This window comes from Cydia pomonella, chromosome 13 (genome assembly GCF_033807575.1).
Source record: "Cydia pomonella isolate Wapato2018A chromosome 13, ilCydPomo1, whole genome shotgun sequence".
NCBI lineage: Eukaryota > Metazoa > Arthropoda > Insecta > Lepidoptera > Tortricidae > Cydia > Cydia pomonella.
The window spans coordinates 4,624,989-4,697,077 of NC_084715.1; the positions used below are offsets into that span (position 1 = coordinate 4,624,989).

General features: G+C 39.2%; 2 protein-coding genes, 1 long non-coding RNA gene and 1 pseudogene across 4 annotated transcripts; all 4 read left to right on the forward strand.

The window, feature by feature from the left end:
- The first annotated feature begins 16,859 nt into the window (after positions 1 to 16,859).
- On the forward strand, positions 16,860 to 17,929 carry LOC133524548 (uncharacterized; annotated as a pseudogene).
- Positions 17,930 to 19,933: 2,004 nt separating this feature from the next.
- On the forward strand, positions 19,934 to 20,934 carry LOC133524549 (mucin-2-like; the record flags this gene model as incomplete). Its single annotated transcript, XM_061860633.1, has 1 exon — positions 19,934 to 20,934. A coding segment is annotated over exon 1 (981 nt), but the record flags the coding sequence as incomplete, so codon positions are not given.
- A 2-nt stretch (positions 20,935 to 20,936) lies between these two features.
- LOC133524010 (S-antigen protein-like) lies at positions 20,937 to 21,536 on the forward strand (the record flags this gene model as incomplete). The annotated part of the gene is made up of 1 exon (XM_061859774.1): positions 20,937 to 21,536. A coding segment is annotated over one exon (567 nt), but the record flags the coding sequence as incomplete, so codon positions are not given.
- A 46,207-nt stretch (positions 21,537 to 67,743) lies between these two features.
- LOC133524639 (uncharacterized) lies at positions 67,744 to 69,005 on the forward strand. 2 transcript variants are annotated; one of them, XR_009800410.1, is made up of 3 exons: positions 67,744 to 67,972; positions 68,175 to 68,351; positions 68,429 to 69,005. It is a non-coding gene; the product is annotated as an uncharacterized LOC133524639 (long non-coding RNA). The 2 variants fall into 2 exon arrangements; XR_009800409.1 differs by having other exon boundaries at positions 68,175 to 69,005.
- Positions 69,006 to 72,089: the final 3,084 nt, after the last annotated feature.

Below are 72,089 nucleotides of genomic sequence, written 5' to 3' on the forward strand. Positions count from 1 at the left end.
TCCGGCTGCCGCTGGTGCCTTTGCTCCACGTATTTGTCCCGCCGGAGGTAGTCTCACCTGGCGACGGGGTCGGGGTAGGCGCGGGGGCAGACGGGCCCGGGCGCGTGCGCGGACGTAGAGATCTTCCTGTCTCCGACATCCTCTTCTTTCTTGTTCACACGCGGGGTTCCCTAACTATATACAATTTACCTGCCTAACGCCTATGCGCTGACGTCACAGAGCGCAACGTCAGTGCCCCTAAGCGTGGATCCCTCGGTGCACTGAATCTCCCGCAATGGCTAAGTGCAAGGCCTAGAGCGTTCGAAAGCAGTGTGTTGGTATCACCGTGTGACACATGCAACGAAAGTTGCCAGGACACGTGAGTGGAGGAAAAACCTACAACACAGCACGGTCCGACCGGCAAGCCGGTATGGTGGGGTATGGTATGGGTAGGGGTAAAGGTTTGAGCCGAAGCGTACTTCTAGGCTCAGCGCGTTCGTGTTTCTTGTTTCTTTCTTCTTTCTGAGTCAAGTAAAATTTACTTAAAACTCAGCGCGTACTTGTTTCTTTCTTCATCCGGCTCTCGAAGGACCATTGATTTGGAGCGTAGACTAGTAGGGTTGCTGAAGAAAGAAGCCCGTCGATAGCACACGGGACGCTCGAAGACTCGAAGCTGGAACGCGCTGGCTGAAGACTGGAACCTTTACCGCATACCGCCAAGTACCATTACCGGGTAGTGTTTTGGGAGATTAAAAACACATACTTTTGGTTTAAGAACACTGGGTAGTGTCAGTATTGAATGTAAATGAGGAATGCGGAATGAATTTGGCCCGACCTAGCATCAATTTATAGTCAGGCCACGCCCATTTGTCACGTGGGTGTTAGGTGCAGAGTGTACTAGTTGTTTATTGACCAATCAGAGCACGTTATTACATAATAAGGTATTTACAGTATATTCTTAACCTAGTTTGTAAAACTTATGACTAACACAGTAAATTACACGTTATTAAGACAAATGAGGCATGGAAATAATTTATAAAAACACAAAAATACACAACAAAAAAAATACAGAAATTACAGCTATCTATTTACACGTTTAATTTTTACATTCCTTATACCTATTCGCGACAATAAGTATTTGCGATTTTCGAAATTAACCCATTTCCAAGATTAGGTACCTACTCACTTAATTATAAAATAAGCATCTTAAAAGCAAATTATCTTAATTCCCAAAAGTATGTGAGACGAAACAGGAGGGCAAAGAGTTACTCACCGAGTCTCGTAATGAAAATGAGCTTTCTAAATATTATATATACATACGTCTTAAAATAATGTATATATTTTGAGCCTTTTAATAATGCAGTAAGGTTCAAAGTTGTATATATCGATACCATCGTTCACAATCGTACTAATTACGCGAAAAGTTTGGTTGTAATTTAGACTCTATGTCTGTGCACTAGAGTACTAATTCCAACTAATTTTTCCGCGTGATTAGTTCGATTGTGAGCTAGGGTAAGGATATATTAATAACTTGAACTGAAAAAGTAGGTAGGCACTATTTTATATATTTCATCACACTCCCTAGGGAGTTATAGCATTTTTTTTAATTATGTCACATATTCATACAAACCAAATAGCATAAATGAATTTTGCTTTTAAAATACTGACGTTTAATATATTTGTTTATGTTTAAAATTATTCAATTTGATTAATTTTATAACCGTTTAAAATATTTTTACATGATTTTCAATCGTGGCTGAATGCCGAATAGGTCTGTTCTTTCGATGCCTAACCTGTCAAGAAATTACAAAATGGCGGACGAATGCTTGATATGTCACTGTATTTAAGAAATATTTCGCTTAAAATTTAGTTTTTTCTTCGCAAGTGTGATGAAAAACATTGTGCGTAACTCCGAGGGAATTACCACCCTCATATCCAAAATTTTACTTACCCCCCTCATTGCACAATGTACTAATCGGTCGATCTACGATATCGTGATAAAAGCTGAGGGCCGTCCGCGGACATCGAAATTCAACATTTTCTTTATCGTTCTTGCATATCGTGAGATGTTTATTTTCGATTGACGATAATTGAATATTCGTATTTGATAGTACCTATTTACAATTGAATAACCTAATGTTTGAAATGAACCTCTAAAGTAGGTTGCCATTTTCATTTATTTTTATAAATGGTAAACGAAAATAGATTTCCGACGATGCAATATTCAAAACTAATTTCATTTTGTGTGTCTTCAAGTTTTGCTGCTGCCGAATTAAGAGGCTGTCAACACCCAATGTCCTTGAAATTGATGTTACTTAAACAGTTTTTTAAGAAAGACTATTTGTTTTCGTCAAGTAAGAAAAATATATGTTCATATTAATTATATTTCAAAAACCGTGGTTGTACTCGATACACGATTGAACGAAATCGGCTCGATAGAAAATAATTGCAAAGATTGGTCTTAAAATCACAATTAAACGGTTTTAAGTCTTTATTGTTTTGACTTATGGGTCTGCAATTAAAATCACAATTTCAAAACATTTATAATATTACACTAATAATCCACTTTTTTTTATTTAAATATTTTTCTTATTATTCCCTTGCCCAGGCCCAGTAACATGCGACAGTGCTATCTCATTTACTCCGATACAAATAGACAGTGTGCGCATTTTAGGTATTGACAGCCTCTTAAAGAGGCCTTTACTCTCGGTGTTCGAGTCCGTACCTCCGTAGAGGGCCTTTCATAAAAATATGATTACCACATATCATGATGGCGCTGTATCAGGAGCGGCGATTTCTACATCGCGCGAATGGATTTTCATTGGGATTGTATATAAGAGTTTGGCATTAAGGAAGTTCCTTATCGGACGGAACGGTCTTAGCGGATGGGGGCTAGGTGAAAAAAGTGTTAAATTTTCCCGTCACAACCCATATGATTGAGAAAGAATGAAGGTGAGGATGAGGGACACAGACATGGACATGAACATGAAAATAATTTCCTCATATGTGACGTGAGAAGCAGTATGGGTCACATAGTAGGAAAGTTATGTCCATCTTGGGCGTTAACACTTGAATTCCGGCACGAGTTTCCGTCACGACCCTTGGCATCGCCTCCCGACTGATACTTGGTCAGATGATAGTTTAGATGCTGTTTTAAATATATAAAAAAAACGTTAGCCGGTTGTATCGCGGTGGAAAGACCGTCAGCTGTAAAATGAACATGTAAAAAATAGTTTCGGTGGCTGCCATTCCTCAACCCACGGAGCGGCAGCTGACATCCACGAGGGTTAATCATACATAGCCCTTAACAACTATACGAGTTTTCGCCAGGGAGGCGATTGATCATGGAAATCTGTTCCTGGCTCGCGGTGTATTTCGTAACTTCGTTCCAACCGAGTGTTCCACGACACTCACGCAATTTTCACTTTTAAAATATATTAGCTTGTTTAATTTCATATTTATTCCTTCACTTGTTATTGTGTCCAAGAGCGTTCTTTTTGAAGGTATTAGGGCTACATTCACTCGGCCGAGTGAATAATATTGTCACTTCCCCGTTTCATTCTAAGTTTAAAATCATTTATTATTTTCCACAGAAGTTCTGAACTGTCAATAGTACCTTTTATATTATACCTACCTACTCATCATCTTCCTACCGACGTCCTATTCTGCCACGGCTCATGAAAGCCTAGGTTCCGCTCGTCAACTAATCCTGAGAGTTGGTACCTATAGGCACTACTTTTTATTACAAAAGCGGCGGCTAACCAACATTTCCAACCCAAAGGTTCCCCTTTCCTCCTCCTCCTTCGGCAAGGCTTTATTCGTCTATACGAGTATTATAATATCATATTATTATGTGTCAGCTTTAATTTACATACAATATTTTGCCGTAATTATGAGTAATGAGAATAATGAACTTTGAAACTTTTCCCTGCCAGCGAAAAAGCTCACAAAGAGCTTTGGAAGCCACTCAGCAAATACCTACAGCTTTTTGAGGTTTAGCCGCCGTTTTAATCTCGAAGTCCTGCCATATTGTGAAGTGAATTTTAGTGCTTTTAAAGAAATACATTGAGAATACGGTTTTGTTTTAATCAAACGATGCTCATATTTATTCTTTCTTGTATTTGAAAAAGGAAGAGTAAATATGTAGCTATACTAAAGAGCAATGTAAAGGTTTGTGTTTAATATTTAGTTCAGCAAGCTCTACAATTTTACATGCATGCATGCATATATACATATAATTACGCCTATTTCCCGGAAGGGTAAGCAAAGACCACGGATTTTCATTTGACATTAATCTGACGATCTTGACACACCTCTTTCGCTTCCTTCACTTCCATAACAATTCTCATATACGCTCGTCGGTTTAGGGTGTTTTTGACCTGGCCTTTCTTGAAGATTTCCCCGATTCCGATCAGAGAAAGTCCTTCGAGGTCTACCCCTTCCAGCTCACAATTCTACTTCTCCTTTGTACAATCTCTTTGTTAGCCTTCTTTCACTCATTCTTTCCACGTGTCCAAACCATCCCAACATACCTCTCTCAATTTTTGTCACTACATCTTTGTTCAGTCCACACTTTTCCCTAACACGCATGCGATATTTATGATCTCGATTATATAGGATGGACTTTGAAATGGGTCAAAAATGGACAGCAATTAAATTGACTAATATCTATTTTTTTAAGAACGATTTGGAAGCAGACTACGTACCAAAATTTTTGCCAAAACCAGCAATAAAAAAGTTAGGAATGTTTTCCTAAGACCATTCTCGCATATCTGTTTAAAAAATACGTCTTGTATTAACCTAAGAACATTATTGAGAGACAAAGACCTGTCTCTAAGATCTTCATTATGTCAGTACGTTTCGTGTTTTCATGCAATACCAAATTCATGCCATCCATTTCATTTCTCTCGCTCTATTTGTCTCTTTTTTATATTCATCAGCGATGGAGACTGCGACATATCAAAATGTAGTAAAGTATCTCGGGAAATCCCGCCTACTAGGATTATTGTAGAATCTCATCATCGCAAGCAAGTAATTAAAATACTCAAGTCTAATTTCTTGTTGGAACGTATTGTTTAAAACTGCTTCAGAAATACATAATCTGTGAAAATTTCAAGTGTCTAGCTATCACGGTTCATGAGATACAGCCTGGTGACAGACGGACGGACGGACGGACAACGGAGTCTTAGTAATAGGGTCCCGTTTTACCCTTTGGGTACGGAACCTTAAAAAACGGAGAAACTGGGAAATGAACTGTCGTCCGCGGTATTTCCGGACTGATACAACCTTTAAACCTTCAAGAAAAGAACTTACTTGAACCTTAAACGCCATCAACGCACTTCAAACTCCTCTGGTGTTGCAGTACTTAATTTAAAACAGCAACAACATATAAAAAATTATTAAAGTGAAAATAGGTATTTTTCCAAACAAAGCAAAGTTATTAAACAAATTTAACTTTTGCATAATCATCAACGTTAAACAAAAAAATCTGACTTTCTATAATAGCCCGTTGGATATCTCACCTTGTATAAGTAGACAAACTCGCCAGGCGCTCCTATTATTAACCACGGGCATTGTATCAATTTTTAATGACCTATCTCCGGCTAAGGCACACCCTAATTATGATTGTACAGATCTGCTGGGTTAAAACTGTTTGGGCCTTACTTAGCCGCTAATGACGTACTTTAATGGTTGTCTCATTAGCTCGATTTTAGGGCAGCTTTTGTGTTCGTCATACTTTTCCTTCATTTTTGGCTCGTTATAATGCACATATGACTTCAGAAGCTAAGATTTATTATTTTTACAATTTGTCTTAACATACCTATTTAAATAAATAAGTTTTCGGGAAAAACAGATACGGCCAGAATAAGTACCTAAAAATTACTAGAAAAAGGTATTCACTTTGTTTATAGGTACAAATTAAGTACCTATTAAATGGTTACTACTTATTGGTACGTTTTAATGGTTCAAGTCTCTCTTCTGGGCATGTTTCCCGGACTTTCCCTGTCATAACAAATGGGATATAGACCATCGAATAAATAATACAAAAAATTGGTTTCAGTTTATTACTTTTCTAACTAATATTTTTTTACAAAATTATTACGTAAATATTTATTTACTAACACGAATATGATCGATTGTCAATGAATTTATTTTGGTATTACCTATCTATAATATCATACACAACGCGGCTCAACGAGGGGTTTTGGGTCGCCAACGCGCATGGAACTCTTCTGGAGTTGCAGGCGTACATAGGCTACGGAGACTGCTTACCATCAGGCGGGCCGCATGCTTGTTTGCCACCGACGTAGTATTAAAAAAAAAACATATCTCGTTAAATTTGCTGCTAAACCACTAGGTTAGGGGCAAACTCCTTGGTACCACGCTTGAGCAATTTGCTCAATAAATATAGTAACAGGTTTGATATTCACTTGGACTCTCTGACCAAAATTAGAAAATTATTCAGTAGTTAGTATACTTAGTTTTAATTCCATATTTAGTTCCATACTAAACCAGTTGATATCATGATTGCCCTTTGCTTCTTATTATACAATAATAAGGTGTTGAAATGTGCCGGCTTTATTGTTGGCTTTAATTTTTTCATTACTTGTATGTGGTATTTACCTGTAATTATAGTTTGTATAAACGTAGGTTTTAATGTAATAACTGTTAATGAAACTTTAAAAAAAAATGTTTTAAAGTAAGCTGTAATTATTAAGTCAAATATTACCATAGTTTTTAAGTGAATCATTATAGCAATTGAACATTAAGAAATAACTTCAATATTGAATTCAACAGTATAAATTGCTGAAAGTCATCGAAGCGCAATTAAATTTTATACTGGATTACAATTCCATCGAGAATACTTAAGCGTCTTTAAAGGTTTTTTGCTTCTCGTTCTTAATAGTCAGGCATTTCCATTTCATTAGACTGAAATTATTTCCAACTTACAATTTAATAATAGAAATATTATTAATGGAATGTTAATGAGAGTAGAATAGCATTAAATATAGGTGGTACTATATGACTTCTTCTTTTTCTTCTTCGGTCCCTCATGGCTGAGAATCGCGACCATGTATGCTCCGTCTCCATATTGTGCGGTCATAAGCCATATGGGACCCGCACTACATGTTGCCGCCAACGACCCTCTTCACAGCATCAGACCATCTCGTGGGTGCTCTTCCTTGCGCACGCTTGCCATCCATTTGACCCAAGATAATCGGCCTTTCTGGGTCATGCCTTTTAGACCGCATGATATGACCAAAAAAGCTGAGTGCGCGTTTTTGACATATTGTAGAGAGCCTTGTAATGATTTTCAGCGCTTCTAAGATGGACTTTTTAGTTCTCATAGCCGTCCAGGGTATGGGTAGGTACTATTCTGTCGAATAAATGATTTATTGAAGTGAAACTGCTTATGCGACTCACAACAAGGTTGCGTTAAACGTTTAACGCTATAATCGGTAACATAAAGTAGTAAGAGTTTGTGATGAGTAAATTCGTCGATTAGCTCAGCCGGATCCATGGTATAATGGTTAGCACCCTGGACTCTGAATCCAGCGATCCGAATTCAAATCTCGGTGGAATCTGACTTTTTGTATTTTTTCTTTTTATATTTTCTATTATTTAGGAATTATAGAATATATATATTTAAAAGTACAATAGAAACTTAAACTAATTAAAAACTAAAAATCTATATCTAAAGAGGGCCCCTGGGGCATAGTGCCAAAGATACTGGCAGCATTTCCTCGCTGAATCGCAACGCTTATTCGTTGAGCGAGGAAGCTGCCAGCTCTTTTGTCCCCTGTAATGTCAACCAGCCGTTTGGCCAAATCATTAAAAATGCTCTGAGCTCCCGGGCCCCACGGACCGAGGGTCTCGACACCGAAAGGAGCAAAGTTATGTACTTTTATTCACATTTTATTATCGTTATTGCTAAATTGTGTTATTTAAATAAATTAATCTTAATGTCAACATAATAGAAATGTTATATTTAAATATATGTATTATTAAATCTATTGTTCAAGTTGTTGTTCTATTTTCATTTATAATATTCATTACTAGATGATCCGGTGAACTTCGTATCACTTACCTCTTAGTATATATAAACCATATGCCACCATTACGAAGTTTCACTTCTTCCGCGCGGAGGGACTCCACGCACATTTTTTCTATCTAAGTATATATCATAAACTGAATTAGACACCATAATATAATATATACTAAATCTTAGCTACGTAAGCTGTGGACACGAGTTTGATTTCCGCCTCGGCCACCGGTGGACTTGATCACTTTTTCTTTAATGCATGGTATCTATTTCAGTTTATGATTAATATATAGTAGTGCGACTACTTAAAAAAAACAAATCAAAATGATGAAAAATTAATAAATGATTGTGTGAAACGCCTTATTGGATGCTCAATTACTCAATTTCCCGATAGATGTCGCTTTTTATTTCTACAACTAGCGAACGGTTGCCCATGGCGTAGTTTATAAGATTTTTAATGTTGTTCTTTGCGTTTAAGGTAATTTTTGTGGAGTATAAATTCAGCCGAATTATACATCTGTTTATAAATAATTAAACGAGGTGTTTGATTTAAGCCTTTTAAGCTTTCCCATTTCGAAACCAGAGTTCAAAGTTGTACTATGTTTTAGAAAGATTTAAATATAATAATTTCAAATATACGATTTAGGCCATTCTTTGTCCACTAGGAGGAGACGAATACATATAATTTTTTAGGAGATTATGAGATAAACCACTGGAGAGAGATCAGTGAAGAAATTGGGGGAGGCCTTGGCCCAGCAGTGGGACACGACGGGCTACAAATAATAATAGTATTAGTAGTAGCAGTAAACTCCTTATTGTACAGAGATACATATTAATAGTAACATAAATACAATTAGTAAGAAGTACAAAGGCAAACTTATCCCTTTAAGGGATCTCGTTTAGTTAACCTTTGAGTACATGACAGGAGAGAGTGAAAATAGGGTGACAAATGCAGCAAAATATACAACAAGGTACCCGAAAGACAAATGATATACAATTTATAGAAAACCTAAATAGGTATGTATTACATAAAAAGGAATGGGAAAAAATACACTAAAATTGGAAAGGAGTAGAAAAATATAAAACAACTACAATAGAAATATAAGTAACATTAGGAGAAAAAAAATTAATCATGCTTTAATTAATAATTTATCGTTGTCTACCATTGTCTAAGTTGTGTGCTTAATTTGTATGTCATTATATTATTTTTATATTAGTGAACAATAAAGAATATTTGTATTGTATTGTATTATTGCTCATCACCTGCGCCTATCACTCTATACAACATAATATCACTTGTACATTCGGGCTTAAGCTAACACTGTAACAGTACAAGGACTTTAGGGAGCTCATAAAATTTTCCGCGTAAGTTTACGGCCGTGTCAGTTAATCGTAAGATTTACGTCACCATAAACGTAAGGATTTACGCTGGGGTCAATCTCGGGGCAGGCTGCCATGTAATTACGCTGTAAAATTATTTAACGGCGTATAAATGTTTTAGTGACTGCTTCCGTGGAAGTGTAGATCGTTTTAGTTTGTCAGTATCTAGGTAACAGATTAGATTAGATTAGATTCATTTATTTCTTATTGGAAATGTACATTATATTTTACATGTCAAAATAAAATGCATTCACAAAAAGATCGTCACAACACAATAACAACAATAATAATAATAACTACGAATCGGAATAAAATAAAACAGTAAACAAATTAAAATAAAAAAAATATAAAAACACTTTTTATAAATATAAATATTTGTCAAAATTATTAAGAATATAAAAATAAGAAATACAGCTAGGACAACCTAGGTAATGTCAAAAAGTCAAAAATTAATAATACAATAATAGGGACAAAAAAAAGAATAGAGCAATGTCAAAATTTACTAATTAATAATTTATAAATATAAATAATATTAAAAATCAAATCAAATAATTGGCATTTTATTCTTTATATTCTTTGACAGAATACAGCGTTTTGGTCAATAAAAGTTCCTTCAATCGGCGACCAAATAATTCGTCCGATGATTCATTTATTGACAATTTTTTAAACCTTATTGTCAAGCCAAGTCAAGGTCAAGGTGAAACAACGCGCCAAAAGTATCTGGTCGCGTAGCCAACGTGCAAATCGCTTACGCTCCGTAGCGATCGAAACGCAACTGTCACTGTCGCACTAATATGGAAGAGTGATAGAGAGACATAAAGCGAATCGTTGTCGAAGCGATAGCGATTGTCACCTTGGCTAGGCCGGCTGCCTCTCTGGAATACTTCACAAAATTTGGATATATCTCTAAAGTTCGTATTCAAAAGTATCAGACACCGTCTTATTGTTCTACATACAGAAACACATTTTTTAAGGGGTTTGTAGTCACCTACAGACGCTTATAGTTAGGCCGTTGATCGTTAGTGCTAGAACGCTGCAATTTGACATGAATAGATTAATCATGTATCATCATCATCATGTATGGCGAAAGAACGGCAACATAAAAACTACAAAAAAATTAGGGTACCTCCCCTCCCATACAAAATGTTTTTACTTTTTTTTTTTTTTTTTACCCAATACTATGGAAGTATTGTAGGATAGGTCTTTAAAAACGAATAAAGGGCTCCGAAAACCATTTTTTGATAAAGTTTATTTTTTCGTATATAATTGCTGCAAGAGAAAAAAAATATGTCTCCCCTCTAACTTTTGAACCAATGGTCTAAAAAATCGTGAAATAATAGCGTAATAAATACTTCCAATGAAAACTATAGCGATCATTCGCTATAGTTTTCATTGGAAGTATTTATCATGTGATCGGTCCAGCCGTTTTTGAGTTATTGCAAAAAATCTTCTCTTCTTAGTAAAACGACGTACAAAGCGCCGCGAAGATACCCTTTAGTCCATTATGCTTGTATGATATTTAATAATAGCACCCGTTTGGCCTGTTCTGATAGAATGGTAAAGAACTAAGGCACGCTACACTGAGCATGGTTCGATATGCTCTTGGCCGATATTTTAAGTGATTATTTAGAGAACGTTTGTCTTCAATGATTACTTAGAGAATGGTAGTAATGTCTCGTCTGTGGACGATACAATAAAAGTTAACGACCTGAGTACATATATATATCAGGGTTTTCAGCACAGAAAAAATGTGTCACGTGTGTAATATTACAACGTAAAAATTAGCTTTAGATTCTTAACTTTGCCATGTCTACAGGAAAGATGCCTACGTGTTAACCATAAAATTACCATTTAATGTGTCTGACTCTCATAAACTACGGAAGTTTACAAGTAGGTAAGTAGGTATTTATGGGGAGTTCAGATTCGCGGATGGATGCGGTCAGTGGTCACACGAATGTGTCTCATGAAATCATTAAGTGTCGCATAGGTAATCCTTGGGTCGAATACTATACATATAAGTCTACACTTGCGGATTTGCTCATTCGTATGAATGTCAGTGATAGATCTATAACGTCCTAGTTTTAAACTAACTAAACAACTGTTTAAATGTCTATATTATCATAAATGCTCTGAGGCAACAATATCATAAATGACATTGCGTTAACAATATGTAAGCACCACGGCACATGCCAGCAATCCACGCTCCCTACTAGTGTTAGTAGAATCTCGAGTCTTTTAAGTTCTTTTAGTCGAAGCTTTTGAGTCTTTTGAGTTCCGGTCCTTTATTGAGTCTTTTTTAAGGGCAAATCAAAATCAAAAAGGCTCAAGCCTCTAAATAAAGACATCGGTAATTTTATAAGTTGTGTGTCCGTACCTCCGTTTGCTAACTACAGAGTACAATGAATACAGTCGATCGACCAAACCAAATACCGTAATATACTTAACGAAAATCGCATGCAAGTTCTTAATTAATCTAAATGGGGCTCTACAAATGACTTGCATTGTTGTTGTGGCTTGGAGTTGCAGGCGTACATAGCCAGGCAGGCCGTATGCTTGTTTGCCACCGACGTAGTATAAAAAAAAAGACTCGGGTCTCTAACTAGTTGGAGAGAACTCGAGTTCTGACTCGGTCGGTGGTGACAAGCATACAGTCCGCCTGATGGTAAGCAGTCTCCTTAGCCTATGGACATGAGCATATGAGTCTGAAAATCACAAACGAGTCTTAAAGCAGAGGACTCAAAGTTCTCGAGTCTTAGCCAACACTATTCCCTACTAATTGGGACACCTGCATAGTTGCTGCACTCACCTCATTTCTAAAAGATCATAACTGTCAGTAATTCCCTATTATCATATCCCCTTTTATACCTGAGACTACAGTGCCACATTAATTGTACTGCGTTTAGCATTACTCTTTTCAACGAGGCCGTAAAGGCGTTATTTGACTGCCGGCAGTATTGTCTAATAACTTTGTTCAGAAATAGAACGGTTTTATTGTAAGTTTTAATTAGTGTGACGTATTGTTTTTTTAAAGTTGAAAGCGCTGCTGCAGATTAAAAATCTAACTACTAACGCTATCATTAAGTTGCAGTGGGTTCAGGTCCTTCTCCGAACGCAGCTCGCTGAGCACTGAGCGGACAGCCGTGCGTGCCTGAATTTCTTTTCAAAAAGTAGTCGATGAGTTGTATCTTAAATAACATTTACGCATTTTTAGAAGTCATTTACATGTTAAAAGCTTTTGTGCAAAAAAAAGGTATAATGGTGCGTTTAAGTATGTTCGTAGTTTATATCTAATGAGCGAAGGTTGCTTAAATATTGCAGTTTCGAGTCGATGAAGTTACTAGAGAGGTCTCAAGACTGCTATCCATATTTTTGGTAACAGTATCATGATCTAAAAAAATTGCTATGATTTTTCAAAAACTCATATCTGAACCCACTGTACCTTAAGCATATTAGGACACGGGAATGGAGCGAAATATACTAATGCGTACATTTTTAAACCAGGGATGAAGAACACAACATAATTATTATGTTGTGTTCTTCATTACATTGTGTTAAGTTACTTTTTGCCCATTCCTATCATGTAGTTGATCACTAAATTGGTATTAATGACAAATAAGTAAACTAAACCATGCATCTATGCATCCCTGGCTTAAAAATGTAAGCATTAGTATATTATTATATTTTATATTATATAATTACTATATTGCTGTCAAACTCGCACAGTGACATCGACAACCGGCATCATGGGCGGGACAGCAATACCTCTATAATTATACGCGTGCAATAGAGATAGCACCAGGCGGGTCAATGTATCAAATTCTATCTGGAAAGCGTCTTTTTTTAGGAGATTATATTCAAATTTAACAGCTCGTTACGGTTTTGATCTTATTTTGATACGACTTTGAAGATCGCTCACGCTGATTGGTGCATGCCAAATGAAGTAAAAGTCGTGCGTGAGATGTGCTTCGTACACATTGTTCAATTACTATCTACACCTATAGGATTTCTCACTCTCACTCACTCTCTCACTTTCTCACTATTCTTTTTTTTAGCTATACTTATATTTTTAATCATTTCTCGATCCATAGTTATTACAACTTTGTAGGCACTGTACATGGAATAGCTGCCTATGGTAAGGCCTTGAGCTAGTTCAGCAATCAGATAAATTAAAATGCGGGTAGCCACACTCGACATTTGGCTAGGGAAATTTGGCGCTAGGTCGATAAAAGTACATAAAGTTTTATTACCTGTCTTATGTAGAATAAAGTATTTACATATATAAATACATAAAGTCTTGTGTCTGTTTAGCTAAAACCCTCCACAATAGTTCACAAACAGAATATTTTAATCGTCGTAATCAATTTCATCGGATTGGTCATCGTCATAATCTATCAGTGACTCTTCATCAGGAACAGGTTCAAAACCTTGAGTAGAGTTTTGAGTTTCACTATTTGTTAAGATCTGAATGTACTGAGTTTCTGCTTTTGCTAAAGCTGATGCCAAAGCCAGTGTAGATATTTGTTGTTCTGATTGGCTGAAGCTCTGTGAAGTAGACTGGCTCTCAAGCCGCGTAGGTTCTGTAGCTGGCTGCGTACAGGGTGTAGTAGGTCGTTTAGCCGGCACTGGGGCTTGTAAGGGTTGTCTACAACCTTGAGGTTGCTTTCTTCCGAACATACCACAAAGGCGTAACAGCACAGTAGTCGGATCATGCACTGTTTGCCAAACCCTTCCTTGAACTATCAATGGCGTTGCATTTGTCCCAAGTTTTCTGAATTCCTTGCCAGCAGCATTAAATTTATTGTGACTCTTCCAGTAACATTTTTCAAGTCTGCGTTGATCTAATGGCAGATCTTTCAAACAGTTCTCTTTACTATCAGCCTCACAGTTCAAGTAATGAGCTTGAAGATTTATATTGTATTTTAAATTCTCCAAAACGCACATGCGTTTACCTCCTTCTTGATCTTTGAAATAATAATCAACTCGAAGTTCAGGTACATGTTTTGCTATCCAAGGATACGTCGTTTTAAAAAACTCTTTGTCTTCGAAAGTTGTGAAGTCGGAAAGAATCTTTATTTTTATACAGGTTCCCAGCTCCACTAAACCAACAACGAGAACGAGTCCAAGAAACCAATTAGAAGCTGCCATTTTGAATACTAGTTGGTATCTGAATGCGGAAAAGAATAGTTTAATATTATATTACCTTGTATTTAAAAAGCCATTTACTAACGTATTTACAGTTATGTGAAAAATAATTTAAAAGCCATTTCAAAACACATGTGTTGTCACTTTTATCAACTTACACGCGTCAAACAAATAACATAGAAATAATAATGTTATGCCCGAAGAATAATCTAAATTTTATTTACGTCGGTACATAATTACGTTGTACCTCCGTATGTCTACTAACGCTTGTACAATCAATACTTCCTACCATAAAAATCTTTGTCTACACTACACACATATCATAAACTCTCTATTATGCGTTGAAAAATTACGCCCTGCATAAAGATACTCTGTTTTTTTAGAACAAATTCCTTATCAGTGATTGTTATTATTGCGTAAAATTTAGATTTTACAAAGACATTTTGATTTGCAAAGTTTCAGTCGAGATGACGTTTTATTCGAAATGAAATGTCAATTTCGGACATTGTGATAAAAATTCCGCAATGGCAAACGTAACATGCGGTTCCTGAACATAGAGAGCTTATAATAAATGTGTCTTATTCCACGCAGACGATGTCTCGGGCACAAGCTAGTCCGTCTTTATCTAATTTGCTTTTTTTATTCACCATACAAATTTCTACCGCCTTTTCACCTCCTAAAGAGAATATGGCTAAATGGCCAAAACTGCATAACCATGCTTTATTTCTTAACAGAAGTTTATTGATAAAAGTCTTATAGTACTTTAATAAGAGAAATTATTGATTCACTGAACTTCCACCCATCTACGCATCCCGTAAAGGTGCAAAAAGGGACCCCCTTATAGCATGGGAGCCTTATCCCTGGAAGGATAAAGACTTAAGTACCCATAATTCGCAAGCTATCTTCATACCAAACTTCGTCTTAACGGTTCAGCGGTTATTGATCTCCCGTGCAAATTTCTACCCCCATTCCATCCTCTTAATACATGATTTCTGGGATAAAAACTATCAAGTATGTCCTTCCCCGGGATTTAAACTATATCTATACTAAATTGCAACTCAATCGGTTCAGCGGTTTAAGCGCGAGATTAAAGACAGACAGACAAACAAACAAAATAGGAGCTTCGCGCCATGTGGGAACATGGCGACCGCGACAAAGCTGAAATAAGTTTTAGAATATGCAAGTATTGTTTCAAAAACATTGAAACTTCCTTACTCATTACGTGCACAATAAAGCAAGTTCACATTCGTACCGTAACCGTGTTTAAAAATGAATCTTTTAAAGCGGCCAACAATTATAAATCAACAATGCAGCACAATGGGTCGCGCCGCTTACCGCTGTTCCGACTTTAATTATAATATGAAATGTTTTGCGGACTTTTAAACCAGGTGCTAGCAGGGACTTTAAGGCAAGTATTGCTTTACGTTTGTTTTGTTAAAGTTTAAATTTAAATTCTCTCTTTAACTCATATTTATTATGCCTAAAACTAGTATTTCTTATTCTTTTATTTTAATGGCGGTCTGGCCGTATTCTTAGAAGTTACAGGTTTTCTTTTACTTTTTAGAGAGGTAAAGGCTATGAAAAAAACGTACCCCTTAGTTTGACATCCAAAAGAGATGGTGCTGTTCTGTGCCATATGTTTTTCTGTCAATGAATTGTCAAACATCAACTTTTGACAATCAGAATTACCGCAAAATGTTTGGAGCTGTAATAGCGCCATTTCATGTCAAATTTGAAGCAAGAAATTTTTTAGATTTCACGCATCTTACTCAATAAATCTATCTTTAATTTTATTGAACATCTCAATATAACAAAATAATACGAACCTATATACATATAATACAGCAGCAGCTTAAATAGTGGTAAGCAATAGGAACTTTTGTGGTTACCTAATAATATTAAGTTACATTTTTACGTTACTGATATATCTAATTATTCACCTTTAGTTTCAAGGGAGTAGATCTCTATCTTGATTTGGTTTGGCAAGTAAGTGATAAAATTCACTGTGCTAGGATGTACCTAGATTAAATCTTTGAGATTCTTCATGGTAATAAGTATAGATTTACGTACGTAAGTTGTATAACGTAGGTACGAAGTATCTATAACTTAAATCAGATTTAGATGTTACTTTATTTTTATGTTATTTGTTTGACGCATGTAAGCTGATAAGACGGACATGTGTCTTCAAATGGCTTTTTATGATTAATTAGGAACTATTTCAAATATTAAACCTGACGTAAGTTATCATACTGACTTTTAAATACAAGGTAGTATATAAGAATATTCTTTTTGTATTTAGATACTAGTAACCAAAATGGCGGCTATTAATTGGTTTGTTGGACTTTTCATCGTTGTTGTTTTAGTGGAGCTGGGAATCTGTAAGAAAATAAAGATTATTTCCGACTTCACAAATTTCGAAGACAAATAATTTTTTAAAACGACGTACCCTTGGATAGCAAAGCATATACCTGAACTTCGAGTCGATTATTACTTCAAAGACCAATATGGAGGAAAAAATATGTGCGTTTTGGAGAATTTAAAACACAATCTAAATCTTCAAGCTCATTATTTGAGCTGTAAAGCTGATAGTAAAGAGAACTGCTTGAAAGATCTGCTAATAGATCAACGTAGACTTGAAAAATGTTACTGGAAGAGCCACAATAAAATAAAAGCTGCCAGCAAGGAATTTAGGAATCACGGGTCAAACGAAACACCATTGATAGTTCAAGGAAAAACTCGGCAAAATTTACATGATCCCAGAACTTTGCTGTTACGCCTTTATGGTATGTTTGGAAGAAAGCAACCTTCGGGTTGTAGACAGCCCTTAAAAGCCCCAGTGCCGGCTAAACGACCTACTACGCCCTGCTCACAGCCAGCTACAGAACCTACGTGGCCTAAGAGCCAAGCTACAGTTCCGAATTCGTCACCTGTGCTGTTAAAACTTTGTGGTGGTCTGATGACTAGTACAAAGAAACCTTGTAAACAGCCCCTTAAGAGCTACAAACGACCAACTACACCCTACAGACAACCAGCTACAGAACCTACGAAGCCTAAAAGTCAATCTACCTCACAGACCTTCACTAAGTCTAAACCACACGTATCTACACAGGCTGAGACATTAGCTCCGTCAAAAGCAAATACTCAGTACTACAACCAGCTCTTCAAAAAGAGTGAAACCCAGACTTCTACTGAAGCTGAATAGTTAGAAACATTGTCAGATGATGATGACGAATACGTTGACGTCGATGACCATGATAACGACGGTTAAATTATTCTGTTAGTGAAATTTTATGGTCGGGTTAAATGATATTGTTCCGACGAGTAAAGTGCCTAGTCATGACTTACAGAAATTACTTCTGAATTAAAAAAAAAATCATAAATACACAACAATTACTTTTTTAAATTGTTGTATTTATTATGGTTAAAGCTATTTTATTTCGATAACGATAAGTAACCTATGCGTAATTGTTTACACTTAACCTATTTACTTCGTAGTTAATAAAATACAATCGGCATATGCATGTGTGTATATCAATAACCAAAGACTAGCTTCAATGATGCGTCCTACAAGTTCCGTCAATTGGAGTAACTGGGGACAGGTAGGGTAACAATAGACAAACAAAATATTCCCCAATTATATGAATGTGCTTGACAGAAGTGTACATATTACAATCTTTGAATCAAGATTTATTTAGTCTTAGGGACAATTTTTCAACTAGCTACTATAGATTAGAACATACTCAAAAAACGTTATCTATAGTTACCCCATCATTTTGGCGGTTATATTTTTCCTTGCGTCGGCATGGACCGCTAACTGCATATATTCAGATTGCTCACATTGTGTGGCCGAGGTGCTCAAAAATAACTGAACACGCAGTTTAACTCCTTGACTTGAATAGAGGCGTGTTCAGATATTTGTGAGCACCTTGGCCGCTCCGATATATCTGGTACGTCTGTATCCTTAGGCGCCCTAATTATTGTAGTAACTGAACTGTTGAACACACATTTAACTTGAATATAGGAAAGGTGGCATGAAAGATCCCGGACCCGGACCCGGGTATGTCCTTAAACTACGTCCAAAAGAGAGGTATGCGCACTGTTGAATATCATCTCGCGTAGTGTGGTAGGAAACAGCACAGCGGACCTCATTCCAGATCTAGAGCAGACCCTAACTGGGGAAGTACCTCCACCTTACAGAAAACCACAGCCAAATAACACTAGACCCTACTCATAGTGTTATTAGTGTTGTGTTCCTGCCGATGAGTAAGGTTGCCAAAGCTCAGGATGCAGGGTGTTAGGGTCGGCAACGCGCATGTAACTCCTCTGGAGTTGCAGGCGTCCATAGACTACGGTAACTGCTTACCACCAGGCGGGCCTCATGCTTGTTTGCCACCGACGTAGTATAAAAAAATTAAATCTAGGTTTTGAAAGAGCCACCATTTTTTTCCTAGCCTGTTATAGTACTTACCAGTGATCGGTTTTTTGGATTCGACATGGGGTGAACGACCTCAATCATTATGTTAGTATGGATATGCCCCGGGAATCCGGGCTTTATGTTGTTAGAAAAGGCAAAAAAAAAAACATCTAAGTAGCTGATAGAAGAGTACTATTACTCACCGTTCTTTTGTCTAAATCGAACAAATGAGCACAAGTGTTTACACTGACAGCTCATTTACTGCCTCCAAAGCGGCACATTTCGTACCGTTTGGATAAAAGTTCGGCGAGTAAGTACGCGTGTCTATCAGCTAATATATGGTTACTACGGGTTAATTGTTTGAATAAATGAATTCGTTATCAAAAAGTGAATTACACTTCTTTCAACTGAGAGGTAGTTTGAGAAAAACAATGTCCACAATGTCAAATGGTTTTATTGCTCACCAAAAATAATTAGAACTGAAATCCAGAGAAAATAATGAAAATAATGAAGTGTCAAGATTTTGAAGTATTTTTTCCATCATGACAGATATATAAGCTAATACTTTGTGGAGGTTTTAATATATTTTGCTTTAAATAAAATGTTGAGATTAGGAAAAGAATAGAAGTTTTTGTCTCAACTGGTTGCCATGTAAGAGTAAAAAATTCCTTAGAGATAATTTAAATTGTTTTATTTTTCTACGGTTTGTTCGGTATCGCGGGAAACTGTCGTATCTATATTAACTTTTCTACTTGATATCCCGCGAGGGAGAATCCATATAACCGATCACTGGTACTTACCCTTGATTTCTACAATTCTTGTTTTTATGGTTTTTCCAGGCAGTTACTGATATTTTTTGCACACAAGTAATCCAGCGGGTTAAAGTCTAGTTTAAAATAAAACTACGCATGGCTTTAAGTCGTAAATAAGTACGTTATCATTCCTTAGTAGTATAAAAGTAAAATTGCATATAATAAGTCAACCTATTGTAAAAATGGCCGCAATAAAGTGGTTTCTTGGACTACTTATACTCGTTGCTATAACCCAGCTAGGGTCTTGTAATAAAATCAAGATTCTATCAGATTTTACAATTTTTCAAGACAAGGAATTCTTTAAAACGACCTTTCCATGGATAGCTCAGAATATTGGGTCCAAACTCCGCGTAAAGTACTACTTGAAAGACGAAAGAGATGGAGGAAAACGAATGTGCGTATTGGATAATTTGAGACGCAATCTTCTACTTCAAGCTGATTACATGAAATGTGAGGCTAATGGCGAAAAAGACTGCTTGAAAAACCTACCACTGGATCAAAGGAAACTCGACAAATGTATGCGGAAGAGCCACAAGAAACTAAGATCTACCGAAAGGCAATTTAGAAAATATAGACCCAGTGAAACGCCAGTAATAATAAGAGGACGGTCTCAACAATCTGTGCTTGATCCGAAAACAGTGCTGTTTAATATTTGTGGGATGTTTGGAAGAAATCAACCTGAGGGTTGCAGGAAACCCTCTGAGGCTCCAGTACCGGCTACACCATCTACAACCGAATGCACACAACCCTCGACGCAACTTCCCACAGAATCATCAACTGATCCTGGAACTACCGAGAAACCAACCGAGGTAACCACTCAACAGCCAAGTAAGGCCACTACTATTCAGCCAAGCGAAGCCACAACGGAAGAGCTAAGCCAGACCACTACTGAACAGCTAAGCCAAGCCACTACTGAGCAGTCAAGTCAAACCACCACTCAAAAGTCAAGCCAGACCACCACTGAACAACAAAGTCAGACCTCTAGAGAAGTGCAAAGTCAGTCCACCGCCGAACCACCTAGAGACACCAACACCACACAAGCAAGCGACGCCACTGCCGTACAGCCAAAGGAGACAACTACCATACTGCCAAGCGAAACCACCATCAAAGAGTCAAGCCAGACCACCATCGAACAGCAAAGTCAGTCCACCACTAAACAACCAACGGTGGCTCCCAATCACCAAATGAAGGCGGCACCCAGTCACCAAATGAAGGCGGCACCCAGTCACCAAATGCAAGCGGCCCCCAGTCACCAAAAGAAGGCGACACCCAGTCACCAAATGAAAGCGGCACCCAGTCACCAAAAGAAGGCGGCACCCGGTCACCAAACGAAGGCGGCACCCAGTCACCAAATGAAAGCGGCACCCAGTCACCAAATGAAGGCGGCACCCAGTCACCAAATGAAGGCGGCACCCAGTCACCAAATGAAAGCGGCACCCAGTCACCAAATGAAGGCGGCACCCAGTCACCAAATGAAAGCGGCACCCAGTCACCAAATGAAGGCGGCACCCAGTCACCAAATGAAGGCGGCACCCAGTCACCAAATGAAAGCGGCACCCAGTCACCAAATGAAGGCGGCACCCAGTCACCAAATGAAAGCGGCATCCAGTCACCAAATGAAGGCGGCACCCAGTCACCAAATGAAGGCGGCACCCAGTCACCAAATGAAAGCGGCATCCAGTCACCAAATGAAGGCGGCAACCAGTCACCAAATGAAGGCGGCACCCAGTAACCAAATGAAGGCGGCCAGCAACCACCAAATGGTGGCGGCCCACAACCACCAAATGGTAGCGGCCCCCAACCACCAACTGGTGGCGGCCCCCAACCACCAACTGGTGGCGGCCTTCAACCTCCAACAGGTGGCGGCCCGTAACCACCTAATGGTGGCGGCCCGCAACCACCAAACGGTGGCGGGCCGCAACCACCAAATGGCGGCGGCCCGCAACCCCCAAATGGTGGCGGCCTCTAATCGCCAAATGAAGGCGGCCCCCAACAACTTTTTGCAATCAATCAATTTATTTATTCAACAAACAAAAAAATTGTGCGTGGAGTCCCTCCGCGCGGAAGAAGTGAAACTTCGTAATGTGGAGATGAAAAGAATGCTCTAATTTCACTTCAAAAAAATTTAAATTATGGTTTATGAAATAGATTTAATAATACATATATTTAAATATATATATATATATATATATATATATATATTCTAAAATTCCTAAATCATAGAAAATATAAAAAGAAAAAATACAAAAAGTCAGGTTCCACCGAGATTTGAACTCGGATCGCTGGATTCAGAGTCCAGAGTGCTAGCTATTACGCTAACATTTACAATGCTAACTATACGACGTCGTATCGTGGATATGACGTCGTATGGTGGATATGACGTCATATCGTAGATAATGACATATTATCGTGGGTATGTGTTGGCCACCAAGAACGGGTCGTCATTAAGATAAGAAAATAAATAGTTACAGTTACAGAATGCAACAGCATTCAATGCAGAATGCACATGAATATTTTTTTGTTCGGTAAATGAAAACAAAAAATCATATGTAAAGTTTTCTTAATTTCTATTTAAACTTAATTGTTTTAATGTAAAGTACCATTCTGTTAAAATATCGGTAACTAATTCGTTAGCATATCAAGTGCGCTGCCAATGGTCAAAATTAGTCCAAAACGAGTAGATATAAGTCACTTTTTCTTTTTTTATACTACGTCGGTGGCAAACAATCATACGGCCCGCCTGATGGTAATCAGTCTCCGAAGCCTATGTACGCCTGCAACTCCAGAGGACTTACATGCGCGTTGCCAACCCTACCCAAACCCCCCCCCCACCCCTCGTTGAGCTCTGGCAACCTTACTCACCAGCTGGAACACAACACTATAAGCCTTTTTCACACCAGGAGCCTTGAAATTGAGGGAGACCCACACCAGAACAGTTCGGGCCCAGGTCAAGGCATCCAGACATTCCTGTTTTCTATAGAAAGCTGATCACTGGATAGTGATCGTCATAGAAAATAAAGTATAGGACTCTTTGGGCCCGAAACTTTCTAACGCCAGCCATCCTTAAAGGTTCAACGCAGTAGCGTAAATTGATGATGAATTAAATCCTAAATTCTGATTGCTTCCTTCACTTGTTGATTGACCTTGAGTAAGTATTGTACCATCCTGACAACAACCTTCATGACATGTACGTTATTTACGACACCGATATCGGCTCGTAAACGTGGTAACTCGAGTTTACGACTTACGATTGCGTTAAACGGCAATCTATGATTACAATATTTACAATACGACACTTTGTAATTTTTTTATTCGATTGATAAAATAAAGAAGGTTGTGATCATGTTTTTAAATGTTACGTAACTATTTTGACACTAGCTATCCATTTAATATCATGACACTTATGATAGTGCCAAACAAGATATAATAATAATAATCATCATTGGCCACAGCATCTTGACAGATGATTGTTGCAGCGACAGGTTATTAAGAAGAAGAAGAACGTGCGCCGTCGCCGCCGACTGTAAAGCCAAATATATTGTTAACCAAGGGATGAAATGGTGCCTTTCACCCTAGTTAAACACGCTACTTTTTTATTTAGAATACGAGGAAAGTATCAACTTCAGTATTAATTCTTGCGGGAACTTTTAATTAACAATTTAGGTATTTATGGGGAGTTAATTTATCGGTATGGAAATTGTACAACAAATCCATTTAAAACCAAAAATTTGTTGCTTATCGAAAAAAAGGAAAAAGCGTACTTAGAAAGTACATTGCCTAGCAGAAAAATATCATTTCCTCCACTTTCAGAGCGTGAGAAATGAACAATTATTTTACACACACAACATTCGATGGTCAGGTGATGGTCCAAAATAATACTAGTTGCTCTGTGAGCTGTAGACCACGCAATAAAAAAACAATGTAAACATTAAAAATATTTAAGTACCTTTATTTTACTTGCAAGTCATGCCTTTATGAACTTTTCCAAAAAACGAAATAACAGATTTTTTTATCTACCGACCGAACCTGCTAACAAAATTTCATGACAATCAATTGAGAAATGCGACATAAGTATGTACAGAGGAGAACATCAGGACATACGAAAGCGTTATTGCCAAAGCTGAAACGCAGATCTTCCCTAACGCTCGGGGTCAAAAAGTAAGTGGACACGATTAAGTTTCGTTTCAGTTTAAATTATGAGTGAAGATCGGGTTACAGTGTAAATAATATAGTTTAAGTAACATCTACAAAAAACCAAAACGCATTATAAAAAAGCGGCCAAGTGCGAGTCGGACTCGCCCATAAAGGGTACCATTTATGACGTATTAAAAAAAACTCCTTACTAGATCTGGTTCAAACCAATTTTCGGTGGAAGTTTGCATGGTAATGTATATCATATATTTTTTTTAGATTTTTCATTCTGTTATTTTAGAAGTTACAGGGGGGGGGGGACACACATTTTTTCACTTTGGAAGTGTCTCTCGCGCAAACTATTCAGTTTAGAAAAAAATGATATTAGAAACCTAAATATCATTTTTGAAGACCTATCCATAGATACCCCACACGTATGGGTTTGATAATTTTTTTTTTTTTTTTAATTTTTATGACGTATTAAAAAAAAACTACTTACTAGATCTCGTTCGAACCAATTTTCGGTGGAAGTTTGCATGGCAATGTATATAATATATTTTTTTTTTACATTTTTCCTTCTGTTATTTTAGAAGTTACGGGGGGGGGGGGGACACACTTTTTACCACTTTGGAAGTGTCTCTCGCGCAAACTATTCAGTTTAGAAAAAAATGATATTAGAAACCTCAATATCATTTTTAAAGACCTATCCATAGATACCCCACACGTATGGGTTTGATGAAAAAAGATTTTTTGAGTTTCAGTTCTAAGTATGGGGAACCCCCGAAATTTATTGTTTTTTTCTATTTTTGTGTAAACATCATAATGCGGTTCATAGAATACATCTACTTACCAAGTTTGAACAGTATAGCTTTTATAGTTTCGGAAAAAAGTGGCTGTGACAGAATCGGACAGACAGACGGACATGACGAATCTATAAGGGTTCCGTTTTTTGCCATTTGGCTACGGAACCCTAAAAACGCTAATAAATAAAAAAAAAAACAAACACGGCTCAATCCAGTATCCATCCCTCACACGAGCAAAAATCAAAGCGTGCTTATTAAGCAAAAACGCAGTGTAAGCCCGGTTAACGGTTGATTAAGTTTTAATCAGAGTTTATTGAGGTTCCGTGCCAGGTTGTGTTCCTGATTCCCGAACGAGAGTCGAACCGAACTTTGGCCTGGAGATTCAACCACTCAGCTAGAGATATATTTATATCAATGCGTATACATGTATACGTCAGATCATGCATGTTTCCTCCACGGCGGACGATGTGGTGGAATATGTTTACGAGCTGAAAGTGTTCCAGGTGCGATTGCGTCATTACATGTAATTACATATATATAGTCCTCCACATCGATTTCGATGACGGCGGCCTCAGTAATCAAGGGTTTTTCCTCTTGTGAGCTCTTATGTAGCTGGCCAGGCCAAACTTGCGCTTAAAAACCCTTTCACATTCACAGCAGTAGAGTTGACCGGCCATGTTGTATGTATATACGTAGGAGGGCTTAGGTTTTTCCTTGCGTAGTTGGCGTTTTACGTCTAATGTCGCGAGGCGGTTTTCCTCAAACGACTTGGTAGATTCGATGATAGTAGACCGCCAAGATGATCGTTTCGCAGCGAGCTCCTCCCAACGTGCAGGATCGATTGCACATGCCTTTAGGTGGCGCTTTAGCACGTCCTTACTTACGTGTAATTAATCACGTTTGTGAAGCGCGTGGTGCGGCCGCTGCTGGAAACCATCTCGAGCGTGGACTTCTGATCAATCAGATGAAATAGGTGACGCAATAGAAAACTATTTTTTAGCTTAATAGCTACCTGATGTTAATAGGTCGAAATCGGTCAGAAGAGTATCATCATCAAGGCTCTTCCTATGGGCCTTAGTTGCATGAAAGTAAAGGATATTCGATTTTATTATCCTAGGCATCCTAACGTTGTCCCGTCATTTTGCCAGGGCATACTTTGGGATAAGTAAGTGCTACGGTAGCACCTATTAATACTTAATAAAGGTTGAAGGACCACAGTTAAAAGTGTATTTAGTATTGGACTGTTGGTTTTATGGTCCACATTTTTGGAGAATCTATCATACTGGTTCGCTAGATCGACTCACGCTCCAATAAGACACTGGAATCATAATCAGTAGATTGTGCTGAGAACGTTTCAAGTGTTTGTACGACGGGATCAAACGCGGTTATTTAGATCATGTTCGCGCCGTAGATGTAGGTTTAAACGCGGGTAATTAATGTGATAGTATTTACTTCTCGACTTTAAACTGTCTTTTGTCATACTATATTATACCCACGTAATTAAGTTACTAGCTTGACATGTTTCGGAGAGCCTAGGTCTTCGTTTTTAAGCACCAAGAGAGCTGAGGACCATTCATTTTGGTAACGCGTCGTGTGTTACTATTATAAAGATGTTCAGAAAAGACACATGAAGAGATGTAATATTGATATCTCTGAGTGGGAAGCTTGGTTTGAAAATGAGGAAACTTCTAACTAACAGAAAAATAAACCTAAAACTGAGGTGGCGAATGGTTTAATGTTACATCATCCCAATTCTTATGTATGGTTTCGAAAGCTGGACCTTGAAAAAGAATTTAATCAACAAGCTAAGGGCTTTTGAAATGTGGATTTATCGAAGGATGCTCAAAATAAAATGGACTGATAGGATAACTAATATCAGAGTTTTGGAAATCATGAAAAAAGATCTAGAGGTTGTATCAACAATTAAGAAAAGAAAAGCAGCGTATTTTGGACATATATATAGAAACAATAAATACAACCTACTGAAATTAATAATTGAAGGCAAGCGTGGTCGTGGTAGAAGGCGCACATCATGGACTAAAAATATAAGAGACTGGTTAAAAGTGAAGAGCATAGATGGACTAATTCGCATGACTGAACATAGAGAGACATATAGACATATGGTCGCCAACCTCCTGGACGGAGATGGCACGTGAAGAAGAAGAAGAGTGGGAAGCGCCAGCGGCGAAGCGTCCGGAGTGGAGACGGTTAATGCAATTGAAGGTTGATGATTTCGAGGACCGAAGAAAAGTAGACCTGGATAATAAGCGAGATGCTCTGAGGGCCCGATCACGACGTCGACGAGAGGCTCTCGACGAGTGTGTAAAGCCGGCGTAAAAAGCGGGGCGAGTTCGCTACTGATTCAGCGCGCATTATACAAGTTGTGCCACAGGTAGACGGCTGATAACGAACTTGGCTGACACAACTACAGTAGGTCTTCTACACAACTGCCATATTTAGCAAAACTCTTTACCCTCACTAATTTCAGTAAAGTAAGAATTATTAAGTTATGGGGATAGACAAAGGCAACTTTTTATTGGAATTTCGCTTTCTAAGGGAGAGAGAAGTAACTCACCTTCATGTCAGTGATTCTAATCCAAAAACGACAAATTTAATTGAGTGCCTAAATTATTTTTTTGTAAGTAGAAACGTCTGTGAACGATGCTAAGCTTAGAATAAATTTAAAAGTGGTAAAAGTACTGCCTTGGAAATCCGGTAACTGTTTAAGAAGTGTAACGCTCTTACGGTAGATGTCGCTAGGGTCCAGACCCATATGGTGGAAAGATTCGCTAGCTATGGATGAGGTCTTGGTGGCTCATTAGCAGAGCGCTGGAGTATCGATCCAGAGGCCGTGAATTCAAGTCTCAGCCAAGGCAATCATTTTTCCACTTATAAGTTTATTCCAATCCGCATTGGGCTAGCGTGGGGACTATAGCCCGAGCCCTCTCGCACATGAGAGGAGGCCTGTGCCTAGCAGTGGGACGTATATAGGCTGAATTATTATTATTTTTAAGTTTATTCTAAATTTAGTACCTATTAATGGTTTGGTGAAAGTGACCTACTTGAGGTTTCCTGACGCAATGCAGTAAGCAGCAGTATTGCAGTCTTAATTTGAACGGTACGTTAAATAAGTGAATTCAAAACGGATCCACTGTTCCTGTCTCTGCCCTACACCATGTAAGTGGATGAAATACCTAATTTTTTCTGTTCAAACTATGGTACTTACTTCAAAATGGACCCACTGTACCTGTCTCTACCCGATATCCTAGTTCGTCCTGATTATACACCTACGTAGATATAAAACAAGGCTTTGTCTATTATGAAAACATGGCTGACGGAGGTGCGACGCTTTTGTAGGCCGAGTCTGTTTTAACATTTTGGTATGGTTTTTATCACATTTTGTTGACGACTCAAGACTGTATAACCTTGTGTTGTGACCTTGAGTCGTGTCATCACATATCTCACACGCACTTATAAGTTACGAGCTCAATAATAATAAATAATAGGACTTGGGCCCCAGACTGAACGCACTCGACCGGCGGCGCGAGGAGTGGCGAGTCAAAGCCAGCCAATCATTGGCATATATCTAAGGATGACCTTACAGGCACTAAGAATTGTGGTAGTGGTTACACTCACGAATTCCAGCCAATCGTGTCGTAGTCTAACGCAATTAGTTGCGACCAATCGCGCGCTTAATGCGAACTCAATAACCAATCGCGTAATGGCGTTAGACTGCACGATTGACTCGAATTCGTGTGCGTGACACCGCTGTACTGGCCCCATTCTTAATGCCCGTAAGGCCCGTCTGTATATGTCAATGTAGCCAATACGTTGCGTTCGACCTTAGTTTTCCATTAGCCGCGTCGCCGAACGCGTACGTCCAGCCGGCGGCCTTATGAGAACACTCATGGCGACGAATCAGAGTAAGCCGCTAATTCTGATTGGTGCTCACGGTCAAGGTCGTATCAAAATAAGATGAATTGTGAGAACAGAATTGGCCTCCTATTCTGTAAACTTCTTCATTGTGCAGTAGACGTTAGAGATATAGCTTCCGCCTTATGACTGGGGTGTAAAGTTTAAAATTGTAGAGTTTGACAGCCATTGTTTCAGTTGTTATAAATAGTAACACGTTTAGTGTAAACTTTGCGTAACTAACAAAGATGACTTAATGTAGGTAATTAACTAATTTATCACAATACATTTGAGGCATAATATATTTTACAGTACATATGGTGCTACTTTAAACATTGTACGATACATGTGCGAATAGGTAATTCGCAACTCGTGTCGATTAAAAACACCCCCTTCGGTCGTGTTTTAATTTATCGCCACTCGTTTAAAATTTCCTATTTTTTGCACTTATATCCTAATGTACTATTACAGTACATATAATGATGCTACTTTACTACTAGCACTGCTGCTTAGTGCGATAATTAGCACATTACGTAACTGTGTCGTACGTTACGTAAATTTAAAATGTACTGTAAAACGTTGTACGATACATGTGCGAATAGGTAATTCGCAACTCGTGTCGATTTAAAACACTCCCTTCAGTCATATTTTAATTTATCCCCACTTATTGCGTGTTCCTATTTTTCGCACATGTATCATAATTTCGTAAAATATTATTATATGAAAGTATTCATAGAAATTGTTCTTCTTTCTTTTTATTTCGTTTGAATGCTCAGCGGGACAAATGGATTTCTCAGATTTCATGAACGAAACAACATCGCGATTTCGAGGTTGGCCCTATAGTAAAAGATGACCTCCATACAGCCTACATATCTACCCCTCAGCGTATGACTACACTGAAATCGACCGGGATTTAAACCGTGATTATCTTTTATATTGTTTTGATTGAGCTCCCGATATTTCGACGCAGTTACATGCATCTTGTTCACGGGTAACTCACCCCGTTACCCCCCCGTTACCCCAGGTTGTATGTATGTGTTGTGTGTTAGTCGATTTAAGTGTAGTGAAACTAACCGTGAATCATTCAAAACCCTCAGCGTATGGTCAAACATAACAATTTCACTACTTGGGTATTTAGACAATAGATGAATAAGGAAAATAGGGGACTCCCTCTGGTCGCATAATAACTTTTGTCATATTTTTAATTGTCATAACACTTTATGCATAAAAATCTTTAGTCAGAATTATTTCAGAGCATAACTGGGTTTTTGTCACAAATGAGTTAAGTATGTCATAATTTTTATAATCACAAATTTAATTCGCATACAATTTTAGATTAGGTTCTTTAGGTATGCACAAAAATATATGACAACTGCTATATATGTCATCAAATATTATGGCTAAAAATTTATGACACAATGTAATATTTTTTCATTTGTATGCGCAATGAATATTATGACACAAGTTTTTATGCGTATCAAAGATATGACTTAAACTTTTATGGAACCCAATATGGACCCGGAAAATAGTTGCTTATTCATTTATATACCCTTCTGTGAATCGTTTCAGCACCAGTGATTTCATTACTTTCAGCCAAATCAATAATGAGAATCAATTGTCCAATAATTATTCACTGACGCGGTGAAACAAGCAAAATAGGTACCTACTTGTGAATGATAAAGTTATTTGAGAGAAATTTATTTGTTGATAACGCTTCTATTAGGTTAACGACCGGTTTGGCCTAGTGGGTAGTGACCCTGCCTACGAAGCTGATGGTCCCGGGTTCAAATCCTGGTAAGGGCATTTATTCGTATGATGAGCATGGATATTTGTTCCTGAGTCATGGGTGTTTTCTATGTATTTAAGTATTTATAAATATTTATATATTATATATATCGTTGTCTAAGTACCCTCAACACAAGCCTTATTGAGCTTACTGTGGGACTTAGTCAATTTGTGTAATAATGTCCTATAATATTTATTTATTTATTTATTAGGTTTACAGTTTGCAAGGTTAATGATGGTCTCTTTGACAACTCATTTGTAGGGTTCCGTACCCAAAGGGTAAAATGGGACCCTTTTACTACTCCGCTGTCCGTCCGTCCGTCTGTCACCAGGCTCATGAACTCTCATGGCATCATAGTTAGACAGTTGAAATTTTCACAGATGATGTATTTCTGTTGCAGCTATAACAACAAATACTAAAATGTACGAAACTCTCGGCGGGCGAGTCCGACTCGCACTTGTCCGGTTTTATATGAGTCCAGTTTTTTATATGAAGTCACATAAAATGTTTGTGCTTAGAAATTTTTGGAAGATTAGCAAACTAATTTTATTTAGAAACGTAACATAGAACTCATCGTAGTAATAAAAATACGGTAAGAATATTACTTAATTTTTTTTTAAATTAAGCCCGACCAAAAGAACTTTGAAGGAACTGTATTCGTTCGTATTCGTATAGCGACTATTATTCGTTGCGAGATATACATTTAATTGTGGTATCTGTAATCCTATTTTGACCCTTTCAAACCTTTCAAAATAAATACGAGGGTAACAACAAAAGTTTTTAAAATATCAGATATTTATTTATAATAATGTTTCTCATTGTGATATAGTTTTTTTTTTGTATAAATAAATAAATATTATAGGACTTTATTACACAAATTGACTAAGTCCCACAGGAAGTTCAATAAGGCTTGTGTTGACGGTACTTAGACACCGATATAATTATATAATATATAAATATTTATAAATACTTAAATACACAGAAAACGCCCATGACTCAGGAACAAATATCCATGCTCATCACACGAATAAATGCCCTTACCAGGATTTGAACCCGGGACCATCAGCTTCGTAGGCAGGGTCACTACCCACTAGGCCAAACCGGTCGTCCTAGTTTATAATATAATAATATAATATAGTAGTGAATCAAGTCCTGTATATTCTAAGACTTTTTCTATAATAATTTTGAGATGCGTTACTGGCCTGAATTAGCTATGAATCGTTTGACTTTATCTGTCATTTTGACTTGTAAGAAAGGGATAAAACATCATTTACCTAAATCAGCTCCGGTAAAGCTTTATAAATAAGGTTTTTTTTACGTGGATAAGCTGGCGCTGGTGGCCTATCGGTAAGACCGTGCGACTTTCAATCTGGAGATCGCGGGTTCATACCCCGGTTCGTACCAATGAGTTTTTAGGAACTTATGTACGAAATATCATTTGATATTTACCAGTCGCTTTTCGGTGCAGGAAAACATCGTGAGGAAACCGGACTAATCCCAATAAGGCCTAGTTTACCCTCTGGGTTGGAAGGTCAGATGGCAGTCGCTTTCGTGAAAACCAGTGCCTACGCCAATTCTGGGGATTAGTTGTCAAGCGGACCCCAGACTCCCATGAGCCATGGCAAATATGCCGGGACAACGCGAGGAAGAAGTAGATATATGTTCAACTCAAAACGAAACACATTGAACCTTTTTATTTACTATTGATTTCAAATTGTTTTGTGTGATAACATGAAAATGAGCTCCTGATTGTAAATTCTACCATATTATAGAAAAAAAATATTTGTCGATACTACTTCTGCCTCAGAGACCCAAGAATAACTTCTCAAATGTAACCTCACATAAACTACGACTCAGGAGTCTTAACTAGTCTCTCTTCCTGACTGAGACGTAAGGCTCCGCTTATCTAGGGTTGCCATACGGCACTAACTTTCCTTACATAAAACGTATCCTAAGCAATTTTTGTTTCTCTTGCTCTGAAAGTGGGGCGTCGTTGTTCTAAAAAGTGTGTAGAAAATTATACGTATCTGCACTAGAGCATTTTACTTACCCGGTAGGTTTTTTTAGTTTATATTAGGATAAGCAATAAAAATTTGATAGTAAATGGATTTGTTAATAAATTTTTGCAATCTAATATTTAACTCTCCATTCACACATCATGATACTTTTACCTTAATTGTTAATTGAAAGTACCCTCAAGAAATACTATTAAAGTTTATACTTGTCTTTTTTTTTAATGCACATGTATTTTACTTCCCTCGTATTCGAAACGAAAGATATAGTGTTAAACTCGGGTGAAATGCACTATTTCAGTCTCGGACTATTGACGCTCTCATTGCCTTCGAGCTTCAAACTACCTATACTACCTTGACAGAAATGGGTGCCTTTCATAACCTTGATTAATAATCTACTATTGATGTCAAAATGAAAATAAGATGCTGATACTGATAGCAGGGAAAGTTCCATTTGAAATCACTAGTGAAAAATACGTAGTCGTAGAAAAAATAAGCGTCATAAAGGCATCCACTGTTGAGGCGTCATTTGACGAATGCATGTAAACTTCTACAGACATGAATACTGGGCAGTAATGCGAAAAAAAATAATGTCGTGGCTGCCATTTTGTACAATAAAACATGAGTTTACGTCTTTATACATATATGCATGAGCCGTGACTGCATCGTAAGATTAGCAATGTGCCGAAGTTAATTTTCAAAATTGCAAAGTTCCCATGACATGTTGTCGGATTTCTTTCTGGATGTTTATTGCCTCACCTTACAGTTAGTTTCGATTTTTATGATACTTGAAATAGACGCTAATAAGTGACGTAAATGTGACATATACGTCAATAGTTAAAAACATTGTAAGTAGAACTTTATAAGTGGAAACTTGCATGAGAATTTTTTATGAAAGTTTCCCGAATTTTTTGAAAGATTTGAGAATGTTTTGCAACTATCACATAATATAAATGACGAGCTAATAACTATTTTTGCTTTTTTTTTTTTTGCTGAGTTGTGGACTCAATTTCGTTCCTTTCTATCCAAGAAGCAAGCATGCTGCGGGTTTACATCACCTAATACTTGCGACGATAAAAAAACCGTGCTCACTCTACTGTCCACTCCACTAGTCCACTACACTTTGACAATACATATTAGTATTATGCCCTAGAATACCAGGCTTCCCAGCTGGCAGCACAGCGCAGCCCTCCTACAATGGCAGCGTAAGACCACCTCAACTGGTTATCTTCTCGCGCTCTCAAGGCCGCTTGAATAAGTCGGTTGTTTCACCGGAAAATTGTCCATGTCAGGCGACGATATCTGTGTTGACTTGGGTGTAGCTGTCGGTAGCCACATAAAAAAATTGACGTAGTCGCGTAACGCAGTCCGATGTCCGATGAAAATAACGGAAGTATACAAGCGGCCCAATGTGCTACTTGGCGTGAGACAGTACGCGACGCGCGGGTAATGTGAACCAATGATTGTCAGCACTTCTTCTTCCTCGCGTTATCCCAACATTTTTGGCACAGCTCATTGCACAACCAATCCTTAGAAATATGGCGTAGGCACTAGTTTTTAGTGAAGCTACTGCCATCTAATCTTCCAATCCAGAGGGTAAACTAGGCCTTATTGGGATTAGTCCGGTTTCCTCACGATGTTTTCCTTCACCGAAAAGCGACTGGTGAATATCAAATGATATTTCGTACATAAGTCCCAAAAAACTTATTGGTACAAGCCGGGGTTTGAACCTCCGGGGGTTGCGACCTCCGGATTGCAAGTCGCACGCTCTTGCCGCTAGGTTACCAGCGCTTCTACAACCAATGATCAGCACTGATTAATTAAAATATTAATAAGTATGACTCATAATAGTTTAAATTCTAAAAATACGGACTTTTAAAATTGTTACTTGGCAACCCTCCCGCTTATCGCAAGAAACGTTAGAGCCCGTGTGGGCCCTTAAGCTGTTTTCGTGAGCGATATCGATCTTACCACCCGACTGAGCTGAGAGCCTAATCGCCATAATAACCGTTATTAATTGTTACTCGCATTCATACATTGCTAAGCGTTTATTCAGGGGATAAAGATTATAGATGAACACATTGTTTGGGAATAAGAACAAGAATGATGCTAAATGTTTCTTAGCCTATTTGTGTGTCCCACTGCTGGGCAAAGGCCTCCCCTCTCGCTTTCCAATCCTCCCTGTGCTGAGCAAGATCCCGCCAATCCCGCTGAAACGCATCCAAGTTGTCCCGCCATCTCTTTCTTGGTTTGCCTCTGCCACGAATACTCTAGGGAAGCCAGCTAGTGGCTATTTCGGCCCATCTGTCATCATTTGCCCATCCTCTCTCGAAACCTGGTCATAACTGAGACGGCTCAAGGTTTGCCAAAGGGCAATGGAGCTGAGTATCCTGGGTGTCCGAAGATCTGACAGATCCCAGGAGGGACATAGCTTCGCTCCAAAATACGAGTCGTCGATGTTGGGATGAAGACCGCCAGACTAAAGTAGGACCGGGTTGGACATGTCTGCTGCTAAAATTATAAGAACAAAAATGCTTTGGTCGCCGAATAGTGTGGATAGTTCTTGGGCTCCAACACGTACAAAAAAAAACTGATAAGTGCGTTAAGTCCGACAAGTAGGTACATTTCAGCATTAAGTAGTATAATATCTTTTCGCAGTCAACGACTCCAAAAAGTTGATAATTGTTTAGTAACAATTGCAGTTTTTGAAAATACCCCATTTTAAAATGTATCCTTACCTACCATAGCTGCATAGACCTTGAGACATTGAGTACTGGGAACCCGCTCGGCGGGTTCTCTGTTCGTAGTCGCTTTCCTCTACAAAGCGGGAAAACGCTGGGTTCAGCTACGAGCGTAGCGCTACGAAAACGTTGGTATCGAATGTGAAACTTAGAGATACTCTCGTTTATCTTATCGATATCAAATGATCCGATATTCTTAAATACTCATAAATATCGTAGTCATAATTTCCGTTCACACAATACCATACTTCATAGATACATGTATTTATGACACTATATTACTTAGATCTATGCAACCGGACACACTTTTTCTCACCACTATTTGCCCTTACCGGAACCGGGGCGAATAGCTACAGCTACATTAACCCCGCAATATAACAAAAGACAGACGGCCGCTGGTCCGGACATGAAAGACAGGCAGAAGAGTAAAGAAACGCTATGAGAGTAACAGACGATGCGAAAATTATTTTTATTGTCTTTTTGATAAAAGAAAAGAACCATCCTATTAGAGAAAGTGATATCTACATTCTGCACTAAAACAAATATCATCAAATCTGACACATGTAGATCTGATCTGATGTTGGAGACCGCAGGTGGACATAAGAACTCTGTGATAAAAGAACGCAACTTTATTGTTTATGGGTTTTTTAGTTTGTTACAATTGTCTTGATGAGTTGTACAAACTGTTGTATTATCGTGCTTTCAAGTACTTCCAGTGAGCGATAAAAGCTTAGATAATAAATGATTTTTATGACAAAAACTTTTTATGCAATAAAGGAAAGCAAATCGATATTAACAATGTTTGGATAAATAAAACAATTCAAATTATCACGCTTATTTCTGGAAAATCGCACTTCACTTATTGAGGGTAAGACACTATACTTTGATCTTGTCATTTACAACGACGCGTGACTTGACTTGTATTGCCATGCTATTAAAGGTTATATTTGACAAATCTGCGCGTCATCATGGATGACACGTACTATCACTGATAATTACAAAAATATTGTTATCCTATCGTTTCTATTTTTATAATATTTTTCTTACTGTCACTATCTCGCCCGCTAATGTTTTATTTTATTTAGTGTCCCACTGCTGGGCAAAGGCCTCCCCTCGCTTTCTCCACTCAATCCTGTCTTTCGTAGTTTCCCGCCAATCCGGGTAAAATACGTCCGAGTCATCTCGCCATCTCCTTTTCTGCCTGCCTGCACCCCGGCCAGCACCATCGATGGTGTTCCATGGTTCCCACTCGGTAACCATTTTGGCCCACCTTTCAGGGTGCATGCGGCAGACATGTCCAGCCGAGTCCCACTTAAGCTTAGCGGTCTTGACACCTACATCTACAACTCGAGTTCTGGAGCGCAGTGTTTCTGATTCTATCAGTTCTGCGAACACCTAGTATACTGCGCTCCATCGCTCGCTGACAAACCTTGAGTTTGGACTTTAGAGCCTCAATTAACGACCATGTTTGAGCGCCATAGGTTAGGATAGGCAGAATACACATGTCGATGAGTTTGCACTTGAGACACAGGGGAAGGTCACCCTTCAATAGCGCCTTCATCATCACACATACAAATGCAAATGCAAAATGATATCTTAGTCGCACATCTTTGTTACTCTCATGTTGCTTTACTCATGTCCGAGGTCCGAACATGAAAAGACAGAGGGCAATCAGGTTCCAGCGGAGTGGAAGTCCACTGTGTCGAACTTGCGTGAATATTGTGCCGTTATTGGCTCGTGTACAATTTATGTGTTCTTTTTGGGGCTTTCCGCAGTTTTCATCGATTTTTGACAAGTTTTGAGTCGTTACTCTTACATTTGAACTACAGATAGAATTATAAGACAAACGGCTATCGGTTCTTCATTCTTTTATCTCCATTCTGATCTGCCACATTTTGAAAGAAATTATTACTTATTATTTATTTTTTAAACATTGTCTAAAAAAACACTTTTTTCGTTACTCGATTGCTGTGAAGGATCCTACATATACGAAATCTATATACTTGAGTTCGTCCGTGATGTCTCTAAAAACTGGTCAGAGATATTAAATTTAAACGAATTCCCAAAAAAATTATGCCCGGAGTACCAGTTTTTCCCCTATTCCACCTATCCCTACTGCGATATCCCCACCAGTGTGGACATATGGAATATTTTTCCATTTAGTTCTACTGGTAGGGATATTATTCCATTTATCCCTACTGAAATCCACTGCGGTAGGGACTCACGGAATTATTTCCAACTATCTATACTGGCTTCCCCCCTGGTGGGGACTCGCGGAATTATTTCCAACCATCTATACTGACTGCCTACCTGGTGGGGACTCGCGGAATTATTTCCAACCATCTATACTGGCTTCCCCCCTGGTGGGGACTCGCGGAATTATTTCCAACCATCTATACTGACTGCCTACCTGGTGGGGACTCGCGGAATTATTTCCAACCATCTATACTGGCTTCCCCCCTGGTGGGGACTCGCGGAATTATTTCCAACCATCTATACTGACTGCCTACCTGGTGGGGACTCGCGGAATTATTTCCAACCATCTATACTGACTGCCTACCTGGTGGGGACTCGCGGAATTATTTCCAACAATCTATACTGACTGCCCACCTGGTGGGGACTCGCGGAATTATTTCCAACCATCTATACTGACTGCCTACCTGGTGGGGACTCGCGGAATTATTTCCAACCATCTATACTGGCTTCCCCCCTGGTGGGGACTCGCGGAATTATTTCCAACCATCTATACTGACTGCCTACCTGGCGGGGACTCGCGGAATTATTTCCAACTATATTAACAGGCATTTATATACATATAACGAAATAATAGAAACAAAACCAAAAGAATAGTTTTATTTATACACAGTTAACATGTTACCTCAGTTACCTTAACATATCTAAGAAATGGCCCACTGTTATATTTCCTGCCACTAATTGGTTTTGAGCATTCTCAATGAACTGATCTCGAAGTATGTATTTCATTCCTCTCTTTTTAGGTGCCTTTTTTTGTACGGTAATTGCCAAATAGGTGTTTCTATTAACAACAGAATTTTTGTACAGTTTTTTTAAAAGGGCATACAAACTAATTTTTCTGTTATTTTTATCGTTTATTTTAAAATGCCACGCTTCTGCGTAGTTATTGGTTCTGTGTCTATATCTGAATACACACCACTGTGCGATGAAGTTATCATTTTTGAGCCAAAATGTTTTAAAATAATGTTGGAAATCTTCCATTTTCAGTTCTCTTCTCATTTGCGATTCAATATAAGACCACCCTCCCTTGATTTTGTGAAAGGGCAGCAATGGCAACGCAGCTGATAGTGATATTATACGTCTCATTTCTTTATTTTTAGTTAATTTTAGCTCCTTGCCCATTTTCCATATAGCTTTTGTAAAATGATAATAACATCCGTCCTTTTTAATGCCTGGTAATACGTCCTCCATGGCCTTGGTAATAGCTGGTTCAAAATCTGCCATTATTTGCGCAGGATTCCAAGCTGGGATTGCAGATTTAAGAAGTTTAAACATGATATTATATGTTTCTGTTTTCTTGTCTGGTAATAATGCATATATCGTCGGAATTATTAATGTTGACTCCATTGAACTTCCAAGATCGCAATGCATTGTTACCAGTTGGGTAAAGGGTTTAGGGCAGATTTTGAATGTTCCGTCCGTTCCGTAGAAAAAAAACTTTACGCTCCGTCAACAAATCTTTTGCCCACTCACCCCCAAATATAATTATTCGTACGCCATTGTGATGATAATCAGCAATGAGGAATTTGTGATATGCAGGAGGTACTTCTAATTCTTGCAAGTTGTTGAAAAACATTTTCCTTGTTCCTGCAACTTTGTTTCTGTGGTTGTACATTGCTGATTTAATATTTTGGAATTGCGGAATATTTCCTACCAAGTCTAACCCGTCGTCTTCAATCCCGGCGACGATGTTTTCAAATATTGTCGGAACCGGAATCTCAGGGCTTGCAGCAATTTCTTTTTTACAATTACTTAGGCGTATGTCAATTTCATTTTTCGCTACGTCTTTCAAACACCATGACGAATGAGCCACTTCTTTTAAAATAGTCCGCTCCTAGAATAAAAAGGTTTACATTACTTTACTTATAGGAAGCGTACAAGTAACTTATTGAGTCAAGCAAACAAACAATTAAAAACCATAACGAAATAAGATGAAACGGAGTTCATAAAAACTTACTTTAATTGTTACCGATCCGACACATTTTGTACATTTAGTCTTTACACACTTCCAGTATTCGGCATTTTTGTAGATTTTTTTACGGTGATATTGATAACCATCGCTAAGTAATACTTCGCCCCGACCCCTTTGTAATATTATTATTTCCCTAGGCATTGTACATAAAATGCGTGTTTCTATAAATACAAATTTCCATTAAACGATATGACATCTGTCAGTATGTGAATTATATTATTGTTTATCTACTTTTAAATGACGTACTTGTATTACTGGCCATATTTCTTTATCAGCACTTACTTGAAACCTTTTTATTACCTACTTATATAAATTAGAGTGTTTATTTCGCGTCATCGTCAGTTAAGTCTAATATGTAGAGTAAAACTGATACCTGAAATATCTAAACATACATATATTAACTCTTTTGGCCCTTACTTATTTGCACTAATCATGAAAAACCTGTTGAGATGGGTTGGGAATCTAAATTTCAACTTTCTAGCTATCACGGTTCTTGAGATACAGTCACATGTCAGACGGACGGACAGACGGACAGCGAAGTCTTAGTAACAGGGTGCCGTTTTTTTTTGTATCCCTGCCAAACAGCAAGTAAAGTCGGGCTGAGTGGAGAAAATTCCATATTGCCCTACCAAACAGCAATTAGGTAGGGCTAAGTGGAAGAAATTCCATGTATCCCTACTAGGGGGAAAGTGATTGGGCTAAGTGGAAGAAATTCCATGTATCCCTACTAGGGGGAAAGTGATTGGGATAAATGGAATAAATTCCATCTTGCTCTACCATTAAAAACTGGGAGGGACAGATGGACAACTCGATTCCATGTATCCCTACCAGTAGAACTAAATGGAAAAATATTCCATATGTCCACACTGGTGGGGATATCGTAGTAGGGATAGGTGGAATAGGGGCAGTTTTTTTAGCCTAAACTTGTTCAATTTTGATGCTAAATATCTCGAAGACAATAATGAACTTTGAAGTAAATATGGGATACTATATTGTTTAAGGCCTTTGGTGTTAATTTGATAAGCTACAAAAAACATTAGAAAACTAAAGGATTCAGATCGAAGGTCATTGGCGCCAGGGGATACCCTTAACCTTGAAACGCAACTATACGTTCACAGTTGGTAAAGGTCTAATTTTGATATGACCTTGAAGATGAAGATCGCTCACGCTGACTGGTACATGCGAAATGAAGTAAAATTCGTGCGTGAGATACGCGCCAATAACCAAGACGATCGCAAAGTCGTATCAAAACCAAAACAAGTTATTTAATTAGAATCGACCACTCGGTCTTTGTCTGGGGATAACTTTTCTATACGAATTTCTAACGCCTATTTCAGTAATTTATGTGACTAAAAAATTATTAATAATTTATTAATGTGCAACGAAAAATTACTAAATCTTGATCCTTTCTATGAGAGACTTAATAGATTTAAAACACTGTCTTTGCAGTATAATAATAACACAAATAGTTAGTTCGGCGCTGTTAACTATCTTAGTATCAAATCATATTGCTCATTATTATTTCCTTTATTTATTTTTGGTCTTAGGCTAGGTCATTTATAATATGAATATAAAAGTAAAATATAAAAACACTCACAAAACAATACAAAATATATATAAACACATTATAAAAAACCTAACCTAGGGTGCCGCCAGCAGCGGGGCAGGGCCCAAGCTGCCGGTGGTCAGGGCCGCAGAGAGAGGAACCGGCGGACTATCCGCGCCGTGTCCAAGATCACCGCCTTCTGCATCTGACCCTTGATCCAACCACCTAGCGAGAGTCTCTCAAGGTGTTGGTCGAGACTCTTCGCTATGAGACCGTTCGCTGAAACGACTATCGGGACAATGATCGTCGAATCAACATCCCACATGGCGGTTATCTCGTGAGCCAAGTCTAGGTACTTACTGGACTTGTCCTTCTCGGCTTTCACGAGATTCTCATCATGGGGGATGGTGATGTCGACGAGCACGGCCCGGCGTTGCGATCGATCTATTATCACGATGTCAGGCTTATTGGCTACAATAGTCCTGTCGGTAATAATAGATCGATCCCAATAGAGCGTGGCACGACCATTTTCGAGAACTGACGCAGGTGAGTACTTGTAGTACGGTACTTCGCGGTCCACAAGGCCGTATAGAAGAGCAAGTTGCTGGTGAATAATCCTGGCTACGAGATTATGTCTGTGCAAGTACTCGCCGTTAGCAAGATGAGAACAACCGGAAATGATATGCCTGAGTGACTCTCCGGGACGGCGGCATGCCCGACAAATGTCGACCGTACCGTCCTTCAGGATATATTTCCGATAGTTGTTCGTCATCATCACTTCGTCCGCAATTGCACAGGCAAAACCTTCGGTTTCTCCGAAGAGGTCCCCGAATCGTAACCAGTTCACCGACGCGAGCAGGTCTACGTCGGGTCCCGTGAGGGCCTTGTAGAACCGCCCGTGTAGCACCTTACTCTCCCATGCCGCCTTGCGATCCGCAGTACTTAGTACCACAGGTTTGCGCCAGTTCTCGTTTGCCAAGGAGAGCGGCGTGAGGTTCCTATCTACTGCCACCACATCACGATGCATCCCACACTCGTTGTTAAGGAAATAATTCCTGAGATTGCACACCTCGCGGTTGTGGAGATCTTTGGCGTTTAGGAAGCCGCGACCTCCACACTTCCGTGAGATGTACAATCTCATAACTGACGAGCGTGGGTGTAGCATACGGTGTGTGGTTAGCAGTAGTCGGACCCTCCGATCCAGGGCGTCCAGCTCGGTCTGAGTCCACCTTAGTATGCCAAAGGAGTATGTGAGTAGGGGCATTACCCAGGCGTTGAAGGCGCGCACTTTGTTGCCTCCTGACAAAAGACTGTTAAGGACTTTTGTGAGCCGACTGAAAAAGCGCTCCTTCACCGACTGTCTAATACCCTCGTCCTCAATACCCAACGACTGTGTCATACCAAGGTATTTGTAGGTTTCTGATTCAGAGATAGATCTGAAAGACATTGTCTCAGAAAGTTGTAAATTTGTTGAATTTACAACCTTCCCCCGCTGTACATGCATAACCGCACATTTATCGACACCAAACTCCATGTTGATGGCACTACTGAAAACTTCGGTGGTTTTCAGTAGCTCCAACAAGTCTTGGCTATTTGGTGCAAATAATTTGAGATCATCCATGTACAGAAGGTGAGAAATGACTTCACCCTCTCTCCGAAGCCGGCAACCTAGTCCCGAATCCTTCAGCAGGGTGCTGAGGGGATTCAGAGCTAGGCAGAACCACAGGGGACTCAGACTATCACCCTGGAATATTCCTCGCTCAATCCTTATAAAATCCTGCGGGCCAGGGCGGTCATCCCCACCTCCTGGTTGACGAAGGACTGTGGTCCACTGCCTCATACACGCGCTTAAGAAGGCTCTTAAAGCTGTATCAACTTTATACAGCTCTAAGACCCTCCCCAGCCATGAGTGAGGCACCGAATCATAGGCCTTCTTGTAGTCAATCCAAGCAGCAGAGAGGGCCCCCTTATTCCGCCGGATTTTTTGGCAAATGGTCATGTCTATGAGGAGGAGCTCTTTAGTACCACGGGACCCAACCCTACATCCATTTTGAGCGGAGGCCAAAATGTTGTTAGCGACAATATGCGCGTTTATTTTTGATCTCAAAATGGATGTAAGGAGCTTGTAGAGTGTAGGCAAGCACGTGATGGGTCTGTAGTTCTTTGCTTCCGTGGCACTACCGGACTTATAGAGCAGGAAGGTGACACCAGTTGTTAAGGAAGGTGGAAGAGAACCAAGCTCGAGGGCTTGTTGAAATTGTGCTGCCAAGCGTGAGTGCGAGCATCGGAACCATTTTAGCCAGAAGTTGTGCAATCCATCCGGCCCAGGGCTTTTCCAGTTCTGAGCCGTGCGGATGGCACAACTTACGTCATCGGGGCTGATGGTGATTGCCCCCATAGGTTCGATGGACTCGCACTCACGCTCGACAACACTCATCCAACCCCCCTCGGTGTGTTCGACAGGCACTGACCAGATGCTACGCCAGAAATCAGTCATGGCAGTAGCATCTGGCGACCGCGTGTCGGACGCACGAAGGTTGGTTTCCTCCCACTTTCGGTATACCTTCCTTTGATCACTCTGAAAAAGACGATTCTGCTGGAATCGATCCACACGCTTTCTGTAGCGGCGAATACGGTTTGCCCATGCATACACTTTCTGCTTAAGAAAGTCGATGCGCTCCGTGAGATTGGCAATATAGTCGCGGGGCTCAATGCCCGTCCCCGCGAACGCCTAATTCACAAAGCGCATTACTCGGGGGCGGTGGTTGCCCCCCCTGAAGCAGATCAGCTTTGCAATGAGAGTCCTAAACGAGTTGATACGTCGCTCGATCCGTATTTGCCATGCGGGGGCACCTCCGGCGGTCCTAGGTGCACGTTCAGCGTCCGAAAACTTGACTCGTGCAACACGGCACGCCGCGATGGCTCCGCAATACATGATCGCGTGCGTATCATCTAAATCTTTACTAGTCCGCAGATATGGCTCTAGTAAAGCGTTTAGGGCTCCCATTAGCGCTAGATTGCGTCTATTCATAGGCAAACGTGGTAATCGTGGCCTAGTGTTGGGTGTGGACCGATACTGCGTAATCACCTCTTCCAGAGTCCTCCTCAGTTGCTCATTGGCTGTACTACTCGCACTCTGCGCGAACTGCTCCTCCTCGCCGGTACTGAGATCTATTTTATAAGTAGGTATAACAAAGCTTTTTCTTTTGTTTAATTGTTGTGTGCTCAAACTCTTCTTTTACAATGTAGTATTTTATAATTTATGTTAAACATGATGTTAAAATATTTTCATTAAGGCTAGTCTTAAGAAAATCTCCAGTCATATATATAACTATGAAAGACTGTTTGTTTCATAAAAAAAAAGATATTTATGCTTATCAAATTTACGGTGTATTATTTTTTATTTATTTAAACTTTGTTGCACAATATAACATATAAATTAAGTGGGAGCTTCCTAGCACAATAGCCGGGCATTGGGATTACAGAAATTCCAAAATGACGGGGCCAAGCAGAGATGCGATTCAAGACCTCGTTGATTTTGGCTGTAGAACAATCTAGATCGATAATACTAATGTGGGTGTACAATTGCAAGTCATCGGCGTAAAGATGGTAAGAGCATGCAATGTGATACGCAATCAAGTTAATAAAAACAGAAAAATGTATTGGATGTAGTGAAATATTAAACAATTATTACTTAGATTGAATGAACATGGCTGAAAGGTTGTGACTTTGTGACTAGGTAAAGTAATTAGTATAATAGCACCGTAAAGGGTTTAATCATCGAGACGATCGAGTAACAAGTATATTAAATGATTTTTTACACATGTTAACAAAAATCCCATCTAAAACATACCCTCTCTTTCAATCTTCACCTTTTAACGTCTGTCAATAAATAACTCATGGGAAACAATTGCAGGCGTATTGGATGGAGGGAAGAGAAGATAATGGGGTAATACGTAAAGACTGTCGATTAAAGGATTATTGTATCATTCCTGGCCCGCCACGGAAAAGGAACTTTTGCACTGAATTACAGAAAGATAGGGTGGGTGGGAGGCTTTTTTTAGAATGTAAGAACTTATCTCATCTTACGATTTTCGGAAGCCCTTGCCGATACACTTCGACCCAAGGGGGTCTTTTGTGTAGTTTTTACCCCTTAGGAAAAAACCGTCAGCTATTCAAGAGCTTTTTTGATCATCTCCATGTGCCGGACAATAGAGCTCATGGGTAGGATTTAAAAATTCCTTTGGTTCCAGATAGCCTGCTCCAAAGTCCTTCATTCTTTGTCTGGCGAGGACGTGACATTCACACATTAGGTGCATTACTGTCTCTTCCTCTTCGCCACACATTCGACAATCGGTGTTGTCGGAGTGTCCCATCCTGGCCCGAATTCCTGTGTATGAAATTACTAATGTATAATGGACTTTCTTTCTCACCTCAATCTTTACTGGTTGCATTCTAAAAGCCTTAGCGTAAGCGTTTCTCTTGAAACTTCCCGTCTCACACAGCTAAACTGGAATCAGCTTTCGCTCACGGTATTTCAGGAGCGATACGACGTTCAAACCTACAAGCAAAGATACTCCCATCTTAAAAGATGGCAACGTACGCGCAACCCCTTTGGTGTTGAAAATGTTCATACTCCATGGGCGATGGTAATTAACTACCATCAGATAATTTGTCTGCTTGTTTGCCTAATATATATACCATAAATAGATAAATGAGTGAGTCGAACTATCAGGAGGCCTAGTCAAGATTGCAATCGTACATCGATAAATGCCAAATGTAAAGAAAAAAACTGGACAAGTGCGAGTCGGACTCGCCCACCGAGGGTTAGTGGCAACAGAAATACATCATCTAAGAAAATTTCACCCGTCTAGTTTCATGAGATACAGCCTGGTGACAGACGGACAGACAGACAGACGGACGGACGGATAGCGGAGTTTTAGTAAAAGGGTTCTCAACCCTAAGGGGTTTACTCGACTAAGGTAGATACTATGTACCAACATCAAATCAAGGTAAAATGACTAAGTATGTCAGATATAGTGAACGTGAAACGTATATAGGCACCACGGTATGCAATTATGGGGTCTATTCATTATTCTTTGAATACGATTGGTCGGAAAGCCCTGTATGTTAGGTTTTATTAGGGTTTAATTTTTAATTTAGTTAATTATTATGTAGCTCAGGGCGCTCAGGCTTTGATCACTTGAAGACAGGAGCTCTTGTTATTCATGTTGTTTAAGGAAGAACTCAAATAGACGTAATAACCCCATAGTTACATTTACCTCGGTCAACCTTACCTAATATGATGCGTATATTAAACCTATTACTTACCTAATACTTGTATACTATATATGTCTATGGCTCTGTCTATATCTAAACATTAAGTGAGGTAGGTTCAGTCAGTTAACGTTACTAATACTCGTACCTACGCAACTATAGAGGTATGTTTACAAGCCACTGTTTTCGCGGTCCACTAAATTCTCGCGGAGTTAACGTATACGACAGCAACTCGTTACTAGTTAGGAACTGCATACATACCATTTACAACCAGCTTCAGCCGTTACACTGTTTTATGTCGGTCGGATTCAAAACGTGGTACGGCTTTATGCAATTTGGTGTCTGTAACAAATCCAATTTAAGTATTAAATTTTATATGTGGGCCGATCGTAAGATCAGGCAGATAGTAATCTTCATGTGTGATATTTTGACGGTAGTCACGTTAAACCATTAGATAGGTAGAATAGGTTCGTTAGGTTGCTTCAGATCCCCGAAGGGCAAGCCGACTCAGGAGACAAGACAATGATTAAAATCTTTGTCTTTACAATATGCTTAGGAATTTCATGATCTGCCTGTCTTACAAGCTGCCCCCGACATACATAATACTTTGTACCTGAGAGATCAAATACCACAGAACAAAAATTGGAAAGTAAGTACTCGTAGTCGCGTAAGGTTAGGTTTTGAGTTAGGTTAGGTTGTTTTTTTTTTGCGCTGAGGGAGAGAATGCTCATGCATACTTATTTTCACCTTACTTATTTCAATATCTTGAAGAAAAAGTATTTATACACCGTGGGCTGATAAAACCCGACAAATTTTAAAGGTGTATTCTTGACGCATTTAGAGACTAAAATGTGATATAACGTGTCGTATGAAGAAAAAGCAAAAAAAAAAACCAATTTTCCCAAAACTTATATAATTTATTTTGCTCCTTATGACCTCAGGAATGCGTGGTTAAAATCTGTCGGGTTTTACCAGCCCACGGTGTATATAATTATATTTAAGATCTTTTCTATATTAGTACAGTCAGCATTATGAGTAGCGGATGAAAAAACATACCAAAAGAACCTGCACCCCTGTTTTTTTTTTTCTAGAAATATGAAGTGAGGCAATTTTAGGCGCCCTCATAGTTTGTGACAATACATGTCTTATTTGGGCATTTTTTTTCATTGACACTGCTAAATAACGCAGACACGTAGCGCATTTTGGAGGTTCAGATAGTTTTGTGGTGGTTGATGGTTACCATCAGATGAGATTGTGGTCAAATGCTTAGCTTATTCCAATAAAAAAAAAAATGTTTAGGTTTAGTAGTTAAAAGGTTCTTCCCGAATAAGTTATTTACTATGTACTAAAAATAATACGAGTCCTAAAATCCTCAAGGTACCGACTACTAAACGTTTCACAAGATAAGGTTGCCGACAAATCACAATTACCTAGAATTTCGAAAGAATATCGCCTCTTTTCCGATGAAACGGAAATAGAATTCGGATCACCTGCCGCATGTACAATCCTCGATAATAAATAATTCACATTCCCGCGCTAGGGCGTCCCATTTTGCTGGCCTAAAAGATAGAAGCCAGTGGAATAAAATAGTATAACATTAAAGACAATCTGGCAAAGACCGTCTAAAAGGGAAGATCGTCTACAATCTCTTCGTCATCTCGATCGTCGCTTTTAACTATTGCGTTAGCTAACATAGTCAGTAAAGGAGAAGTAGTGAAGCTCCTCCTTTCTAACTGTATCTGACGTGACGACGACGACGTACAAATATGAGAGTTCTAGCCCTACGGCATTGTTTCTTGACGGTCTTTCCAGCAATACCTAAATTGTATATGCCAGTCTTCTCTACATTGACGTTAAGTTTGCATTTGTACAGTCAGCAATACTATTCGCTTAGAACAAACTTCTATGGAAGGGGGTCACCATTCTCTGCAGCTAACTGACATTGTGCAATGAAAGCACACTAAACTAATTATCAAATATGTAACCCACTTAAATCGTAAAATTACTCAAACGACATTTTACCATATTGGAGCTGATCTGATAAATGTTGCCTACCCATATAATATGACGTTGTATACAATGTACGACATTGACCGGAGTTGGGTAGCATAGTTACTCGGACTCGAATAAGACTTTTTTATTATTTTTTGTATCTATATATGAATTTGATTTTTTTGAAAAAAAAAAGAATTGTTTTTATTGGTGGTGTCCTAATATATCTCATCAGGGACATATGGCTCTCAGAATGAATTTCTGACTGTCACGTCCTATACGGTCTCCTCAAACTCCTTCCAGCCGAGAGCAGTTTTATCAAGCAGAGTTTTAATAAATAAAAAATAAAATAAAATAAAAATGCTTTATTTCAGACCTGTTTACGTGATCCATATTTTACTTAGTACACGCAAAACTTAATAACTACGTTAGTATGAAAATAAAACTAAACTATATCTATTGATCTATAACTATAACTAACAACATGCTTGGACATTACTTTGCCCTGCCAATGACAACCTCAACCCAGTATTTAGTTATGGGACAGTCGAGACGCCCTCTCAACGATTAATACTAAAACAAAATGCGGGTCCGCTTCCGCTGAGAACTTGCAACAGTTCATCCCGTTAGCTCACAAATTATATCGGAACCGTTCGCCGACACTGCCTTGCCTTCAAAGACAAGCATTAAAATATCTAGCAGAATAAAATAACGACACTTGAAGCTTCTTCGATGCAAAGCTTCTTTGTAAAGGAGATAAACATTTTTGTAAGTGTTGCCTATACAAAGTGCTTATTATTGAGTAGAAGTTTGTATTATTTTGTAACAAACTTTTGTATTTTTTACCATGGTGCAATAAATGATGATTGATTGATTGATTTTTGACTCACTTCCCGATTTCCCATTGAGCTGAAAATTGCAAGTGACATTATGTAAGTCGGGTGACAATGCAATATTCTGGTACCATCGAGCTGATCTGATGATGGAGACAGGAGGCCATAGGAATGAAATCGTGATGAAACAATGCAACGCAACAATCTAATGGTGTTTAGGATTTTTAGGTCTCGATGAGTAAGTTGCCCGTGGGAAGAAAAGTACAATCAGCGAAAGCTTGTACCAAAAATGGAATTTTTGACAAAAACTTATTTCTAGTCCGCTAAACTTACTGTTTGTACCAAATGGCCGTTAGCAGCCGCTATGAAGCTTAAAAGTGGTAATGTTTTTTCATTTGTCTGTCTCTTTCGCTTTCATGAAAGTTCATACATGATAGCTTCCCGTTTTCTTATTTTAATATCGTAGGCGTTATTGTACACCTGTGTTTTTTGTCAGGTTTACTTCATTGAGGGTTAGAAAAAGACGAATAATCTATCAATTCAGCGGTTAGGTACGGCATGATCGAGCATATCGATCGTAGCTTGTGGGAGTTCCACTTATCACGCGCTACGCTCCGTTACACGCACGCTTCGCCGGTTCGGGCCGATATCCTATCTTTTCGTCGGTTTTTCTAGTGTTCGTAATGGTTTTTCTATGGAAATTCAATGGACATGTTTTTTTTTTAAATGGAAAGTAACATTTTTATTAATAAATGTTTTGTTAATTCGTTTTCTTATGAATATTTTTTGATACTTTACATATAACAAGGTTCTGCAACATGGGAAATGGGATTGAAAGCCTGTCAGCTGGTTATGATATTGGTAACATCTTTACCGATCATTTTCTATCAATAAGTGCAGAGGTTCGTTTTTCGCCGTTTAACATGGTTTAATTTTAATAATTAATTTTTCATGGTCGTTAAATGTTGTCCTTTGAAATGTACAATAAATAATGTTTTTTTTTTTTTTAATTAACCACAGTACAAACGCGATAAAAAGATTTGTTTTCTGCGTACCTAATCAGTCATAATAATATTTATAGGCTAGAAGATTTTTTTTTTATTCATGGTACCCATCGATCAGGTTTGTTTTGAGTATCAAATGTCCCAACCCATTGCTTTGAAGTAATGCAAAAGTCAGAAATGATAGTCAAAGTCTGCCAATTTTTCTCTACTCACGAAACGCCCCTAACAAAACGGCAAGAAATCATGACGCCACTATTTCTCAGAAGCCGTCTTGAAGTACCTATGGAAAACAAGGAAATTGCGATTTAATCGGTAAAATGTGGCGTTTATGTATGTTACTTTATAACGTATTTTTTATAAAATGTAAGGGATCGACAGGTACCATCATATATTTCCTTTTGGGAAGTTAAAAAAAAATTGATGTCATGTATTTTTTTATCATTTCCATAATTTTTTTAAGTCTCCAATTTATTGAGACACATTGCGCATTTTATATCTATTAAACTAATTTTTGTTCTAAAATTCTACATATCATCATACTAACATATCCTCGACTAACAAGGCTTTTCTGAAATGTCACAGACTCACAGATTATAAAGCTACATTTTTCTACTTCGAAATCGGGGTGGACTTCTTCGGTTTGAAAATTTTGCGATTTGACCCATCACTACTTCGAGCACACCAATGTATTCCTAACTTGTACAAATATATACGAAAAGGCATGAAGCAAACATTCAATCCACAGTCACAAATAAAGCCCGTATGTTAAAGTTAATTCCTGCCATTATATACAATCCCGATAAGAATTTCGTTAGCGAGATGTACAAATCGACGCGGCCGGTTCACCGCCATCTAGCGTGATATTTAGTAAACTTTTACGTATGAAGTTAATCTACCGACACGAACACAATATTTTCAATAGTAAATCTCGCCCAAGAGCAAAAGCGTCTGTCACGTTGGTACTTATCTCGCTACACGCTCCATTTCACGCGTGCTCTTTCGGTTCACACTCCATATTTATAGTTACCAATAAGTTCTTTCAGTTAAATTATAATAACATAAATATAGTTGATAAGGTATAGTAAATTTTTTGCATGCTTATTATTAGCTAAGTGTGTGATCTAATTTTACATATGTAAAGATGACCATGAATGTTTACCACAGTTAATGCAAATAAATATATTTTATTTTAATTTTAACATTAAGAACTCGTACGTAGGAAATAAATACTTTTCATAACACTTGCTCGAAAAAGTTGGTATTTCGTACTGAAGGACAAACGCCTATTTGGTTCCCCCGGGAGTTCTGAATTGCGAAAAAAATGCTTTATCTTCCTCGGGAGTTATATTTTCAGTTTAGTTTAATAAAATTCGTTTGTATTAATTAATTATATTAGAATTTCAATACAAAGTGTTGCATAAATGCGCCGCATATCGTGAGATGCGCTAGCACTCAAATATGCAAGCTCATGAAAATAAAAGCTTTGAATGTTGAGCGAGATTTGCATTTTTATGAAACTAAGTGCCTTTCATACAATATTAGGATTTAAGTATATCCATTTCTACTTAATATTGCGAAACAGGCGGGAATGCTGCCTGCGTGATTGGGACCTTATTTAGAGGGTTTAGAGGGGTTTAGAGGTAGTTTTTAGTTATTTTTATTGTTTGAGTTAGGTTTATCTATAGTAGTTTAATTCAATGTTATAAGTCGATAGGTGTAATCCTTTTGGCGTAATTTCTTTTGTGAACGACTAAGTTTTATAATAGATTCATTATTAATGAATGAATGAATATTTTTTTTTCATGTGTGTTTTTAATTTAATTTTTTACCTATATATGATTTTTCGTGAAACACTCCATTGGGTCGTGTTTTAATTTATCGCCACTCGTTGTAAATATCCTACTTTGGCACTTGTTTCATAATGTACTACATATTACATGTTTTAGATAAGAATACAAAACATTACATTGATTAAACGACCAGTCTGGCCTAGTGGGTAGTGACCCTGCCTATGAAGCCGATGGTCCCGGATTCAAATCCTGGTAAGGGCATTTATTTGTGTGATGAGCACGGATATTTGTTCCTGAGTCTTGGGTGTTTTCTATGTATTTAAGTATTTATACATATTTATATTTATTATATATATCGTTGTCTGAGTACTCACAACACAAGCCTTCTTGAGCTTACTGTGGGGCTTAGTCAATTTGTGTAATAATGTCTTATAATATTTATTTATTTATTAAACGAAACATCGTCTAACGGCCCGATTCGAAGAATAAAATACGATAACGATAAGTTCTGGTTTAGATTAGTTCTCATTTAGATATCGTTTGTATGTCGTATAATTTACAGAAGCAGCTCGATTCGGGCAACCAGTATCACTTTGACGTTAGAAATATCGTAGATAGAGCTTATTGGGATCACAGCGGAATCGAAAAATACGTCAATTTTGACATTTCGTGTAGTTATCGATCTTTTAAAGATCTTGACAAGATCTTAAACGTGTCTTAATCATTCTTCGAATCGGGCTGTTAGAAGAGCGGGGTCTCTTGGAGACAGGACCTGTTACAGGTATTGTATACTTAATACTAGGACACTCCATAAACTGTATCATCAAAATGAAATATTTATCAAAATTTATATACCTACATTTTCATTTTATTTTTAGGAAAAATGGGCTACAAATAGCACTCTTAAAAACCCTTACGAGTAAGTATCACCAAAACTAAATAAGGGCATCAAACCACGTAAAAAGTCACAGCACGTAGCGGTAGCTCGTACGTGCGCTAATATAATTTTATCGCCGACAAAGTAGTGGAGCGACGACCGATTTTATAGTCTGCTATAGGTCTACTGTTTAACTGAGGGCGTTCGTAGCCAGTTATTTTGGTCAGCCAAAGACCGGTTGAGGCGCAGCTGCATTAAGCTAATTTGTATTATGGGACTTAAGTAATATTTATTTTACACGGGGGGCAAAAGTTTTTGATTAAGCCGTCGTGCTAAATATTGATACCAGAGTAAGCGAGTTGAAATTCTAATAGTGGATTCTTGAGCGTTGCGAAGGTTTCAAGGCACGAGGGTTAGCTAAACAAACTTTGCTCCCGAGCGAAACACAAACATTTTCACCAGACCAACGCGAGGAAAAACCTAACGAATCATATTTAAATGAGCGTTATTCAATATTTACCATTTTTCAAAAATCATTTAGTGCTGACATTTAGAGATATTTACACCTCTAAATAATTTTAGTGTTTTTTTGTACTTATCTGTTTTGTGTTTTATTATTATTATTAAAAAAATTGTAGTTCGACATTTAGAGATTTTACTTTTAAGACAAGTAATAATAATACTTTACTTACTTTTACTTTAAACAATAATACTTTAGTTTGCATTAATATTTTCAATGAATTGTATTTTATAATTATTGATGTGCTTGTTTTTGCTTGTATGTAAATTCCATGTTGACGTGTAAAAGAGCCCTTATGTGGCCTATTTGCTGAATAAATGTTGATGTTGATGTTATAATTCAAAAGAATCAACTTAAAAGTAAATTCTATCAAACAACATGAGCAAAAAATCAAATATTTGCATCAGATTAATTTGCCTCACATGTGGACATAGGCAATGTGGATCGGCTTACCGAAATATGATGCGCGAATGACACGTGAATTTAAACCGTATAAAGTGTTTAGTTTAATGAAACTTTTTTATTAGTTTTTGAAGTACAAAGAGAGCCCTTATAAGCTGATGTGGTGAAAAGATTTATTATAAATAAACTAGTTTTAGTCCTATAACTTAGCTACTTTCTACTAAAACATATAATCGCGCAATTTCTTTACGAACCGCCTGAGAAAAGTGATAGACCTATAGGAAATGAAAGGGTTATCGTCTCACAACTTGGCTTTTGATTTCCTCTTGAAATTTTCTGTCCAAGTGCTTGTTTGAAACTTATTTTTCCTAGACAGGTGCAGAAATATGGGCTTCGTAAGTGCCCAGAGACAATTTTAGCTGGAACGATATTCTGCGAGCTCTTATTCTAATCTATTGTAAAACACGTTCATGGAATGTTCGATAAATGTAATAACACTAATAACTTATTGAGATATTATATTAACTTATAGCTTATTGCTTTACCTATGTTTAACAAACAAGTAATTTGGAATTTGAATTTGAATTTGGAATTTGGGACCGTGCGAAGTGCATGGTGGGGGTAAGTTAAGAGCTCCCAGCGCATAAGGTGGTAAAAATTAGAACTAACTGCGGATAGCGTCTTTAACATTTCGTACAAGTTATATGGCTCGAAATGAAACTTTAATTTACGATTACTCCTAAAATATGCATTTAAATGGGGTCGTGATGTAATGTGTATGGGACCATTGTAATCTATATGAAATGCTTAATATTTTATTTAATATTACTTACACAATTTATCTAAAATTTTAATATAAAGAAAACTGTTCAAATTGCCTCTTTGTCTCGGAGTTCACCGTAATTTTATTACTCCATCTTTGTTAAAGTTCCCAAAAGTAAAGTTTTTTATTAATATTTTACGACCGTAGCTTGGTAGGCTCAGGGAACATAACAGGACAATTTTTAATTTTGTTTACGCTTTTAAAATTTTGAGCGTTCTTGTTTTAAAAATAACGTTTGGTTTTTATGTGGTAAACTTTTTTATTATTTTTTGATGGATAAATTATTAACAGAGTAAGTACGATAGTAAAAGTGTAATTATGTTGTACTATTTTTGTATTTACAGTAGGTACCTACAGTTCTTGTTTTCGAAACACCGGCCGCTAGCGGCCGTTTCTTTGTACCAAAACGTGTAAGGATAGCGCTATGAAAAGCTGCATTCAGCTGCGTTATACTGTTACACATAAATAGAAGATTTTTTTTATGCAAAATAGTTATTTATGATACAAGTGCGAAAAATAGGCAATTCGTAACAAGTGGCGATAAATTAAAACACGACTGAAGGGAGTTATGAATTTCCTATTCGCACATGCATCGTACAACATTTTACGGTACATATGACCCTTTAATTTTCGACATAGTTATATAATGTGCTAATTTACGCACTAGTACGAAAAAATAGTACTGTATAAGATTTCTTTTTCTTTGGAGCAGGTCGTCCAAGTCGGCCAACCCTGCAAACAAAGGCCAAACATCTCGTCAAAATATTTATTCTTCTACTTTTTCCCAAACAAAACAGGATACCGAATATATGCCCTTAAACGGATCCCCACTATTTTCGTTTCACTTGTATAATGAAATATAAATCGTTATTAAATGGAACAGAGTTGATTTTGTTTTAATTTCGTTCAATGTTAAAACAAATCAAATTCTATTCTATTGTCTACTAACTTTGATTCAAAGGCTGCCAGTTTATCTTGTATGACCGCTGGAGAATAATATAGAGGCAGTCTCACGGTAGTCTAGTGTACTCAGGGGCCGATTCCGTTTCTACATTTTTTAGGGTTCTATACCTCGAAAGGAAAAAACGGAACCCTCATACGAGTAGGATCACTTTGTTGTCCGTCCGTACGTCTGTCTGTCTGTTCCTGGAGCTGTGAAAAAATCAAACTTCTAAGCCAACGCAATCAAAAGAATACAGCCGTTTATGCCGCAAATTTCCGCAAATTTTCGACACTCGCAAGGGAATCAAAACCTACAGGGTACTTCCCGTGAACTCAGAATCTTGAAATTTGGTATGAAGCAACGTCTTAAAGCATAGATAAATGAAAAATTGCGAAGACCGTAAATAATAATATATACCTACAGGTTTGTACAGGTTAGAATTTATTTTTGTATCTGTTTGTTTCTATTAGTATATTAGTATTTAGTTATTTTTTGTAATTCGAAATTTAGAGACTTTATACATCTCTAAGTAATAATAATAATTCACTTACTTTTTCTTTAAATAATAATACTTTAAGGAGTTTGCATTAATATTTTCAATGAATTGTATTTTATACTTAATTGTTGATGTGCTTGTTTTTGCTTGTATGTAAATTTCATGTTGACGTGTAAAAGTGCCCTTGTGGCCTATTTGCTGAATAAATGTTGAAGTTGAAGTTTAAGTTGAAGTACGGAACCCTCGGTGCGCGAGTCCGACTCGCACTTGGCCGTTTTTTTTTTAATATTTTCGTGATACTACCGCCTACTGGTAGGTGTGCGCAAAATGAAATTAGTATTGCGATTAGTATTGGTAGTCCATGTTGCGGTATAGATCCGAGGGTATCCTCGTTGAAGTCATTTTCTGTTTTCAAAACAAAATGTAATTGTTATTTAGCTATAAGTATCATCAGCTGATCCTAATAATGGCTAAACTTCCCAGCCTCCAAGTTTGTGTTAATTCTGGAACTTTTGCTTTAAATTACTTTAACTTACTTTGTCACTTGGCACGATTAAGATGCCAATTCGAACTTATATTATTATTATTTCCTTTATTTATTTTTGGTCTTAGGCTAGGTTATTTATAATATGAATATAAAAGTAAAATATAAAAACACTTACAAAACAATACAAAATATATATAAACACATTATAAAAAACCTAACCTAGGGTGCCGCCAGCAGCGGGGCAGGGCCCAAGCTGCCGGTGGTCAGGGCCGCAGAGAGAGGAACCGGCGGACTATCCGCGCCGTGTCCAAGATCACCGCCTTCTGCATCTGACCCTTGATCCAACCACCTAGCGAGAGTCTCTCAAGGTGTTGGTCGAGACTCTTCGCTATGAGACCATTCGCTGAAACGACTATCGGGACAATGATCGTCGAATCAACATCCCACATGGCGTTTATCTCGTGAGCCAAGTCTAGGTACTTACTGGACTTGTCCTTCTCGGCTTTCATGAGATTCTCATCATGGGGGATGGTGATGTCGACGAGCACGGCCCGGCGTTGCAATCGATCTATTATCACGATGTCAGGCTTATTGGCTACAATAGTCCTGTCAGTGATAATAGATCGATCCCAATAGAGCGTGGCACGACCATTTTCGAGAACTGGCGCAGGTGAGTACTTGTAGTACGGTACTTCGCGGCCCACAAGGCCGTATAGAAGAGCAAGTTGCTGGTGAATAATCCTGGCTACGAGATTATGTCTGTGCAAGTACTCGCCGTTAGCAAGATGAGAACAACCGAAAATTATATGCCTGAGTGACTCTCCGGGACGGCGGCATGCCCGACAAATGTCGACCGTACCGTCCTTCAGGATATATTTCCGATAGTTGTTCGTCATCATAACTTCGTCCGCAATTGCACAGGCAAAACCCTCGGTTTCTCCGAAGAGGTCCCCGAATCGTAACCAGTTCACCGACGCGAGCAGGTCCACGTCGGGTCCCGTGAGGGCCTTGTAGAACCGCCCGTGTAGCACCTTACTCTCCCATGCCGCCTTGCGATCCGCAGTACTTAGTACCACAGGTTTGCGCCAGTTCTCGTTTGCCAAGGAGAGCGGCGTGAGGTTCCTGTCTACTGCCACCACATCACGATGCATCCCACACTCGTTGTTAAGGAAATAATTCCTGAGATTGCACACCTCGCGGTTGTGGAGATCTTTGGCGTTTAGGAAGCCGCGACCTCCACACTTCCGTGAGATGTACAATCTCATAACTGACGAGCGTGGGTGTAGCATACGGTGTGTGGTGAGCAGTAGTCGGACCCTCCGATCCAGGGCGTCCAGCTCGGTCTGAGTCCACCTTAGTATGCCAAAGGAGTATGTGAGTAGGGGCATTACCCAGGCGTTGAAGGCGCGCACTTTGTTGCCTCCTGACAAAAGACTGTTAAGGACTTTTGTGAGCCGACTGAAAAAGCGCTCCTTCACCGACTGTCTAATACCCTCGTCCTCAATACCCAACGACTGTGTCATACCAAGGTATTTGTAGGTTTCTGATTCAGAGATAGATCTGAAAGACATTGTCTCAGATAGTTGTAAATTTATTGAATTTACAACCTTCCCCCGCTGTACATGCATAACCGCACATTTATCGACACCAAATTCCATGTTGATGGCACTACTGAAGACTTCGGTGGTTTTCAGTAGCTCCAACAAGTCTTGGCTATTTGGTGCAAATAATTTGAGGTCATCCATGTACAGAAGGTGAGAAATGACTTCACCCTCTCTCCGAAGCCGGCAACCTAGTCCCGTATCCTTCAGCAGAGTGCTGAGGGGATTCAGAGCTAGGCAGAACCACAGGGGACTCAGACTATCACCCTGGAATATTCCTCGCTCAATCCTTATAAAATCCTGCGGGCCAGGGCGGTCATCCCCGCCACCTGGTTGACGAAGGACTGTGGTCCACTGCCTCATACATGCGCTTAAGAAGGCTCTTAAAGCTGTATCAACTTTATACAGCTCTAAGACCCTCCCCAGCCATGAGTGAGGCACCGAATCATAGGCCTTCTTGTAGTCAATCCAAGCGGCAGAGAGGGCCCCCTTATTCCGCCGGATTTGTTGGCAAATGGTCATGTCTATGAGGAGGAGCTCTTTAGTACCACGGGACCCAACCCTACATCCATTTTGAGCGGAGGCCAAAATGTTGTTAGCGACAATGTGCGCGTTTATTTTCGATCTCAAAATGGATGTAAGGAGCTTGTAGAGTGTAGGCAAGCACGTGATGGGTCTGTAGTTCTTCGCTTCCGTGGTACTACCGGACTTATAGAGCAGGAAGGTGACACCAGTTGTTAAGGAAGGTGGGAGAGAACCAAGCTCGAGGGCTTGTTGAAATTGTGCTGCCAAACGTGAGTGCGAGCATCGGAACCATTTTAGCCAGAAGTTGTGCAATCCATCCGGCCCAGGGCTTTTCCAGTTCTGGGCCGTACGAATGGCACAACTTACGTCATCGGGGCTGATGGTGATTGCCCCCATAGGTTCGATGGACTCGCACTCACGCTCGACAACACTCATCCAATCCCCCTCGGCGTGTTCGACAGGCACTGACCAGATGCTACGCCAGAAATCAGTCATGGCAGTAGCTTCTGGCGATCGCGTGTCGGACGCATGAAGGTTGGTTTCCTCCCACTTTCGGTATACCTTCCTTTGATCACTCTGAAAAAGACGATTCTGCTGGAATCGATCCACACGCTTTCTGTAGCGGCGAATACGGTTTGCCCATGCATACACTTTCTGCTTAAGAAAGTCGATGCGCTCCGTGAGATTGGCAATATAGTCGCGGGGCTCAATACCCGTCCCCGCGAACGCCTGATTCACAAAGCGCATTACTCGGGGGCGGTGGTTGCCCCCCCTGAAGCAGATCAGCTTTGCAATGAGAGTCCTAAACGAGTTGATACGTCGCTCGATCCGTATTTGCCATGCGGGGGCACCTCCGGCGGTCCTAGGTGCACGTTCAGCGTCCGGAAACTTGACTCGTGCAACACGGCACGCCGCGATGGCTCCGCAATACATGATCGCGTGCGTATCATCTAAATCTTTACTAGCCCGCAGATATGGCTCTAGTAAAGCGTTTAGGGCTGCCATTAGCGCTAGATTGCGTCTATTCATAGGCAAACGTGGTAATCGTGGCCTAGTGTTGGGTGTGGACCGATACTGCATAATCACCTGTTCCAGAGTCCTCCTCAGTTGCTCATTGGCTGTACTACTCACACTCTGCGCGAACTCCTCCTCCTCGTCGGCACTGAAATCCACCCGCGGCGTACCCGGTGCCTGGTCGGGTGCCGGCACCGGATCCGGCGACGTGGCGTGCGGGTCCCGCGCCAAGGTGGAGGTTGAGCGAGCAGAAAGAGCCTCCAGGCGGAGCCGTTCAAGTGTCGAGTCATCCAACCGCTTTAGCCGCTGGATGACTCGCACCTGATCCGATAGTCGTTGCGCAGTCACTTCGATGGTCGGTTCAAGAGCCTGAAACAGAGGCAGAATTCGGACACGATACGCGGATAGTTTAGTTCCCCCCTCTGTAGCCCCATAGTAGGCGCGCATGACGTTCTCATTCATGGATTGAGACCATCGCATGCGACGCACTACACCACCGGCAGCGGGAGCCATGGGCGGGGCAGGATGTCCCGCAGGCCCCAAGCGTGCCGGCAGCGGTGGCCGTCCCCGTCGCGCAGGTGGTCGTGGCGGCGGCGGCGGCGACCCGCGCTCGTCGCTCGACTCGCTGGTGTCGGGCGCGGTGGCGAATTCATCGCCCGACGACGATGGCAAGGAGACGGACGAGGCGGGCGAGGGTGGTGGGTGTGCGTTGGTTGTGGTAGACGCTTGTGAACGCGTTTTACTTCTTGTTATCATTTTCCCTTTTTTTCTGTCATTCGACCATTGTTCGACGGCTAATAGTTTTGTACAATATGTACATTTTTGCGGTCGCGTATCCTTAAGCGAAGTGTCGCATTACAGTCAAGATAATTCCGCAAAAAACAGTACAAAAGAAATTTAAAAAAGCCAGTAAAAACATATTGGATAAAAAATAAAAGGAAAAATTTGTAAAAAACGCGTCTGACGTTGACGGCGTCAAGTTTTTTTTTTTATTTTTTTTTTTTTATTTTTTTTTTTATTATTATTATTATTTGTATGTCTCTTACAAATTCTCGGGGCCATGGGGTCCCGGGCATTTTGAAGGCGTGCGTGGGGCCGAAGCCAACACGTAGAGGCCCCTTGTAGTAAGACAATTTACTCTAAAAGTAATGTGACACCAACCGACGATTATCCCTGTTCACACTATAGCAGTGCACCCAAGGACAAGCCCCGGTTAGTGTAAGACTATTGTAAGAAAAAGGTACAAAAAGAAACCGGGCTATTGGGTTGAGTTGCTAGTGGACTGGTAACCGAGAGTATGGAGGTGACTATGGCACCTGCCCTGATCATATGTTATAAAAACACGAAAAAATGGACAGGTGGTGACTCGCCAACTCACAGTATGGGTCCCCGAAAACGGCCGCTCGCACAGAGCGACAAGGGGACAACATTGCGTGAGCGGCTCAGGGTGTTGAGAGGTGTGCGCCGCTTTCTACCCAGTGGCTGTCAGCAGCCACTGTGCCAACTCGCGTCTTATGCATATTTCACTTCCACCCTGCGAGCATATAGCTCTGACACCCCACTCTGGACGGCCGGTAAAGGCAAGCCAGAGGTGAGAGTCCTGCGGCCCCTGCTCAGTGTTCACTCCAGCCGGCCAATCAAGGCAAGCCGGAGAGAGGGGCCTGTCCGACTCTCGGGGGCATGGGACCCAAGGGACGTCACTTCCCATTCAGCTCGCCACAAGCTGCCCTGGGGGCTTATTATTATTATTTTTTATTATTTTATTTATTATAGACAACATAATGGTCCACATAGTTGTTAGTTTTGAACTTAATCTACATGTTAGTTTACTAACGCTAATAATAAATTAATAAAAGTGATTTAGTCCTCTGGCTCATTTTGCACATAAGAGGACAATCAAACTTATTGGCTATCATGCTTAAACTGCTGTTGCCACTCCCGCGCACCCTGTCAAGCAGTGAGGCAGTTTTCTTGCGCCAGACGGCATCGAAGCCATCTGTGCGCGCCTCCGCAAACATGGAAGACGCGCTGCAGAACCGCGGGAGTCTCAACAGCATCCTAAACGCATTATTGTATTGGATGCGCAGGGCATCGTAAGCACGTTGAGTATATCTAACCCACAGACTTGACGTGTACAGCGATGTACAGTAAGCCTTGAAAAGTGTAGTTTTAACTTCAACTGTACATCGAGCAAATCTGCGGGCTAGCATGTTCGCTCGAACTGACAATGCCCTGCGCTCCCTCTACATATCTACATCGTCCTTCAGGTCGTCAGTCAACAAATGCCCCAAGTACCTAAACTGTGTCACTCTTTCTAAGGGTACACCATTAAGTGTCACTGGTGGAAAAAAGAAAGGACATTTATTTCCCGCCCCGAACACCATGTAGCTGGTTTTATTCACATTGTAAGACAAACCATGCGATGTCGCGTACTTCTCACAGACACCAATAAGCTGACGCAATGCACTGACTGACGGAGCCAGCAGCACCATGTCATCTGCGTAACTCAAGTTATTGACACAGACTCCGTCAACAAAGCAGCCGACATGAGTGCTACTGAGCTCCTCAATCAGTGCATTCATGTACAAACTGAAGAGCAAGGGCGAGCTTAACCCTCCCTGCCTTACGCCGCACTCCAGCCGACATGGCGTCGAAAGCTCGTTTGCCCACTTCACTCGATTTTCCTGATTCAAGTACCAGTACTTAAACAGCGAGATCAACTCTGGTGGCAGCCCCACACCTTCCAGTTTACGCCAAAGTATGTCATACGAAATTGTATCAAAAGCCTTCGAGATATCCATAAAGCAAGCATAAATTGGCGTATCCCGGTCAGTGTAATACCTGACAGTGTGCTTTAAACTAAGAATAGCAGCTTCTGTAGACAGGCCAGGTACAAAGCCGAACTGCGCATCGTGGAGCTTAATGTGTTTTTTTAAATGCGAGTTGAGCACACTGTCAAGTACTTTTGCTACTATCGTGGCCAAGGAGATAGGTCTATAATTAGCTTTCTCCGACGCATCTCCCGTCTTGCACTTGATAATAGGTACCACCAGAGTTTTGATCATGTCTTGGGGCAGGTATGAGTGACTTAGGCAGACGTTGTAGAACATCGCAAGCACGCGCGGCAAGTGAAAGCCAGCATTACGCAGGTGCTCGATAGAGAGACCATCATGGCCTGGTGATTTGCCCTTCTTCATTCTACTTATCGCAAACTTGACATCTTTAGCGAGAATCAAAGTTGTTGGCTTACCGATGTCCTCCATATCGAGCTGCCTGCACGGCGGTCCCAATTGCGACTGAACTTTAAAATGATTCTGAAACATTTCCGCGATATCTTTCGGGTTTGAAATACCGGCGACACTCACGGGAGTGCCAGGCTTAGCAGACAGCTTATTTGTACACTTCCAAAAGTTTTTAAAATCCGATCTAGCGTAGTGTGTTGCAATCAAGTCCATTTTTATTTGCTCTTCGTGGTTTTGACACCACTTAAGTTTGCCCTTAAAAATTTTACGCGCCTCGACCATGCTATTATAAACTGGGCCACTACTTGGTTTACCGTGGCACACCCATGTATTAAAGAGCAACCTGGCATTGGCGTGAGCCTCGCTTACATGTCTGTTCCAACCGATAACCGGCTTTTTACGTTTTTTACACTTCGCCACCTCGTACGACCGACTTGCAGCCCGACATAGTACATTTAATATATTAAAATATAACTTATCTATGACAGCCCTATGCCTATAATCGTTACAGTGGTGACCGCAACATTGCACAAAATCTGAAGGAAAATCAATATACCTTAAAGCATCATCACATAATTTTTGGTAAGTACTGATCTGGTCGGCACTTCTTTCGCCCCACCTAATTTTATTAGGGGTAACGGATGCCAGTACTGCTTTATTCTGTGTTATATTAAAATTACATTTAACAACTAATGGGAAGTGGTCAGACCAGTAGATATCATATTTGACATATATATCAATAATACATTGTTGCGCCGCACTCGTCACTACACAATGGTCCAACCACCGTTTACACCCATGAGCCTCGCTAATGAATGTAAACGTGTCCGAAGATAAGCCTAATTTATCTACATCAATACATACCCAATCCTGGTCAACAGAAAAATTACATAGCTCGTTAAAAAATCTAGTATGTGGATGCGCATTAAAGTCTCCAAGTATAAAGACTGAGTCGACATCATTTTCCTCAATTATAGCGTTGACTAAGCTAAGACAATCAGTTAATTCCGTTATGTTCTCCGCGCAATCTGTAGGCATATATACGCTGAACACTAACACTGCCCGGTCACTTACAGTCATACGCACTGCCGCTATACGCGGATTAGCACACGGAATCACAGAAACGCACTGAAACACTGATTTACGCCAGAGGATCGCAACTCCACCGAACGGTCTGCCTCTTAACATTCCCGCACTAGTGTCCATCGCCGACGTTCCTGTGCTGCCGAAGTCCTCATGAATACTCCCCAGGAACGGCAAATCTACTTCCATCAGCCAAGTCTCCTGAAGAGCAATTACGTCAGCAAACATACATAATTGCGTTATGCCTTCTGCCGAACGCTTTATATTTTTGCAATTATACGTAACGAAATTAGCACTATACATTTACACCGAAACGTTTGTTTGTGTTCTGCTCGCCATCTGGCTCATTACTTCTATACGACCTAAAGCGTCTACATGTTACTCCCTCAGGCCAAAATTCTTCTTTTAAATACAGGTCTATTTTATGTCTAGGCACCACTATTTTATAACAGTTATACCCTTTATCCTCTTTCACGTTTATTTTTCGAAGTAACACTTTTTCTTGTGTCTTAGTTAAGATAAAGTCTAATATATCACCATCGGTAACATCTTTATGCACATACGACACGAACAGGGAAGCCTTTAAATCTGCCGATTTAAATTTATCGCCCGGTTTGATTACGGCTGTACCTCTTGTACATGTTGTTTTAGGATTTCTGTATTTTTTCTTGTATTCGACTTTCTTCCATTGTTGTTTTTCTATTTCTTCAACATTCTTATCTACCTGAGACCCGTGAGCATCTCCCATGATACTACTATTTACGTCACGAACAGTACCCGCCTGCGCTACGGTGTAAGATGCGGCCGCCACACGCTGTTGTTGCTGTGCCGTAAACCGGTCCGCGCCCGTGGGCTCCCGCCGAGTGATAACAACTTCGGCTCGTGAGCAGTTCTCCTGCACCCGTGCACTAGATTCGACGTTTGTATAACTATTCCTTCTCTCTTTATGTCGTGACGGTGAAGATGTGTGAGATGGTGGTGAGCTCATCCGATTTTGCATATCAGTGATCTGCCCTTCTGGTGTATTATTCGTCGCGTGGACGGAGGACAAATTCAAAATGCCAAACGGTCCACTGTCCGAAACATAACCGCCTCGCCTTGTGTTTACATTTAGTGCACTGTGATTGGTTTTACTTACAGATGCGTAATTTATATTCTCTAACTCACTTTTTACATCCTTAAGGTGTTCGACAGTCAAGTAAGTTTCTTTAATAGTCCTAACTTCGGATTGTAATACCACAATATCTTTCAATAATCTGGAGACGTCTATATGATCAAAGGTTAACGGTGGCAATTTATGCAGTTCCTTCGCAACAAAAATGGGCATATTGTCGGGTTCTGTGTTTTTAAAAACACTCACTATGTCTTCTAAATCTTTTTGTTCTTTATTAACCCGTCTATTGACTTTATGAATTGAAGTGGAGATCGACGCGAACAACAAATCTTTCGCGGCACTAATGTCAGATATCGAGAATGCACTCGCACTTAATTTCACTAGACTTTTTTCGTCCATTACATTTAATTTGTTTTGAATAAAGCATAATAGCTCATTAATTACAATATTACACTGTGTACACTTTAATAACTCAATAGCCATCTCGTTTCTGTACCCTTCCGCCATAACGGTCGCGCATAGACTGATAGACTATATAACGATATCAAAATGATGTAGTTTTGTTATCATTCGTGCGTCTCGCTCACTTCAATATATTTTCAAACAAGTACGGGCGAAATGCACTCGCGAATTATAACAAAATGACGTAAATGTGTATATCGGATTGTAAGATAGAATTGGATTATAAGAAATCACAATTATCGAGAACCATGAAAATATAGTCATCGGTTCATTGAATTAAATAATAATAAAATAATTATTATAGGACATTACTACACAAATTGACTAAGTCTCACAGTAAGCTCAAAAAGGCTTGTAATTAGGTTAGGGTTTGGATTATACCAGATAAACAAAATTCTTGGGATATAATGTCTCGTATTATGTAACACGATAGGTCATATTTTTCTATTATTATTCTGTCCTTTTAACCAGGGGACAATAACCGCACGGTTTGTTAGAAATATCGAAATGTACTTACCACATTCTACTAGAGTCAGACCAAGATTAGTTGGCAGCAATTTTGACAGGCAAGTGTTATTTTAAACGTCAAATTTCTATGAAATCATGATGTTTACTTAACACTTGCACACGCTGGGCTATAAAAATCGCTGCCTACTTAGCTTGATAATAATACTACTTAATATTACTTAGTCAATGGTGCTAGTTATAAATATCTCATAACCGGGCTGCAAAAGTGACCCTCAGGAGAACGTAACCCAACGAATGATGAAGAGTTGATTTGCCCAACAGAAAAACCTAGCATTTTCAGTTACTATCTTACGATTACTAAGACTTGAATTGAATACCCACAAATTACTACAGACAAGTTAAAATAAGTCTTCAAATATTTAATTAATCAGGAATTGTAAAACAAACACAGCCATGAAGACTGGCTAATTTTCACAAAAAACTTAACTTCTCTTAAAACGGACCCGACCGGACTATTTTTAGTTCAGCAGCCCACGCCATTTATTCTGAAAGCGCTGAATTTATCAACAATAAATCTAATTTGTGGCTAAAAATCTGTTCAATAATAATATTTGTTTTGTTAAATTTAGAACATCTCTGAGAAACAAAGAAAGATTTGGCCTCTATTAATATCAGTCGAGATGACGTTTTATTCGAAATGAAGTGTCAGTTGCAAATAATTTTGTCAAATTTCGCATGTTAATTGACATGGAACGATATAGCACTCGCCCCGATAGTTTTTCTCTGAATAATAAAAACAACGTATGCGTGACATGCGCGAAAAAGTTTGCATTACCGCCATTTTGACGTTGAATTAGTTTGTTAGTATTAAATTACTTTGTTTTGTTGAAGCTTATGATATTGATGTATATAAAGCAGTGTATGTAACTGTACATAATTAGCCATTTAAATACTCGTGTGATCCTTTTATGAAACTTATTTCCTTCGTTTCATAAACCCACACTCGTATTTTAATGACTTTCATTATGTAGCAATCACATAAACTACTTTTAATGCATATACTGTATAAAATACCTACTCCACTATAATTGGTCGAGCAGGAAAAAACACGTTTACAACTTTTATTCCCCGTTACGCACAATAGCTCTAATACTGCCAACTCAGGAACGCAACTGTTAGAAAAAGTACAAGTTGAGCACACATGGTTCACCAAGTTGTCTCACAACTTCATTAGAGAAGTTGTTGTCATACTGCGCGCGCCGTCGAGAGTCTAGACATCTGTAACAACTAACAACTGGGTAATTAGCACTTAAGAGTATTATAAGATTTCAATCTTTCGCGTTTTGAACACATTTTAAAACATATTTAAAACCGTAATTTCAAACGAAATTACGTAATTCGTAATTTAAAACAAATTTATTTTTTTACCTTTATTTCACTGGTCGTGGCCGCAGACAACTGAACCCCTAGTGTAAATTTATTCGATAGCGTGACGTGACGTACGAAAATGTGTACGAATTTTGAGTGGAAACTCAAAATCCCATACAATATGATACTAAACGCAAACGCGTACGTCACGTCTCGCTATCGAATAAATTTACACTAGGGGCTCTGATGTCCCCGGAAAATGTCAAAACAGAGATTTGTGTAAGTATCCGACGAAAAGTCTATGAAAAAGTGTTAATTATATTATTTACAGTATTGTCTTTCACATCGACTGACAGTAGTTCTTAGTTCATTCGAAAAATTGTACCTAATCTTGAATTTGTCCTTTTTAATTGAAAACAAACACGAATATACTATAATGGATGTCGGCAGCCGATCGTAAGGTTCCTGTGTAATATTTTGACGGTAGTCACATTAACCCAGTTGTTACTACCGACCTTTATAACGCCACCAACTAAGCGTTAGATCTACCCGCAATATTTATGGCTTTGACGTAGCATAAACAAATATCAAGTTTAATTGTAGTACTTACAAAGGGTACTTCAACAAATCGCATTGTTATTTGACACAGTGTTGATTGTGGTTTTAAGTCCAGACGTGTTTTAAAATAACCTAAGTGATTTCTTTGAAACATGCCCTCGAAAAGGTAAGTTTTTTTTATTGAATTTGTTGATAGTGTAGCCTTATCATGATGTTTTACAGAGGACTGATACGATTGTATAATTTTAATAAAAAATAGTTTATATTATCGCTTTCTTTGCGGGTTTTTTTTTCAATTAAAAAATTGTGGCGTTATAACGCCCGGTAGTAAAATTGACGTCTATTTATTATGACTACTTTGTTTATAGGCCACTGAAGAAAAAGGCTTTAAGCCTTAACGAAATAATTGACAACCTACACCATTTAGATTCTGATGATGATTTGCCAAATAAAAATCACTATTTTTCCACCGGAAAATTCGAATACTGAAGTAACTGATGAAGATTCGGGTGATGAAGAATTTCTGTCATTACATAATCTTCCAGGTTTGTTTTTAATTCAACTTTGTACGTTATTTTTCACTATGGAAAATATATATTTGACATCATTTTAATCGTTTTAGGATCTCAGCTAAGGGCTCCCGCGGAGGCTATATATAGCTCATATTCGGAAAATGAGGATTCGGAAGACGATTTATCTTTGTCGACTTTAGCCAAAAAAATGCGTACTACTACCGAGAATTCACATGAAAATGAGAACGAGCCTTCAGTTTCCAATCCTAGAATTAGTTCTACGCGTTTACCTAGTGTACTAAAATCTCAACAGTACAAGTGGGTCAACCAGGATAACCCGAGGGAACGTAGACAGTGGCAAGACCGGGAAGAGCCGAAAAATCGTCAATCTCCTATGTATTACTATGAGTGTATGATGAATGATGAGATAATTGAGCTGTTGGTATATTATACAAATTTGTACGCGAGCCAGAAAAATGCTGTCGGTAATGTAACTATTTCAGAAATGAAGTGTTTTTTGGGAATACTTTTATACAGTGGTTACGTTTCGGTACCACGTCGATATATGTTTTGGGAGAAATCTTCTGATACTCACTTTGACATTGTGTATAATGACCCGAAGACGTGTTTTGTGGCCTATCATACTAGTGTTTAATTTATAGGCAATTATACAAATGTTTAACAATGTTAGTGTGTTTTTATTTGAATCCAGAATATATTTATGTTACTACTGGCTGGTAGCCACCGATTTTACTACCGGGCGTTATAACGCCACTCGTTTTCCAGCTTTTCCAGGCGATCAATATTTTTTATTTTATTTTTCCTATAACATTACTTCATTATAGAACATCATATTTAAAAATCAAAGCAATCCGACTCTTAAAAAAGTTTCAGTAATAACTGGGTTAAACCAATAGATAAATAGGTAGGGATATGTTCTTTAGGGTACTTCAGATGCCCGATGGGCTGTCCAGAAATAGGAGCCCCGCTATCCATCGATTAAGGAAATGAGACAATTATTTTCGCGATTCACGATGTGCCTAGGAATTTCATAAGCTGCCGATTGTGTCGTGTCGAGTCTTCCACGTATGTATAAGTGTTTGTTTCTATTTTACCTATTAGGGTTTATATGATATACTTATGTATTTATAGGTAAATTACCGTATAACAACTGGTTTACCTGGGCGCCTAGTCAAAATGACAATCATTGATATAAAACGTTTATTGAAACTTAAATATAATGAATGAAAAGGGTCACGTGACTTTTCGTAGCATCTATCTCGATACATTTTTCTTTACGTTTGGCATTTGTTTATGTATGTTTAAATTTAAATCTTCTCGGGTCAGAGGTGTAAGCTTAGAGCCGGTGTAGACGTGCGCGCCGCGCCGGCGCCGCCGCGCCGCGCCGACTTCGGAACGCGCCGCCGCCGCCGAGACATTCTCTCGGCGCGCCGAAGATGGCCGAAGCGCGATAAATTAATCGAATTCAGCCGAGCTGGACCGAGCGTTCACGAACGTGTGGCTGGCGGGGAAGAGCGGGGCGCGGGGAGGGTAAAGACGCGAGCTTTTTTCTCACCGTGTTGTCATCAGCGTTGCCAGATCGTCCTAAAAGGGACGGTTTTCGGTCCTTTTTAATGCCACACCGTCCCTTTCCCGCCCCTTCCAAGCTACCGTCCCTTTTGGGAATCAAGTGCCTAAAATAATTAATTTCAAAGTGACGAACGACAATTTACTTTGCTACATGGTCGATAAATATCTTCCATCCACGGCGAATATCGAATGTGTAGCATTGGCTTATATATAGTTTTATAAAGCTTCATTTCTCACTTTGTAGTAGCCTATAGTGTTTGACAGGTGTACCAACATCAGAAATTATTTTTATTCATAATAATTACGAGTCATGTAAAGAACACACACAGTAGTTAGTAAGTGCCTAATAAAAGTTTTCATTCGGTCATACGCAATTATTTTTCTTTAATTTAGTACCTACTGCTGGATAGCTGCTAGATTTTTTTTTATTAAAAAAAAATACCCACGCCGGCGCGGCGCCACCACGCTGACCCCGACAGGTCGGCGCGCCGCCGCTGGGTAACAGTAGCGCGGCGCGCACGTCTAAGCCGGTGTAGCTTTATTTGACGTTCATAAGCGCATTTCAATATGCCTACTTGAATAATAAACTATCTTTATCTTTACCTCATCTTTACTATTGTCATCTTCGTCCCCCTGATCATTCGACTCACCATGAACGTACATTTGGAATGCCAAATCTCGTCCGGCAATGACGGCGCGTTATGAATTTAGTTCGTAACTTCGCCCGCTGCCAACTTTGGCCACAATATAATTTACGGTATAAAAAGGTAATGTGTACAGTGTGAAAGTTGGTGTAGGTATTGCGAGGGTGAGATCGTCACTAACGTCCCAGTAACATGGACAACTGATGCAGGTGGTATCATAAATATTTCCGAACTGATTGTAAATAAATAAAAAAGCCCCTACCCAACCCAACCCTTTGAACGCTTTATGTCATAAACATAAACATCACCAAAAGGCTAAGCTCCCGGGCGCAAGGCACCAGGTGTTATCACGTCACCGCCAAGGACAACTAAAGTTCCTATATAGTTCTCCTTGGCGCCGTGGGTACGACCACCTTTAGGTGTTCTTGGCAGTCAAAAGGTTAATTCTACACTATTAACATAATTATATATCTTTAGCATACATACTGAATTATTTATTTTATTTTTATTAACTTAATATCTCTCACTATGATTGGTGGACCTTTTCGCGAGTAAAGGCGGATGTGGGATCACAGGTGGCTATTCTGAGCGCTCCTGCACTACATCTCGCCATTCGTGTGATATGGTGTTGGTGACGTCATCGACCATCTTCATCATCCATTTCCGGACTGATATGATCTTGACCCCTTCAAGAAAAGAGCGTCCCTCCTTAAAAGCCGGCAGCGCACTCGTAACCCCTCTGGTGTTGTATGTGTCCATAGGCAACGGTAATTGCTTATCATCAGGCGATTCGGCTGCTCGTTTACCTGCTACAAAATAAAAACGACACACACATCTTTTCAAAAAATTACATCTTATAATTAACATACATTAAATAAGAAAAAATACAATTTAGATTAATATAGAAATCATGCAATTACAAACAGTAGCTACTTTTCTTTATAGAAATTTGATAAAAAAAAATATATATGTCATATCAAATCATACAAATACGTAATGTCATCTCGTAATGTCATGTTATTAAAGGTTAGACAAATCTGCGCGTCATCGTGGATGACACATAACAGTTAGCAAATTACGATAGCAAATAGCACTCAAAGCAGACAAGAAAAAAGACAAATCCGTGAAAAAAAAACATCACCAAAAGCACTCCATAATCCCTTCAATATTCCCTAACAGCTACCGATAGATGATCCTCATCAGAAACACATCTATTCTCGTATTCCGGAAAACAAAGTTGTAAACAGGTGTTTATAAACAGTTCGCATCGATCAACGTTTTTGCGGCCTTGAGAGATAAATGGAACCTTTGTTCCATCCATCTCCTTGACGTGTCTGTTTCAATACTTGAAGGAGGTGAGGCGTTAACGCACCTTTTTGGTGGTTCGTCGAATTGAAGCCATAATGAGATGATTGGTTTTGTTGTCGACATTCCTGATATCTTTACTTTCGTGTGATTATCAAAGGCCGGAATTATTGTGGCACTTTTGAATTGTCAGAGTGACTTCTCATTTATGAATATAATTTTATGATATCGA